The following is a 72,089-nucleotide window of genomic DNA, read 5'->3' as shown; positions in this document are numbered from 1 at the left end:
ATAGCGTATCACCTAAAAACTAACTGGAAGAAAGTTACTGAAATCAGCATATAAATTCCACTTACAGTTATTTCTGCCCTGCACCCGCGGAGAGTTGCTGTCTGCCCTCGGAGTTGTCGTCCAGTACCCCGTCTGCCAATTCCGCTCAGCAGCAGGAATACTTTAGCCTCGGAGTATCACAGGTTCAATTTCTCTCTCGCTTTCTCCCTCACAGCCTTTTAGCTCGGATCTCAGCGGAGTCTTATCCTGGATTCCCTCCTATTTCGACGAGCCTGGACCCTTCCCAATGGGCACAAACGGTCTTTCCACTCTCGCGTCGGATTAGCTTCTCCTCTCTTATTCCTCCTTCACAGCTATTTATCTTCTCTCACGCTCCCTCTCTCGCTCTTAACCTTGCATACATTATCACTCGCCAATCAGTGCGATTCCCTTAATTCTAACCTTTCACTCCCATACCAATACAATAATAATTAACCTGTAATTTGACTACTCACTGTCACTTACATTCTCTTTATTCAAATACCGGGGTGCGGCCTTTATTGATAACCAAATGAATCCTAACAAAATTCGCGGGAAACCCAGCCAAGCATTTCTTACCGCGCTGCGAGAAGGGTGCAGCTTGCAACCTCGATCTCGCCAGCTGTTGGCCTAAAAATTCTTTCTACCTAGACAGTAGCCCACCGTAAACACGAGGGTAGGAGAAAAGAAAAGAAAAAAACCCTTCCGTGCCGTTTACCTCTGACAGTCATGCGTTGTCGTTAGTGATAGAAGGCCCGTTTTTATTTCGTAGTGTGTCTCAGTAGTACTCCTGTATTTATTTTTAAGGATGTGCCTCTCTTTATGATTGCGATTAATGTTCAACTATTTCTTTCCCGCAAGCTTGAAAAGGAAGAAGCTAAAAATCAGGCAAGGAGACGAGTTTTCTTCCATGAGATACAATCATTAAGACATACATTGTTTTATTCCCGAAAGTTGTGTGATTGCTTATGCGCTAAAGAATTGTGTCCATTACATGTATCAGACACTATACAAAACGGTTGAAATCTGCTGAAAGTCGAACTTCGTTTTTTTTTTTTCATTTCCATTTCAAGCGGGGATAGACTAGAAATTAGTTTGTCTATACTGGCAGGAGACATTAGTTTTCCAGTACATACTCCGCAGACACTAGTCGCCATATTTTCGTGGTCAGAATCAGATAATGGACACGTGATATATTATAAAAATGAAAATACAAAACAACGAGCATGCCATTATGTACAAACATTATGAACTTCAATTAATTATACTTACCTGTAATATTCTGCATAAATAAAATTTAATAGAATTAATAGAACACACAGCGATATCATGCATGGCAGATCAAATCAAGTTCAATTGGTGAGAAAGCAAAATGAAGTTGCAATGTTGACTTCTTTACTTTTCTCTTTCAATTTATGAAAACAGAATATCTATTGAAGCGGATTGTCTCTGTTGCGAACGATCGCCATAATACAATATAGCATTGTTAGTCTTCTGAGCTAATCCGAATCCCTAAATACATAAATTTTTGCTTGATAATGTAATAACCCTTATAACTTTTAAAGGACTCGCAAATTCAAAGTTTCAAACCGCTATGCTAAAATATTACATTGTACACGGTGTATTTCAAAAAAAAAAAAACATTTTGAATGCGTTGTGTGTTAGCATGTTAATAGCATCAATCTGCCTTTTATTTTCCGTACGTAAAGCGCACAGAAACGTAACCAAACGTTACCAATACAGTGGAATGCATTGTACGGCGTGGTATTGTCATTAGAAGTATAATTATCCCATTCCTTTTTACTTTTATTTGCTTGAAGCATATAGTAGTCAAACCATGTGTCATTTGCGTAGCGACATCATTTAGGAATTAGAATGCATGAAGATAATCGTTACTCATTTATTTCGCGCTATTATTATAGCATTTACATTTTCCAACTGTTATTGAGAGTATTATATGTTACTGTATGGTTACGATTACGAATGTTGGTTATGAATTCAAAAGACTGGTTCATTAATCGAACTATAAAGGTAATAGCTGTTTTGAAAGTTGTTCGGTACAAGTTCAAAACGCAATCGAAATCATCGTCATAGGGGGAACTGATAGCTCTAGAAAACTTATTTAGGCCAGTAAAGATTGCCGTGTGCAATCTTTGTAGAAAGTTTTGACTTAGGCCATCTTTTGAGTATTTTGAGAAATTATATAAAGAATTATTTGTTTTGATTATGTCAAGAATTAGTTTGAACTATGAGAATAAAAAGGCGCGGTTACCTCAACCTAAAGTGAATTCATGACTTGTTGACTAATCCGTACTGAATTGATGATCACTTCTGTAAACCATCAGTTAAGTCTTGTAGATGATACCTCTGTAATCGTAGTCAATATATTCTTTTGAACGATGAGACGAAAACCAACAAACACAATGCCATGTATCATCGCTCGAGTTTCCAACATTTGGCGTCACCCGATCAACAATAAGTGACGAATCAAATGGAACATTATATGTGGGATAGCAGACTGTGTTACGATTTTTTGAATGTTGCGAGCAATTGTTAAAAAAAAAAGAAAAAAATGAGGCAAAGTTCAAGAAATTAGAAAAAGAACGTAAATGCAGGCGATCATGTTTAATAGTCAAAGTAAGAGATTACAATTGGCCATGCGGATGTATATCATTGCCTTATTTACATGTCTGATTTCTGTAAACTATGTTATATTTAGATTTAAGTTCCCTTCCCTCGATAAAAGTTGTGTTGGTTTTTCGCTAAAGGCATTTATTAGGAAACGGTATAAAAACGACAAGAAATGCCTACTATAATACATCAAGAAATGACCTATACATACATGAAACACAAAAATTCTGTACGTTCTGATATAATGCAACTACTTGTTTGTTTGTTTGTTTGTTTGTTTGTTTGTTTGTTTGTTTGTTTGTTTTGAATTACCATGGTCTTTGTCGGGGGAAAGATGAAGAAAAATAGAAGAGTGTATCACTCTCAAATCCGGATGATTGCGATAAGTGTGTATTCCCGCCCTTTCTATACAGGTAAACGATTTAAGCTTGGTATGCTATTATTAAAGCCTGGTATCACGCATAAGAACTGATTCCGCGATCACTTTTAACCTTTCATAAAATTCACGTTTTAAGATAGTAACGATAGCCTATAGGAGATGAAGTAAGTTAGCGTCCCTGACTGTGGTTCTGAACACAAAAGGGGACTGAAAAATTCTTTTACAAATTAGCAGACATAACGCCGATCCTCCAACACGGTTGCTCCATTACGTCACTGATTCTGCTATCAATGGCGAAGATAGAATACTGGTTGCGTGATTATCCACCCCTTGATATCAGGAAGTTTACCTGTCATTGTTCAAGGCTTCATTGATGCGGGGTTTTCTCGGATACAAGGCGTGGACAGTGTCGTCCGAGTTCTTTTTATTCGAAATTCCTCAGAACACAATTCAATAGGCAATTAGCGCTGCTACTTCGCAAAGCTGTTAGCCAAATTCTTTTCAGACTTGACCTCTCACCATGTCAGCTACACGTAATACACGACAAACAGTTATCATTACAAACATTCTGATTAAAAAACAAACAAAATGAAGAAGCATACTTTTGAGTAGCGACACAGCTTTGTCACTTTCTCAAATAGGTCCTACTTCTAAGAAATACACAGATGACAAGAGTAAAGAATATCCTCCAAAGGGAACACGAGCTATATTTGGGCATTAATAATGTTTGTCTTCCGATTTCTCTCCGTGCCGTCGCGGCCCAAACCATCATAAGAAAATAGGGCAATAAGTTTATTAACCAGGGAAATAATATTACGCATTACATACATTTGGCTAATTATCACACGAACTGTCGACTTTATAAAAACGAGAATAATTGACAACATAGGCCCTACTATATCTCCAAAGATGAACTTTAAACAGCAAGTCACATACCAGGGAACGAAAGTTATAATTATTTGAATGAATTCATTGATGAGGCCAATAACCGTTGTAAAAGTACACACTATATTGGTGCATGTATCAAACGCAACTCGCTGGTCATGCAATCGATAGCCTCGGTCAGCTCATTGCTATAAGCCAGTTCGTAATTAGCTCATGGGTAAGTTGGTACAAATGACCTTTCTTTTTTCTCAATTGGTTAGGCACTTTAATCGTTTTCAAAGAGACATTCGTACCGGGATGCTTACCAGACGTTACAATTTATTCATGGAATTTGTGTTCAAATAATGAATGAACTTGCATAGACCAGGTGACCAGAATGGTCCGTCAATTAGCCATCGGGGAAGCATCCATTTCATTGTTTTGCTTTGAATGCATTAAAAAACTGTTTTTATTCGCATCGCCAAATACCAGGTTTGCTGTCAGGTGGATGTACTGGCAAGCAACATTTACAAGGATGACATGACAGATGCTTGTCTCAGTGAATTTAAAAACCAACGTGCCTCTTGGTACAAATGACCTTTTTCTGCTCATGCGCAAAGTGGAACTACGAACTGGCTTATTGTGTAATTCTAAAGCCCTCGCCGCCGTCGACGTAGTCTAGCGGGCAACGTATTTTTAGCCTGAATCAGTCTTTGATTGGCAGTCAATAGAGGGCGCGACGATGTGGAAGTCAAGTTGACTAGAAATACGTCTAGTTAGAAACCTCCGAATAGAGGCGTGGAACCGGGCGTGTCATGACAGTTGCCAGTCTTCAATATCGAAGTTTCATTGGCTGAGCATCAATGTCAATCAAAATACATTACAGAACACAAAGGAATCCTAGTCTACTCTCCTAGGTATAATACATTATTGTCTTTTAGGGAAAATAGAATTTCCCTGTCTCTTTCACATTAATAGTATTTTGCCATTCTTTCCCATTCATTTTGAGGTGTATAACATCTTCTCTTACTTCAAATAAGAGAATGATAGAAGTCAATGCGACTACATGCATTTGAAAATTCATGAGGGTTCTGCACATGGAAACTACTCCAAAATTACTGCCGAATGCAAACCTCTCACTGTTGTTGCTAGTCTACGAGATATTCACTGTCATTGTCGGTTTTGAAAGTGTGATTTATGAATTTTTTCCACTGGTATGTTTTTCACTTTAAAATACTTCATTTTTTCATATCAAATCTCCTAAGATATTTGCTAAATATCAATTAAATCTGCCGTCAAGACAATTAATCACTATTGCCAAGCACCATCTACATTAAACAGACATTTCGTGGGTGATCACTCTGTTATAGGAAAGTACGTCCGTGGTACATTTCCTGTGAAAGGGGAAAGAGAAGATCTACGACACAAAAGGATTCCTGCAGAGCCAAAGGCCCGGGGAAACACAGTGCATTCTTTGCAATACGTAATTAAGAGACGTCAGTCTAACAGATGGCGGTACAGTTATAGTGAAGGGAAGTCGATGCTGATGGACATTCTCTATACGCAAATAATTATGGAGATGAGGACATCTTTTTTTGTGTGCCATTCGGAATGCATGCTTATGCAGAAAAACGTGAAGCTCAATTGAGTAGCACCAACAAGTTTGTGGATGTTGCAAAAAAAAAAAAAGAAACAACGACATGTTGGGAAAACGGGGCGCAACACGCAAAATCTATGACTGAGTCCAAAGCACCCTTCAAGATCCGTGTGGCTCAACTGAAGCGTTTGGCACCTTTTTCACCAGAAATAGATCGTTTAGAGGAAAGCTATTGTGGATTACGTAGAGGCACTAATTTGTTTAGATCTGTCAGAAATAAACTTTTCCCATCTTTCTCGACATGATTTTAATAATACTGTGTTCTTTCACTTTCTTTGTCGAAGGTATTCGAAGGATCGTTAGTTCGAAAACGAAATAAAGTTCAAATTCCGAAAATGAAGTGAACTTGTTTTAGAGACAAAACACAAAAGACTGTAATAATTTTTATGGTTACTCCAAGGTTCCGCAAATACATTTTCTCAATTTACTTTGTTTTGATTATGCAACCTTATTCTCTGTTACCAAAAAGTTAAATGTTCATGTTCTTTTCGAAAATTGAAATAAATTTCGAATTAATTTGAACATAACAAAAGGTGTGATAGTCCTATTACGCAATGAAAATTGAACAAGAACAGAGAGAGAGAGAGAGAGAGAGAGAGGGAGAGAGGGGGGGGGGGGGGGGAGGGAGGGAGAGAGATGGAAAATACACAAACTCCCCGAAACACTCACTGGCGAACTGGAATACAATCGTACAATTTGCAAATTGTATTTTTCATGGAAACATGAACAATTTATCCCTCTCCGCCGTATGCTCCCATAGTCATCTATGGCATCATTATGATGACCATGCATGACGTATTGTTATAGAAACAAATATTACAAGAGGCCACCTAAGGGCTCTCCCTCCCCCCCCCCCCCAAAAAAAAAGAAGTTACGCATGTGTGTACTGATGATACCCTCTGAAAGACTACTGTATACACCCTTGATCATTATCAGCCCCCTCCCACCCTCAAATAACTAATCTACAGAAACAATGACCCTCTCTCTTCTCGACAGTAACAGCTTCTCCACAAATGGATATAGTGTTCGGATTAACGAACCTTCATTGTTGGATTGACGAAGCTTGATTCATGCTGGGATTAACAAACCTTATTACATTTTGAATAAACGAATCACTGGAAAACCGGACCTTGTTTCATTTTCGTGTTAACGAACCTTCTTAAAAACAAACGCAATTTCACTTCAGGCCATCACACCTTCGGAATATCAACCCATATATCATTTTAGATCAACAAATAAACTTTATGAATTATGAGCCTTATTTCATTTTAGGTACATCGAAAGGGTCTATAAACCCTTTATTATAGCAATATTCTGGATGAAACTGATTTTGTCAGCCTCATGTGAAGGGTTTGAGTTCAAACAGAGTAAGATCCCAAAAGTATGATTTTACGACATTGATTTGGTCTAGAATAATGCTCAAGTAATATAACTTGCATACCAGTTAATTATTGCACGTTCTCAATGTGGGATATCACGAAGTTTCCACCAAGAGACATGTGTTATGGGTTAGAGGAATCAAATACATGAGACACGAAAAAGGTGAAAACGGTGACGTCAGATCCGAAACTTAAATTTCATGTTAATTCGAGGTTCCTTTGTTACCATCGCTCATTAGGAAGAGTGGAAATCAGATACAAATGTTAGTGCACCAATATATAGGGCGAAACTGCTTTCGTCATCCGTGCCGGCCTGCTCTCGAAAGTCTAAAGCTGTCCTTCTGCTACCCAATGGGAAAGGTCAATTCTGAGCGTTGATGAAATGATTTATTGAATGGAGATTATTTCTTGTTATTACCTATTCAAAACCGTACATCCTTGGAGCTATGACACTACTCCTTTAGTTCGCCATATTCTGGGAAACATTATTTCCTCGCGAAATTTCTCCTAAAGTCCGGAAACAATCTTATTAAAACTACTGTTCACGTTTTGTATATTTAACAATACTTAACTCTGATTTTACTGATTCAAATTTTTACTGTTGTTGTTTCAATCCCTAACTCACATTTTAGAACTATTTCAAGCACTAATGCTAAGTTATTGTTTCATCTGCAAATGGTAAATTATGCCTTTAATGAAACTTGGCAGCCATGTATATGTATGAGTTGGTGACGTTATGCCTATCAACTGTCAACTTTTGGGCACACGAGCTCAAGATCAAAGGTCAAAAAGGTCAAATGCCAAAAATTAACTACAGTATTTCCCCCATATCTATGCAATGCCTGAAGGTACTTCTTGAAATTTCGTGTATACATGAACTACGACCAAATGAAGAATCTCCAGAGAGTTTTGTGTCGTGAGGTCAAAGGTCAAACTTCAAGTGAAAATGTTAACTTAGATTTCACTTTCTCTCCATATCTCACAAATGGTTCAATATATCTTCATGGAACTTATGCATGCACTGACTGGCAGTGATTATGTAGGGAATGTAGGGGTCATGGGTCAGAGGTCGAGGTCAAATACTCTAAATTTCACTATTTTCCTCTTATCTCCCCAGATGCGATGCTTGCAGGATTTTTCTTGAAACTTAATGTATGCAAGTATTACCCAAAGAGATTCTGTTGGAAGTACCTGGCCATAAGGTCAAAGGTCAAAAGGTTCAAGGTGTAGTGAAAGTGCTAAATTTCACTCTTTCCCTTAACTTATATGAAGTGTCAAAAGTTAAGTAAAAATCCTCGAATCTTCAAATATACGCGCTTTTAGACAATAATAGCCATTCATCCAATTAAAGCTATTTCAACGAAAGTGAGCATTCAGCACATTATTTTGTGACAAACCTGTCATTTGAATGTTTTCTGATAGGTATTATGTGAAACTGTCATCACACGTCAAGACATTGTACATGTACTCTAAACTTACAAGGTGAACCATGCATTATGGCGCAAACATACCAGTCGTCATAGCAGCATTTCTATGTGTGTGTGTGTGTGTGTTTTATTTTGTTTTAGGTGGCCTCTTAATGCAATAATTGTCTCCACAAATGGCTCATCCTGATGATGGGTATACAGAGGAGAGGATAAAGATACCTAATTTTTATTTATAATACAATTTACAAAATACGATTGTATTCCGGTTCGCCAGTGAGTGTGTGTATTGGTAGCGTTTGTATGTTTTTAAATACATGTGCGTGTGTGTATGTGTGTGTGCGTGTAAGTGTTGGGTACTTGACCATGTTTTTGGTTAATTTTCAGTGCGTAATATCCTATCCTTCCTTGTTATATCGACATAACCTTTGTTACTAAAGACAGCTTAGTTTACTTCATCTTCAGAATTACGAACCCTATTTCGTCTTCGGATCAACGATCTTTCGAACAACTTCGGAAAGTACATCAAGAAACACAATTCTTAATTCACAGTTCTGGAATCTTGGCATAAAAGGCAGACAGTGTTTATCTCTGACAGATCTAAACTAATTTGTATACGTTATCAACAATTCATGGCTTTCCTCTAAACGAGATGTTTCTCATGAAAATGGTACCGGACATTTCATTTGAACCATGCATGGGTCTTTTCTGGCGCTTTTGACGTGGTCATAGATTTTGTGCGTTGTGCTCTAGTTTCGTAACATATCGTGTTTTTGCTCATGATGTGTGTGTGTGTGTGTGTGTGTATGTGTGTATGTATGTGTGTGTGTGTTTACACCAATCACATAGGATAGCTCGTTAAAGATAATAAAAAGTTTTGGTACCTCAAAAGTTTCCTTGAATTTCCTTGTCTTAGTTTGTGTTTCAGGTTAAAGTACCTTTCATATGACTAACACTGTGAGACTTACTCGCCCCAAAGTGCTCTCATGTCTTAGTAATCATGCAATTAACTACGACCAGCAGCCCCATACGCATAGCGACCAGCAGTCCCATACGCATAGCGTAATCGGACTTCGCATTGTAGCATTCAGGATCATGACAGATTTAGTATCGCAGGATGAATGTCAACTTAAAATCCCAAAAATTCTTCAATTTGAAGACTTACCAATTAAGGTGAAGTATTGAAAACAGACTTCGGGCAACGTTTGGTTCTGCCTATAGTCCCTTTCTGTTCGAATTGATGACTGAATGTGACTCGGTCGAGAGGACCTTGGGAGAGCTACCATACACTGAATACTACAGCCAGTGCATGCGAACACATCACATGCGCACAAATTTCAAATCCATCAACGGATAAGATGTTTGTGTGCGCATGCGCTGGCCGTAGTAGTCAGTGTAGTAGCTCTCCCAAGGTCCACTCGACCGAGTCACATTCAGTCATCAATTCGAAAAGAAAGGGACTATTGGCAGAACCAAACGTTGTTCGAAGCCTGTTTTCAATACTTCAACTTAAGTGGTAAGTCTTCAAATCGAAGAAATTTTTGGATTTTAAGTTGCCATTTACCCGCGATACTAATTCTGTCATGATCCTGAATGCTACAATGCGAAGCCCCATTAGGCTATGCGTATGGGGCTGCTGGTCGCAGTTAGCTATGCGTACAATGGGCTGCACGCTGCTGGTCGCAGTCAGTGGTTTCGTACAATATTTATCGACGCCGTACGGCGACGGCTCTGGTACGAAACCATTACTGCATGATTACTAAGACATGAGAGCACTTAGGGGCGAGTAATTCTCACAGACAACGTACTTTAACGTGAAACACAAACCAAGACAAGGAAATTCAGGGAAACTTTTGAGGTACCAAAACTTTGTATTATCTTTAATGCTATTTCATTTTTTCAGCTTCACATTTTGTACATAGGCATGCATTTCGAATTGCCAGGAGAGATGTCCTTATCTACATTTGAGTTGTAAATGTTAATCAGTACTTCTGTGAGACTGGCGTCTCGTAATTTCATGATTGCAAAGAATGCACCATATTCCCCTGGCACTTTGGCTTAGCAAGAATCCTTTTGTGTCGCAGATCCTCTCTTTCCCTTTTCACAGGAAATGTACCACGGACGGATTTTCCTATGACAGTGTGATCACCCACGAAATGCCTGTTTAATGTAGATGGTGCTTGGCAATAATGATTAGTTATCTTGACGGCAGATTTAATTGATATTTAGCAAATATCTTAGGAGATTTAATATGAAAATATAAAGTATTTTAAAATGAAAATTGCCAATGGGAAAAATTCTTAAATCACACTTTCAAAAACCGACAATGACAGTGAATATCTCGTAGACTTTACACAACAGTGAGAGGTTTGCATTCGGCAATAATTTTGGAGTAGTTTCCATGTGCAGAACCCTCATGAATTTTCAAATGCATGTAGTCGCATTGACTGCTATCATTCTCTTATTTGAATTAAGATAAGATTTTATACACCTCAAAATGAATGGGAAAGAATGGCAAAATACTATGATAATGTGAAAGAGACAGGGAAATTCTATTTTCCCTGAAAGCAGTGGCGTATCTAGGGAAAACGGCGCCCGGGGCAAGCGCGAAAATTGCGCCCCTAATTTCTGAAAAAGATTATTGTTCAACCCCAACCCCATCCCAGTATAGGGACTTTAAGCAAAGTCCACATGGTATGCTTTTCAAGTCCTTAAAAGGGGTCTTTTGAGGGTGATTTAAATGTAATGAATTTTGATAAATTTTGGCGAGCGAGCGCAGCGAGCGAGCCGAAAATTTGTGTATTTCAGCTGACAAAACATGGAATTCTTGTCATTTTTTGCTTATCAAATCTTACAATTCTAATCAAGATAGTGACGGCCTTATAGATAACGATTTATCTATACCAACAAACTGAGCACTTTAAAAAATATTCTAAATCAGAGGGGCATTTCATGAAGCATTTTGTGCGACAACTTGTCGGACAAAATTTGCTTTCAGCCAATCAGAAGCAAGGATTTCAGTAGCTTTTAACAGTTTGTCAGACGAAATATCTGACAAATTGCTTCATGAAATGCCCCCCCCCCCCCCCATGTACGCGCGAGTGAGCCGAAATTTGTATATTTCCGCGTCATCATCACGTTTTGTTATCTCCTTTTTAATTTTGATAAATTTTGGCGAGCGAGCGCAGCGAGCGAGCCGAAAATTTTTGTATTTCAGCTTACAAAACATGGAACTCTTGTCATTTTTTGCTTATCAAATCTTACAATTCTAATCAAAATACAATGTATAGTGACGGTCTTATAGATAACGATTTTTACCAACAAACTGAAGACTTGAAAAAATACTCTGAATTAGTACGAGCGAGTGAGCCGAAATTTGTATATTTCCGCGTCATCATCACGTTTTGTTGTTATCTCCTTTTTGTTTTGATAAATTTTGGTGAGCGAGCGCAGCGAGTGAGCCGAAAATTGTTGTATTTCAGCTTACAAAACATGGAACTCTTGTCATTTTTTGCTTATCAAATCTTACAGTTCTAATCAAGATATAGTGACGGCCTTATAGATAACGATTTTTACCAACAAACTAAGGAATTGAAGAAATACTCTAAATTAGTACGAGCGAGTGAGCCGAAATTTGTATATTTCCGCGTCATCATCATCACGTTTTGTTCTTATCTCCATTTTGTTTTGATAAATTTTTGCGAGCGAGCGCAGCGAGCGAGCCGAAAATTGTTGTATTTCAGCTTACAAAACATGGAACTCTTGTCATTTTTGCTTATCAAATCTTACAATTCTAATCAAGATATAGTGACGGCCTTATAGATAACGATTTTTACCAACAAAATGAGGGCTTGAAGAAATACTCTAAATTAGTACGAGCGAGGGAGCCGAAATTTGTATATTTCCGCGTCATCATCATCACGTTTTGTTCTTATCTCCATTTTGTTTTGATAAATTTTTGCGAGCGAGCGCAGCGAGCGAGCCGAAAATTGTTGTATTTCAGCTTACAAAACATGGAACTCTTGTCATTTTTGCTTATCAAATCTTACAATTCTAATCAAGATATAGTGACGGCCTTATAGATAACGATTTTTACCAACAAAATGAGGGCTTGAAGAAATACTCTAAATTAGTACGAGCGAGGGAGCCGAAATTTGTATATTTCCACGTCATCATAACTTTTTGTTCTTATCTTGTTTGATTTTTTTGGCGCCCCCCCCCCCCCCCGTATGTTCGAAAGCGTTGGCGCCTTCTTTTGATCCAATTGGCGATCGCTTCAGAACGAAAGAAATTGTAGCCGCTGCTCAGTGAAACATTTTGCCTGCTGAATATAAAATGACATGTGTGAACACAATAGACATTGTCATTTTGTCCGCTTCATCATCACATTTTGTTCTTACCTTCTTCTTCTATATAAAATTTAGAGAGCGAGCGCAGCGAGCGAGCCGAAAATTGTATTTCAGCTTACATAACATGGAATTCTTGTGTGAACACAATAAACATTGTCATTTTGTCCGAGTCATCGTTATGTTTTGTTTTCATCTTTTTTTGATTTGGTTTTCTGCCCCCCCCCCCTTCCGGTGAGTTTCTTCTTCTTCTTCTTCTTCTTTTCTTTTTTCATTTTTTTCTTCTTTTTTTTCTTCTTCTTCGTTTTTTTTTTTTGCGCCCCCAAGGAGTGGCGCCCGGGGCACGTGCCCCCCTTGCCCCCCCTAGATACGCCACTGCCTGAAAGACAATATGTATTATACCTAGGAGAGTAGACTACAATTCCTTTGGGTTCTGCGATGTATTTTGATTGACATTGGCGCTCAGCCAATGAAACTTTGATATTGAAGACTGATGGCAACTGTCATGCCACGCCCGGTTCCACGCCTCTATTCGGAGGTTTTTTACTAGACGTATTTTTAGTCAACATGACTTCCACATCGTCGCGCCCTCTATTGACTGCCAATCAAAGACTGATTCAGGCTAAAAATACGTCGCCCGCTAGACTACCGTCGACGCCGCCCGCCGCGCGCACCATGCTTTGTTTTGTCTTCAATGGGGTCAAGAGCAATGCTTCATTAGCATACGCCCTAGCAACGGAGGCGGAGTCTCGATCGGGCAAGAACAATAGGTGCGTTGAGATCGAAATGGAAAACTAGAACATCATAGTAGGTGTAGTTTACAAGGCGCCCAATTCGGATGCACAAGCTTTCAATGGAATGCTGGAGAATTCTGTATCAAGTATTGCCAGAGAGAACAAGTTGTGTTATATTGCAGGTGATTTTAACTTTGATAACAAAGCCTACTCGAGTGACATCCTCATCATTTACATGTATTGATAACATATTTACAAATGTCTTGGACAAGTCCATTACTCCTGGTATCATATTTTCAGACATATCTGATTACCTGCCTATTTTTCAAGTCACAACTTTTTATTTGACTGATATGAAACTGGACAAGAGCCGTCAATACTTTGAATGTCAAAGCTTTGCAAGTAATCTGAATTACTCAGATCTTATCCTAGACCTTTGTTCTGTTAGTTGGTCCTGTGTTGATTCTTGTGACGATGTAAATATGTCATATAATTTTTTTGTTGAAACTTTGGGTCAAATTTGTAACAAACATGTGTTGAAAGCAGCCCCAAAAGTTAAGTGTAAGAAAACAATTGCAAGAAGACCTTGGGTAACGAAAGGCATTCTGAAATCCATAAACAGGAAACAGAGATTTTTTCGTGCATATATTAACACGCCTTCTGTGAAAATAAGCTGATATATAAGCGGTATAGAAATAAGTTAAATTGTATAATACGTGCTTCAAAGCGATCATATTTCACAAATTTAGTCATGAGAAATAAAACCAACCTTTGTAAAACTTGGAAGATTGTTAATGAAATTTTGGGGAGATGTAATATATCCAAGCTCCCAAATTCTGTTGAAGTGCTCGGAAAAAAAAAATTGAAGATGACAAAGAAATTGCTAATGAGTTCAATAAGTATTTCTCTGATATTGGTGTTTCTGTTGGTAACAATGTTGACACTGGTAAAAAAATGTTTCACAGGTTTTTTTAACTCTAAAATTTCTGAATCAGCCTTTTTCATGCCTACTGACGAGTCAGAAATAATTGAGATCACAAAAGTCTGAAAAGTTCAGCTTCCTGTGGACATGATGTATTAAGTTCTACATTTATTAAGAGAATTATTTACTTCATTGCTCAGCCATTGTGCTATGTTTTCAACCTTTCACTTTCCTCAGGCATAGTTCCAAACTCCCTTAAGCTAGCCAAAGTTATTCCGGTTTTTAAAAAGAACGAAAAACATCTCATAGAAAATTACAGACCAATCTCACTCCTCCCTACTCTCTCTAAAATCCTCTAGCGTATTATGCACAAAAGATTGTACAAGTATAGACCTGTCAGAAAAGAATGCATTGATTAAAGAACAATTTGGATTCCGACCATCTTGCTCTACTGAAACAGCCCTTTTACATGTCGTGGAGCAAATTACAGCTGCTTTAGAGAGAAAAGAAATTCCTTTGGCCATTTACGTCGACTTGTCCAAAGCATTCGACTCATTAGACCACGGTATTCTGCTACACAAATTAGAACACTACGGCATTCGAGGTGTACTCCTTCGCTGGTTCGAAAGCTATCTCAGTGGTCGAAGTCAATATACTGGTTTTAAGGGCATCAACTCAGACATTCTACCCATAACATGTGGGGTACCACAAGGGAGCATATTGGGACCACTTTTGTTTTTGGTATACGTGAACGACATCATCAATGCGTCCAATGTACTTCGTTTTGTACTGTATGCGGATGACGTAAACATTTTGTCTTCTCATTCTGACAAAACAATATTGAACAAAATGACGAACGATGAATTGCAAAAAGTCTGTGATTGGTTTAAAGCTAACAGATTACAAATGAATGCAAGTAAAACAAAATATAGATATTTCAGTCCTCTGGAATGAAGCTGTCACATGATGATATGATGATATACGCAGATTGTAATGTTATTTCCAGAGTTGATTCAATTAATTTTCTTGGGGTTATTATAGATGAAAGATTATCGTGGAAAAATCACATCAATCACATTCATGGCAAGATCAGCGTATCCATTGGGATGATTTTTAAGCTTCGCGTGATATTACCAAGGAAAACCCTATTGATGTTACACAACGCCCTTGTCTTGCCTTATGTAGACTACTGTAACTTGGTTTGGTCTGGAGCCACTGAGCGTGACGTAAATCGTCTTACTGTTCTTCAGAAAAAAGCTATTCGATTGTGTACAAACTCTCATTATCTTGCTCACACTCCTCCCCTTTTCAAAGACGTAGGCTGTTTATCCCTCAAAGATAGGATCTTTTATAGAACGAGTATTTATATGTTTAAATATGTACATTCGATATTGCCGTGTATTTTTGATGATTATTTTAAAACACATTCTATATGAGTCATAATTTTAATACACGTTATAAACAAAACTTTGTCTTGCCATTACGTCGATCTAAGATGAAATAATTATAGGAACTCAGTGCAATATAAAGGTGCAAGAATATGGAATTCGTTAGAATATAATCTTAAGTGCATTATGAGTTTAAATCATTTTAAGTTGAAATTGAAACAATATCTTTTTGAATCTTATGATTAATTACGTTTTTATCAAGGTAATGGAACATTACATATTCATGACGTTCTGTTTTGTGTTGTATTTATGTATGTTCTGTTTGTTTTTATGTGTATTTTCGTCTATTATTGAGTATCTAGTGATTATATAACATATTGTATTTTGTATTTTTATGCCAATCTGTTTTTTAATGTACTTCTGTATCAGGGAATCACAATCTTCAAGCCACTGGCTTTTTGCGTGATTTTCCTTGCCATCTGATTATTGTACAAATATTGGCTGTATTGCTTTTATGAAATCAATAAATTGAATTGAACAATAGGTGTGAAACGCAACGCAAAGGCGAGCGTTCGAAAAAAAATGTAACCGAAAAAAAATTGTCTCAGAAAAACTGTGATTTGGGACACTTGTACTCATTTTTACACGCTGAAATTTTCTGTGCATAGATAGATAAAACATCAAGGAAACAAAATCCGTCATTAAAATTTCGACCCAAGCAGTGCTTCCCCTTCATTTTCGGCTCATTACGGGAAAACTTCCCGTGCGACTTATGACTCATTTTGTCCGAGCGCCACACATATTTTATGCTAATTACATGTGAGTTTTCCCCATCCGTACGTGAAATCACTTTCACCTCGCCTTGCCCCTACGTCTCATGTTTTACCGGTAAGATCTTACTTTTCCGCTTATGTATTTGTATATAATTCTGTGAGTTATTTTTGTAACATTTCCGAGATTGTTCTGAACCAAGTATTTCATGGCTGTGTTTTGTGGGAAAGGCGGTATTTGCATTGAGAAAAAAAAAATCGCGTCGCTCGCTTCGCACGCTCAGCAGGCTTCGAATTGGAATGTCATGTCCACACTGTACCACAGTGACGCATGCATAGATTATGCTCCGTATGTTGAAACCATTCAACATGACTAGATCTTGCGTCTGTGTAGAATCGGTTTCGTACTTTCATTCGACCTCTTCAGGAACACGTATGCCCATTGTGGCATTCAGGTCTGAAGGTCACGTAAGCAAAGAGCAAGCAGGTTTGCTCGAACGGGCCAGAAGATCAGAGGGCATTGAGGATCATTCTACCGCGCTGCATGCAACTACGAGGCAGCACACTGGAGATAGCTCAAATGTGACCCGCTACAACAAAATGATCCTAAAGTCGCTGACAGGCGAGCCAATCATGGCCCAGAAAAATGCTATTTTCAGGCCTTTCCTTTTTATCATTTAGCTTCGAAATTTTGGCAGATGATAGAAGATACATTAGACTACAAAATTATGTAAAAACAGAAATCCAAACGTTTTGAGAGATTTTGGTGATCTGACTTCAAACTCGATTTTCTCGGCTCACCCGTCAGCGACTTTAGGATCATTTTGTTGTAGCGGGTCACAAATTTTCTGCATAGAAGCAGGGAGGTGGGTCTCTTCCCACCTTCCTGATATAAGTGAAACGCGAGGAGTTGTCCATGAAATTTGCGCTGAAATCAGCGAAGTCAATGTACATGTACATTGCGAATTGGTACTGTATGTAGGCCCTACTGAACGCGTCCTCTCGATTACACACACACGCACACACACACACACACACACACAGCGCTATTATAGGATGTTGCACTCAGCTTTTCGAGAATGGTACAATTCCGTACTTCATAAGACTTTTGAATTCTTAATTGATTAAATGTAACTTTTTTTGAGCTGTTATCCTAGTTTGAACCGACTGACAAATTCTGGTTGTTCAGAATCTTGGTGCGCCTAGATGTTAATCATTTTGTTGTCTCTACTACAGCCTTTTTTCTTTCCTCTGTCAGCTGTGTAACACGGTGTTTTGAGGTGTTATCGGTTATTTAGTTTTAATTCCGAAGGGCATCAATTATCCGTTATCTGTATCTCCCTATCATCCACTCTCTCTCTCTCTTTAAAACACACATTTTCTAGTCATTGTACCCTCTCCTTCCCATCTGCTGAGCTTTGATCTGAGAGCTTTCTCTGATACATGAACTGTTAATTATTTTGATGGAGCCACTTTTCTGATTTCGTTGCTGTTGAACATACTGATTATCTCCTTATCTTTGCAATGTTAGTATGTCTGGTTCACGGTATTTATTGAGAAAGATAACCAGAACAAAATTATAGGTGTTGTTGTTTTGGTTTTTTTTTTCCTGTGTCCCCACTACCCCCCCCCCCTTTTTTTTCTTTTTACATATGTTAATATGTGTGTGTACATTATGAATATTGTGCGTATGTACATAGGCCTATGCATTTTTGTCCCCGTCGAACGAGTTCGAGCAGGGGACTATGAAACGGGCTCCGTACGTGTGTGTGTCCGTGTGTCCGTCCGTGTGTCCGTCCGTCCGTCTGTGCGTCCGTGTGTGATCAAAATGTTCAATTTGCTACTTCTCTGTCATTTATGAGCCAATTTTTATTCTGTTTGCTTTATATGATAGCACTACATGGGAGCTTTGAAACTTCTACACAGAATTTCAGTTGTGACCTTTGACCTTGACCTTTGACCTGTATTGCACATTTTGCTTCAAAATGCTACTCCTTCGCCATTTCTAACCCGATTTCGATTCCGTTTGCTTTATGTGATGGCACTAGGTGAGGGCTTCAAAACTTCTACACAGAATTTTGACCTTTGACTTCTTTGACCTTTGACCTTGGTTGTTGACCTATATTGTATATTGGCTACAAAATGCTACTCCTTCGCCATTTCTAACCCGATTTTGATTCCGTTTGCTTTTTATGATGGCACTAGGTGAGGGCTTCAAAACTTCTACACAGAATTTTGACCTTTGACTTCTTTCACCTTTGACCTTGATTTTTTACCGATATTGTACATTTTGCTACTAAATGCTACTTCTGGCGGGGACATATTTTACGCACCGCGTAATTTCTGCTTTTCCTTGTTTTTTTTTATAATTATAGACATAATTCTTTCTGTATCTCTTCTATATTCTTCTCTCTCTCTCTCTTTCTACTTCTCTTTCTTGTATTGTACTTATTTTGTGAATTATGCTCATTAATTATTTCATTTTCCCCGTTTTATGAAACTTAGTTTATTATATGAATATTTTGTTGGTAGAGTTATTGTTATGTATGCATTTGATGCTTTACTTGGGAATTATTGGAAGAAAGAGTGGGCCACACAGCACGGGGTTTACAAGAAGGGGTCGGGCTTGCGGCGGTCTGGTTTGTTTTTATTGGATAATCGGGCTGTTCGAATGAAATAATTTTATGGTAAAGGAATAAATGATTTTTTTTTTGGGGGGGGGGATTTCTAATGATTTTTAACGCCGTAGACATGTGAAACTGACATTTGTTTAAGTAAGATATTAGAATTATAGCTTTGTTGGGGGGGGGGGGGGAGTGAGTTATGGCGGAGGCACACTAGTCAGCACAGTAACCTTTTTCAGTTCCATTTGTCTTTAAAGGAGACCTCCGCATGATTTTCCGATTTTTACATTTGAAAAAAACTATAAATTAGTTATACTGAGGACAGAGTTTCAGAATTTATGATAATTGGGATGAAGAGTAAGAATATTTTCAAAATTTATAACACATTGCAATGAACAAGGATGATGACATGGCAGGGTCACCATAAGAATGCATGAGTTGGGGCTCAAGGAAGCAGAACAAAAGAAGAAAGCATGCATAGATTATACACAGATGAACTCGCAAGAAAGCGGTATTGTAATGGAATTACACTGCTACATTTCTGAAATATGTGAGCCTCCTATGTCATCATCCTTGTTCAGTGCAATTTGTTTTAAGGTTTTTCAAAGTATTGTTTCTCTGCTCAAGAACCACAAAAAAAAAATCCAAAAATCTATACATGTATGGAACTGTTGATTTATGTACTACATGATGTGAAATTATGAAAATCGTCTGAAATGCTCCTTTAAAAGCGTGTAATGTATATCTATCGTGCATGTGAAATATACGCCGTATATATATATATATCTATATATATATAATTGGATGTTGCTTAATCTATAGTGATTTCTATAATTACGACATTGTTTCACTATCTTTCTGCGTACTTGAATCATACAAAATAGACTGGTTCCCAGCTGTTACTGCCTCTAACATTCATACGAAGAGTTTGTTTGCAAAAACCGATAAGTCCATTTTTGAAGATTTTAACTGTAATAAAGTACAAAATAATACCTTTTAAATGGTATATTGGTCACTACATAAAAAGGTACATTTTTGAAGTTATAGTCAAAAGAAGCAAAATTTTTCTTATTATTCTCTTTATTTTTCTTGACCTTTAATCGCAAATATCTCCATTTGGCAAATATGGATTTATCGGTTTTTGCGAACAAACTCTTAGTACTTTCCTCAAATCCCACTAGGCTATTAGGACCAGAGGACAGAAGCACAATCTTTAGGTTTGCTGTAGTTACGCTAACGGGGAATTGTACCAGTCCCATTTTATTTCAGGAGGCTAACCACCACATAATCATGAGCGTGGCCGTATGTAGTGACTTTTGCATCACTTTCATTTACGTTTTTTTTTTTTCCTTTTTTTTTCTTGAGGGGCCACACTTCCATAACGGATAGGTAAATCAGTTGTTTAAAGCCTCCGCCTCTATTGATATTGGGCTGGTCCTTACCGGAATGAGGATTCAAGCGACCTATGACCCCTAGCTCTCTTGTTCCTCACCCCTCTTTACTCTTTCCGCCGTTCATTTCTATTATATTTTGTTTTCATCAAACAAGAACTAATACGTAGTACACAGCAAACATGTGTCTCTTCATGTTGTAACATTTTTGGAAAAAAATGTTAGATATAAAAAATCATAATAAAAAAAAATATGTGCGAATAATCAGATGACGGGCAAGAAAACGAAGCACACGTTGGAATGGTATTCTGTCGTATGATGCAGTACAACGGCTTAAAGAAAGCCCGAAGTGCCTGTCACATTGATCACCGACAATTAGTCAAGGCGCTAATTCCTGTAAGGGGCTTAATTAAGGAGTTCGTTCAACCCACCCCGTAGAAAATATTTGATCACACAGAGTGGTAGATGGGACCTCCAGGAACACCCACAGGTAGTATGTGATTCAAAATTGTGGTATCAATAAAGTTTTACAGGCCATTTTTAATTATCATCAGTTGGCACAAATGTAAAAAGTCTGCGCTTGCCAAGACTACTACACGCACCACTGGCACTTGCAGGAAGCTCTATGGGACGTAAAGTGCCAGTGCTATCTTCGACCAAAAAAGGGTTTGTGCATGCAAACTAAAGACCCTGTCACACCTTTCCGGGTTGGCTACGCCGGCATGTAACGAGTAGGGATTTTCCAGCACGCAGGCGGACAAGGATGTTGGAGAGTGCTGTACTTGCGTCTTACCTGCTAGACGCGTGTTACTTACCTGGTACTTGCGTGTATTCCGTGTATTCCGTGTGACCTGCGTGAAAGCTTCGAAATTGATCCATTTTCAGTTTCGAGTGACATACGGAGGACTGCGAAGTACCTGAGTGGGAGCTGCCTGCGAGGTGCTGCCACTAAGGGCCTCCTACTTCTGTTCTGCGTGTACCTCTGCGGGCAAACCCCCGCGACTCACCCGGAACAAGTTTTGAGCATGCTCAAGGCCTTGTCAAACCGTGCCTGGGGAAGCCTTGCGAGTTGACTTGCGGGGAAAAAAATAGCTACCCGGAGTTCCCCGCAGCTGGCCCGCACCTGACAGTACTCAATTCAATTCAATCAATTTATTGAAAACCAAACCAAACATAGCCCCCAAGAAACACCGTTTGTGAGTGGGGCCTACTGTAGTGTATATAAGATGTAACCAATTATAACATATAAAAACATTTATAACATTGCCACGTTTCTCGCCCGTAGTTGCCCGGAGGTGCGCACGCTAGTCCGATTTACTCGCAGCCAAGTTTTGAGCATGACCAAAACTTTTTCCGAGTGAGTCGCGGGGATTGCCTGCAGAGAGGTCCACGCAGAACACAAGTAGGAGGCCCGCAGCTGACGCAAGTCACAAGCAGTTGATCCGCTCGAGGTACGTAAGTTGCCCGTAGATCTATGCAAATCAACTAAACTTTAGTAGCACGGATCCAGCATATTGGACGCACGCGAAACTCGCTCAAAGCCCTTTCCGCCAGCAACAAAAAAAAAAAAAAAAAAAAGAAGAAAGAAAAAAAAAGTCATGCGTGCTGGAAAATCCTCACACGTAACAAGCCCGCGTAGCTTGTCCGGAAAGGTGTGATAGGGCCTAAACTTGACTGCGGGTAAATAGGACTTGCGTGCACAACTCCGGGTAACTACGGGCGAGATACACACTAGGTACTGTCATGTGCGGGTTACATGTATCTGCGGGGACCTCCGTGTAGCAAAAATTGTTCTTCGCAAGTCGCACGTAAGGCTTGCCCGGAAAGGTGTGACAGTGCGGGCTTTACTATTCATGACAAGTGGTAGGTGACGCTGGTCGCTATCATCTTAAAGTAGATTGTTATTAGAAGCAGATAAGATTGAACAGAAAGTATCTTTAAAAAAGACATAAAAGCTTATAGGCCATGGGGTGAAGCTGAAAAAGAGGCTTAGAAAATGGGTTTCGTTCCAGCAACACTGGCACTACTTTCTGAATGCGGAAATGTGATGCTTTGTACATCCTAAATATACTGTAAAAAGTTCTCCTCGAAATATCCTGTAGTTTTTGCGAAAATCCATATTTTATAAACTGCAACCAGCAGCCCAATACACATATCGTAATGGGGCTGTGAACTGTAGCATACAGGATCATGACGGAAGTTTTATCGCGGACAAATATCAACTTAAAATCGGGAAAAAATCTTCAATTTGAAGACTTATTGATAAATTTGAAGTATTGATAACAGAGTTCGTGCAAGGTTTGCTTCTGCAAATAGTTCCTTTCTGTTCAAATTGATGACTAAATGTGACTCGGTCGAGAGGAAACTGGGAGAACTACGCTGAATTGACGGTCAGCGCAGGCGCACACATCACTGCGCACAAAAATTTCGAATCCATTGACTGGATATTAAGCTGTCTGTGTGTGCATGCGCTGGCCGTCAATTACAATTACCGGTAAATTGGTAGACCACGGCAAAGGGTTTGACTTGTTGAACGACGATGATTGACTCTCCGCACAGTGACTGAGTAGGAGCGAGCGAACCGACACTCATCACAAGAAAAATGTAAATTTAAAGTTGAGGTGATTGATGAAAACTATCATTAAATTATGATTACTACAATGCGCTCATCGGTTGTTTCAGTTAATATAAAAAGAAATAGTGGAAAAAGACGCACGCTATACACGCTAGTAGCACGTGATAACTGATCATCGGCGAATGCAGCCTTTTTTAACCAATCACGTTGGTTTCCATGGGCAAAGCACCCCCCCCCCCCACACACACACACACACACACACACGATACAGGAACGGGTATCTTGAGAGCCTTCAGTCTGTGTAGCGGAGGGTTTCCTAGTCCAGATTCTTTATTATTACGCATCCACGCGCGCTCCACAGCTTATCGCGCTATCCCCTGTAACCGCTCGATATCGATGAGGGCGCCAACAAACCTGTCCCGGAGCGGGGCGCGTTTTTTTTTTAAGACGGCACAGATTGGGGCATGGCGCGTGTTAAACCTATGGGAAAAACGTTGGGTTAGGGTTTTTGGTTATGGTTATGGTTAGGGTTAGGGTTAGGGTTGGGGTTAGGGTTAGGGTTAGGGTTAGGGTTAGGGTTAGGGTTTGATGGTTAGGGTTAGGATTAGGGGTGGTATTCTGAGGTCGTAATTAAGTCTGTAATTAACTTCGTGATTAAGTCGTGAAGTTAATAGGCCCTTAATCATGGGCAAAATCGGTATTCTGAGGACGTAATTAAGGTATGATTAAGTCCCCTGTAATTATCTTAGGCCCCTCCCATCTAATTGTTATTCCATCCAATCAGACGCGTTGTTAGAAGCCAAAATGATGACTACACGCGCAAATATGCCCTCAATGCGCGCTCCTGCACGCCCCCTGTAATTACAACCCAAGAGCTCCGTGCGCACACTCCGGTATTTGATTACAACCCCTCACCTACGCACGCGAAGATCTCAACCTCTTTGCTCACATAAAATGACAAAATTCCTCGAAGATCGGCTATATTTCTTTTTTCTCTGAATCCTACGGATACCATGATAACAAGATTCAACCGCTCCTCGGTTACCGAAGACGGTAAGCATCGTTGTGGCAGAGAAAACACGATGTAATGCGTGATATCGGAGTAGTTAATGACACTCTTTGGTATCATTCAGTTTTCCATTAACTTTCATGCTTAATTACACCCTCAGAATACCGATTTGTAATTAACTCTATGATTAAAGGTGCATGGTCCCCGTGTTTTAGTCAAATGCGTACGCGGGCGCACGGCGCAAGTTTCCTATAGAGACCTACGCTATCGACTTCTTTTGGCGCTTACGCTTTGGCCCACTTTCCCGAGTCCGAAGAAGTCCGATTCACTGTAGTCAGTGGTCCGATCACAGTTCGGCTCATGATTCGGCTGAGGGGGATGACAGCTTTAGCAAACTTCTTTTGTGATGTCATAATAACAAGCACATATGCACGCACCCTGGCATTACTACAGACTGCGCGATGCGCAGAGAAGACAACAAAGGCAACGTTACTTAGCAACACCTACGCACTTTACTCTTGATGACAGCTCTACTTCGGTAATCTTCGGCAGTATCATCAACAGCGCCATCTACACTACCGGGACTATGCCCCTTTAAGTCCTCTCAGAGGTGCACGCGCATTGATACGCGCAAACGCGTAGGTCCTTCCCGCCAAAACGCTTGTTGTCATGGTAGTTGATACACCCCCTACTTAATCATGCTCTCAGAATACCAATTCGGTAATTAAGTGCTAATCAGACACTTAATTAGCTCTCAGAATACGGCCCTAGGATTAGGGTTAGGTTTAGGGATAGGGTCCCCGATAGATTTTTAGTTTCCCCAATCTGTGCCGTCTAAAAAAAAACACGCGAGCGGGTTGATAGATAGAGTTGCGACACCGGAAGTTCGCGCTGATTGGTCAATCCCTCAAAATATTTCCCCCTGGTCGTATGATGTCGATAAAACCTTAGAAAACCGCGTACCCTATTATGACGCAAACAATGCATTCATTGTTATTTTGCTCCGTGGCTCGCGCAAAGTAGAGTTACGCGATCCGCGCATGGGTTTTGCGCGAGAGTGCAAAATAGCATCCCCTCGTCGTCATAACAACAATAAAGACCCACAACCCGGGATTTTGAATTACAACAACAATTGTAAAGGAGTGGGACTACATGATATCTCCGTCCTTACAGTTTGACGTTCCCCCATCAACATCATCCAGGAGCGTTAAAACAACTCAGAAAGTATTTCATCCTTTCCGGTTGTTTGCATCCGTTTCCTTGACTTCGACAGTAAGTACTCCTTTCTCTATTTCATTAAGTTTACATGATTGCCGTAAAAACAGGACATTTTTCTCAACAAGTCACACTCCCGTCGCAAGCAACAATGGTATTTCACACTGCCGCTGGGTCCGGGTACTGCGCGCCTATGTGAAAACCCTGTAGAAATAATTCGTCGACGTCGACGACCAGGGGGAACTATTTGACGTGACCTTTGTACCCCAGTGTCGCAACTCTATCCATCAACCCGCTCTGACCTGTCCGAAAAAACGTCCAGAATGGTTTGACAGTGCGTAGGGTCAAAAGTTCATATTAGGTATGCTGACGTAATGCCCTATCTTTCGCAAACTCATTGCGTATGCATGAAAACTAAGGGATTGATCACAGAAAAGAGTTCTGTGGGATCGATTGATCTGCAGCCAGCTGTGTGCATTTCACCGTGAATACAGTGCGATCTGCAATACAATGTAATTACTAATTATATGCACAGAGATGCCTGCATTTTTGCACAACACACATTATCACAATCAAAGAGCCAACTCTTTGATCACACTGCAATGCGATACTCAGTACTTCAGTGATCCGTACCATGCATTGTTGCACAGCTGATTCGTGCAACGTTTTTGACTGGCTGAAAGTTATGGTTGCAGTCATCTAGGACCTACTTTCACGTGGTGTTTTGGACTTTGTTGTGCCCAGATTCGATGATGACTTGAATATTGCTCACCGATGTACATGATTGTGATGTGCCACTTCTAACGTCCAAACACTACATAAAACTGCAAAGAACTCTGTGAAGGTCGTGAGATGTGGACCTCAAGAAAAGTTGGAAGATTTGTTTGGCGATGTTATTGTTGGTAAAGGGGATTAATATGTGTTTTTTTTTTTGGGGGGGGGGGGTTGTGCCAATCATGTTCATTAAAGGAAATAATTTTGTCATCATATTATTATTCTTCATTAATAATATTGTATGATGAAATATTCAGAAATCAAAGAAATTTTTTAATTGACTTCTATGCACTTGTATGCACCTGTTTTCACTATTATCTGGCCCACTAAATAACAATGTAATTTTGGAATGTAAGCTCAGGGCTGTGAGATGTGGGTTCTATGAACCGGTACTTAGCTATGGTATACAAGATATCAAGCATATTCAGGGGTGGTGGAGTTGAAGGGGATACATTACACAATTTGTAGTGCAAAGTTTTGAAGTACATGTAAGGAACCAGAAAGTGCCTTTGTTGTTTGTTCTTTTCCCCGAATGTTAGTAGAGAGCAGTCTAAATTTAAAGAATTGCGCTAAGTCTGTAAAACTTTTATCATTTTATTACCACTTCATGTAGGGCCTACTGGACAGTTAGACCAAAATTATTCGCTTTGATAATTTCTGTAACAGAGACAATCAGACCAATATCCCTGTTGTAAGAATACCCCGTCACTCAGTCTTTTGTTTGTTAGTCTTCATGATAATAAAGCTAAATTTAGTAAACCAAGATGAAGACGCTTAAGGGCATTTTTGCTACAGAGATATTGGTCCATTTGTCTCTGGCATTACAGAAGTGAACAGTTTTGGTTGAACTGCCCTTCTGCATATGCATATATATCCAATCATATCGTCCTTTTGTTTTGCAAACCATACCTGTATTTGCTCAAAATAGTAGCTCCATGTACACGTACATATCAAATAAGTAGGCCTATTCATATCAAAAGACAGTATGCAAAGCAACTTGTTTGTTTCTAATACACAAACATTAAGGGGGATATCAGCGTGAAATTATGCTTGGGAAATGTGTGGGCCATGCACACAGCACACACAAACCCATACACGCATGTGCACACACACAAACATACACAAACACATGCACACACACACACACACACACACACACACTCACATGTTAGCAATTTGATTAAACCCCCTATTACAATTCACATCCAAATTAAAACATTGTACATAATACTTTGTACATACAGCTGTACAATGAAGTAGACTTTACTTTTTTCCACGTTTATGGCGGCTAATTATTGGTAAATAAGTTTAGATTTTTTTTCCAGTGTTGAGGTGTGGTCAGGAAATACATCAATTTATCACTGTTGTACTTTGAAATGTACAATCTACAGTGTACATGTACATTGCACATGTGCAATATATGTTCTGTTAAATACACTGTGTAGTCTTCATCATTTCATGTCCAGTAAGAGCAGACAGCAAAGTGAAAACAAATGGACTACGAGTAGTGTAATTTGAACATCCGTGTATGTATAATTTGTACATTTTTAATCACATTACTTTTCAAGCCTTCATTATAAAAATTTGGCCATGATGGTAAAAAGTTATGACAAAGAAATCTTCCTGGTCCAACTGTAGATTTTGTTTTTTCATTTGTTGTGTTTTACAACAATTTTTTGTTAAAAAAATTGCTTCGAAGTTCAAAAAAGAAAATAAATTCATTGCTCCACAGTTCAAACTACAGGTACAAATGTTCATGTGCATTAACAGAACTAGTTTTATTTTTATCAAAATGGGCCAAAGAACATACTCTACTTCTCATGAATGATTTTGTATGTAAAGAAAGTATATGTAAACAAGTTCTTGGTAGTTGTACAACTCAAAAACATACTCTACACATGTGTACACTTGTATGTACATGTATGCATAGATGAACATGCGATGTGCAATTACATATGCAGACAAACGGCATAACAGTTCAATTTTCAAACACCCACCCAAACACCCAAAACACGCAGCCCATCCCCACTTGGCATGGTCTGTATGTACATATGTACATGTAATCCACTACATTACAAAAACACAACCTTGAACTAAAATATTTCAACTTTTCCATAATCTTATCACTTGTAATTACGATAATATGTACCCATCAACATGTCCAATGAAATGAAAATATTCATGCCTAAAAAAACAAAGTACAGTATGAAAAGTAGGTGTGTACAAATGTACATTAAGAGCAAGGTACAGTAATTGCAGTGATAAAAAGAAAATTATTGTACATGTAGCATGGAACTGCAAAAATTTAGGTACACCAGAAACCAATGTACCAACCACTCACCATTACAAACCTCAAGGAGGAAAAACACCCACAGTGGATTCTTGTTTTAAAACACTGCCAACAATCATATGAATTCTCTAAAAAAAAAAAAAAAATTCAAAGCCCAAAGGTACAAGCTACATGTACACGTGTATACGTAACATTTTTCAGTTTAAAATAAAATCTGAGCTACGATTTACAGCTGTACAGCTGTACATGATTCTTCATGTTACCAGTATATCTGATAAGGCCTGAAAATTGAGTGCTTTTAAAAAGTGGATATAATCGTCTAGATCACTTGGGCATCCACACAAAACCGTACTGTGTACGCTGCTTACGTCAACACCCAGGCCAGACGCAATGGTAGCTAGCAGAACTCTGATTTCAAATTCTGTTGCCAACATGCTGTTAACAATTTCCTTTTGGATATCAGTTTACGTGTTCCAGTGGTACATATAAACTTATTAACATACCTGTAGCAACCTTCTGGAAGCAGTGCCATAAAGGTCGCGTACACATTACTGCACATTTTTCTTATCATCCTTTCACAACATGCACCATGGGTCTTCAAGTCATCTGCCAGCCACTTGAACATTGTATCTAAATCTCTTGCAGCAGACTTGACAACATGTTTTATATTTTGCTTGTCTGGCAACTGATTTACCCACACATAATTGAGAAGACCAAAGTTTTCGATGATACCGCTACACACATATTCTCTGGTTGCAGTGGCTGTCAGGGCAACAGCGGGACTGACTGACGACTTGAGTTTCGAACGTAATTCACCCAATTTTCCATATGCTGCTCGAAATGCTTTGGTGTCTCCAGATGCGGTCCCCCTATTTGAAAAATAAGAAAAAAAAACAGTAAGATTAAAAAAAAAAAAACATTTTCTACATTGCACATAAGTGATTTAATAATAATGCCTGCAGTCTCTACGATGCATATCGCATACAGCACATTTGCAAACTGAAGCATGTTCCTATATTTGAGTTTTTTCTCAATGTACATGCACATGAAGAATTAGTCTGTGGGCCATTACAGCGTGTGTCTCGATCGCTCCTCTGTGTAGAGGAGCAAAGCCGACGAGACACAGGCTGTGGCTCACACTCACAGACTAAAGCTATGAAAAGGCAGTGTGTAATTGCATTTGTATGCGAGAAAGTTACAGTAGTTACTGTACTGTACAAAACAATTAAACCAGTGCAGTTACGGTGTTAACAATTTATCACAATTACACAGGATTTAACTCAGTACACCTAGTAGGAACACTCACAAGAGTATTATACTGTAGTAGAAGCCTGACAATATTACCCTACCCGGCCCAGAGGCCAGACATAACTACATCAGTTTTACAATCATTTTTGTTGTTGTTCAACTAGGGGCCTACAGTTACAGTTTGTACTTCAAGACAAGAGACACGTAATGAAAGTTGCCTTGACGAATCATTTGTAGAAACTGGATAGATCTAAATTGATTAGCTTACCGCTAGGCCGCTTGAGTCTTTGAGCTTTGTCACGCAGGCTAAGCAAGATCCATCATAGCCCTGCTCATCTGGTCTGAAATTAAAGACTCCAAAGGCATGACAACAAGAGCCACAGCTTTCGGAGAGTCTGGTCCATCATGTAGATCTAGTTTGCTAAGAATATCAACGCATAAAGGTGCAGCTTCGAAGTTGGAACACCACACTATTGCCGAAACCAGTCGGCAGGGAGATAAACAAATATCAAATCATGACCACGCACGGAGAAACGAGTACATGATGTACGTGAAGTAATAGACAGAAAGATCCGTCTGTCTTGATCCGGAGTAACCCCGGGACGCTCCGTATACAGTTACACACTGTGGGAGCGTCCTGAGTCAATAGAGTGCTATATCGGTAAGCTTGAAAAACATACACAGTCTGTCACAGATTTTCGCACCTCCGTAAGTTTCGAATATCACGAGGAAAAAACGTACTTTTATAGTATACATAAGATTCTTATCTAATTAATACCCTTCGTTCACCTTGTTCTTGTTCACACTGGTCCAATGATCTTGAAAAAAATGTTTTTTTCACGGCCATATACGGGTCCGTAGTCCTAGCTCCCCATCCCATAGCTCCCCATCCCATTCACCATTTTCGAAATCAGTATGCAGTACACTGCGCACGTAAATATTCATGTGCTGGCGGAGTCGCAATGCGTTTAGCCTTCTGACAAGGCCTGCGCGCGCGCACCCACCCAGAAAGCAACGCAATATACAGCGAGAGGGTTTGCCAACAGTATGATAAGGCCTTGCCACAAAGCTACACGACTTGACGGCCAGCGCATGCGCACAAATCTCAAATCCATTGACTGTATAAGATGTAGTTCTCCCGAGTTCCTCTCGACCGAGTCGCATTAACTCATCAAACCGAGCAGAAAGGGACTATTGCCAGAACCAAAAGTTGAACGCAGTCAGTCTTCAACATTACATCTTCACCTGTAAGTCTTCATATTGCAGAATTTTTGCGATTTCATATTGATTTTTAGGCGCTATACTTCGCCTGTCATGATCATGTCTGCTACAATGCGCAGCCCCAACACTGCGTGTTGGGGCCGCTGGTCGCAGTTAGATCCGGAGGACTCTTTTGTATTTTGCCATTAACGCTGTCCTCCGTAGACAGACGGAAGGTTGTAGTACCCATTGCTGTGTGGATGTTCTTAACCACTGTCTCTATGGAAAATTGGGTGAGGTACCTCACCCTTCTCGATTGCGTCTAATTCACGGCCCTAGGTCGGCAAATTTAAGCTTGAATAGTTATATCAACTATTCAAGAATAGACTACACTCACCAGATTAATGAATAATCCAATATTTCGGTGGAATTTTCAACGCAAAACAGACATCAACCAGCCCGTCGCGTCGTCACGTTCAAACTGCAGAAACATACAGTAGGCCTATGAATCTATTAGCCAATCACATGCGAGGTAGTTTCTACGTGTTTTTTTTTACTAAAAAAAGTACCTCGCATGTGATTGGTTTACAGATTCAAAATGGCGACCTACAGCTAGCGAACGGCGATGTTGCGATATGGATAAAATTTCTGCATTATAACCGCGTTACTGTGAGTATTTTGATTGCAAAATGTGAGAAATTAACCCCAAATATTGCTGCATAATGTGTCACGTCATGTCAAACTTGTTTGAATGTAAAAAAGCTGTCTGAAATTTGGTTTATCGTAACGTTTGATCTGTGCGCGTTCCTCCACACAGGAGCTGGGATCATTGACTTCGGTCTGTATACGGAGGGGATCCGTGAAGCCAGACGCAGTCTCCGCGGAACATTCCCCGACGGACAGATACAGACCGATCTTTCGGTCAAGTGAAGTAAGGACTTCTGAGTTCTGGTTCTGCTGCTGCTCCCCGAAGTAGAAACCGTCAACGAATCCAAGCTTCTCAGTAGCACATTGCATTGAATGCTCTTCTCATTATCACTGTCAGAAAAGCGACACGGAGACGCTGATGTTGACATCCATCGATCATGTAAACAAGATTTGGAGGAAATACTTGAAATGCTGCACAGATTTTGGTCGGAAAACGCAAGACTCAGAATCAATACGAAAAAAGCACATAGCACAAGCTGTATGCTGTACACGCGATCCGGGAGATCCCCGATCGAGAAGTAAAAGCCACCTCGAAATTGACATGTACGATAGGTCACGATGCTTTAAATGGGCGAATATCTTTTTTTATATGTATTTTATCAATGTTTTATTTTTTTGATTTTTAAATGATTATTTTTTTGTCGAAAAATAGATTTGTGAAATGTTGATAATTGTGATATTTATAATTTAATTCATAACAGTTATGGAAACGAGTAGAAGTTAGTCTTAATCTTACGCACGGTTTATGTACTTTCTAATTCCGTTCTCCTCTTATGGTCTCTAAGATATACTATTTGAGCAATTTTTAATAAAAAGAAAAATAGTTTTGAAATGCCATTAATATATGTTGAGATTAATACAAATATTGCCGTAAAATACGTATGTTATATTGCTAAATGCAATGTACCTGTTTGCAATAAGACTACAAGATTCGAGATCGATCGACTTTTTTCGATCCCGCAAATTGCCTGCTGGACGCGATCTCATCGACCAATCAGGATGCTCGAAATGAATGAGTGGGTGGGGGTGGGGCCAATTTTTTCCGAAATATTTCGGGGAGACTAGGCAAACCAGACTGGACTGTTTTGGAGGTCGAGATGCGTGCGTGCGTGGCAAATAATACACGAGCGTACGGTGGGGCAAACGCGTGCTGTAGCGGTGTGTGCGCGCGGTAAATGATCACACAAAACAGTCCAGGCAGTGGACTAAGGGTTTCCAAGATGATAAATACAGACTGATTTTTCTGTCCAGGAACACCGTCAACCACTGCAGTTATGCTGTCTTTATACTTTATTGTGATAATGCGATTCCATGTGAACTTCTGAAGATTCAGCTGGCCACAAAAAACAGTAAGTATTTATAGCATTTTTCATCCACCCGCTGCCATCGCATACGAGTCAGGCTATAATAGGGAGGTTGTGTGTGTGTGTGTGTGTGTGTGTGTGTGTGTGTGTGTGTGTTGTGTGTGTTGTGTGTGTGTCCACCGGCTGCCATCGCATACGAGTCGGGCTAGGGAGGTTGTGTGTGTCTGTTTGTGTGTTGTGTGTGTGTCTGTGTGTGTTGCTGTCTCGACCGCCACTTGTGTTTCGTATAGCATAAACCAACCAGACGCCGTGCACTTTTAAGGCCATTCATAGTAGATCTTTTTAAACTACATAGTCTAAATACATCTTACTTGGCAGGTATTTTTACCAGTGTGATGGAATATGCAAATAGACACCGTGCCTCCATAGAAGTCCTCAAAGCTACCCCTCTTTATAAATTTGCAACGTTCTAAGGTAGTAGTTTGCAAGAATGCTTGGAAGGTTGAAATTGCATTCATCCTTTTCCACTTCGTAATTCTCTTCTTAATGTTCAATTGCAATGTGCAATAATATCATAGTATCAATTACATGCCATGTAGGATAACACGAAAAGAAACAAAAATCGAGATTTTATCTGCACAATTGTGTTTGTTTGTTTTTTCCTTCAAGTCATGTCTGCATAAAAAATGTAAGGGACACCTCGGACACAAATAGAGTGATCGGATGTCCCAAACCTATTCAGTATTATCATTTTAGTCTTTATACAACAGTAATGAATACAATCCAAAGCTGCTGACTATATATCAAGTGCTTCATCTTTGCAAGAAAATTGTAAGATAGTATAAAGTTATATGGAAGGCAAACATTCTAAGTTAAAGTCTCCCATCTTCTGTTCATGGTTCCCTAGATGGATGAAAACAAACAGTTTTATTATATTTAATGTGCTTGTAAATTCATAATCTGAATAATAAAATTGTATTTCATATGTACAAGGTGTCAATGGTGGCTACATCTGAATCATGAGCTGGTAGTGGCAAGTAAATTATAAAAAAAAAAAAAAAAAACAAGTAAAATCCCGGGGGAAAAAAAAAGACCAAATTCATACCAACATTAGTAATAAGCGGAATATAAAATAGATATGCTGCAACTAGTGACTGGTTGTACATGGAAACATAATGAAATACCTATATAACTAACTATACACAGACCTATGTACAGACGTCGTGACAGGACTGTAAAGCACTTCTATGTTCGAAACACCAACTTACTAACAATGATTACACTGATTTGGATTCATCACTTCATGACAACTGTGGAAGGCCTATGTTTGTAACCTTAGACTCATTATTCACATACAATAGTAACCAATACAGCGTCATTTTGGTGTTGTCAATACTGACACATAAAATCTCCTCGAACTACCATCATCCTAATCTCAAAATAATCGAAATCCTCAATGTCCGAAGAAATTGAAGACCTGAATATAAGAACAACCCATGTCCAATTTTTGGCCAAATTCACTTTGACATGGGAAATTGTAACTTATGCATGGACTCATCTTGTGTATAATGATAAACCCATATTACCCCCGGAAGTGACTAAAATAAATGAGTGAAATCGTATATGAATGTAAGAATAACCCAAGTCCAGGACATGGGTCATTTCTGCATTCATATTATAGCGCCCTCTCTCATCTTTCCTTGTCCAGGCCTATTCATGTATACACAATACAGACATGACTTGCTGGGCAGTGATGAGGAGTTAGGTTGGGAAAAACGAAGGAATGGAAGTCAAAATAAGAGAAAAAGGCTTTAGAATAGTGGGGGAAAGGTACATTTTAGAAGATGGGGAAACTAGCGAAATGACAGCATTTTTACCTTACTTTTGAACAAAATACAATTGCCAAACAGATTCAGAGAATTGATGTTTGGTAAGACTTTATGAAGATACTTTCCCGCACTGCAGAGACACGGGGAAAATTGTCACATTTTGCAATTTAAACGTGACTAATGACCTTTGACCCTTGACCTTACTAAGGTATGTGCAACCATGAGTTGATGGGGACAACTTTATCTACTCATCTATGCATGTGCAAAGTTTCAGCTGGGTACCTCTAGCGATTCCTTAGTTATATCGTCCACATATTTCTTATTAGAGACAGATGGAAGACATTTCCACGCATTTAACACATACACATAATAGTATGCACATTTAGGGATAGCTCAATGTATACACACAGACGTGCACACACACAGATACACACACATAATGAATTAGTATAGTGATGAGGGACATTATACTATGGTAGACAACCACATTTTTGTTGGCCATACAGACTAAAGGCTGGAAAAAGTATTTAAAAAAACAACAAACTCTCTTTTCTATTCAATATAGCAGCCAAGCTGGGTCAAAGAACGACCCAAGTCCATCACACAAAATAAACTCTCTACAATTAATGTAAATGTTAATTGTGATAATAATATATGTACTAATTCTTAAATACAATGTTGCCTTCTCAACACAGTCAAATTGAATATTATTGGACAAATAAAAGACATATGATTTTTTTTTAAGTTTACTTGAAATGTAATTCCATGGACTTGGGTCGTTCTTATATTCAGATACTCAATTATTTCTAATACTCATACTTACCAAATTTACGGTTTCACACTAAAACTACATCGACTTTTTTGTCGGTTTTACTCAAATTAATTACGAAATTACTATTTTTTTCTTGAAACTCAGTACATCTTAAAAGGATCTTGAAGCAAAATATATGCTTTTCACAGTCAAGTTTTGAGACATGTCATGTTTGTAACTTCTACACAATACTAGTATCATATAAACAGGGCTCGACACTAACGGTGGCCAAGTGGCCCGGGGCCACCAAAAAATGAAAGTCGGACCACCAAAATTATTTGAAAAGTATGTCAATAAATTCGTAATTTTTTGTGCGCCAGAAATGTATAAATGCATGGATTGAGTGTGTGACTCATAAAAAACAAACAAACAGGACTTTTAATGTTTTGTTTTTTCCGGGCCATCAAATTTTTCCTTCAGGCCACCAAAAATTTGAAATTGATGATTTTGGTGGCCCCATCGGGCCGCTAAAAACAATATCTATTATATATATATATATATGTATATATATATATATATATATATATGTATATACATATATATATATATATATATATATGTATTAATATGAGTAATCACATATATTACGATTTAAGACTTCATTGGGCACAACTGCGTTGGAACAAATTGTGACAATTTTATATATTCTTTTTGAACACACAATAATATTATAATTGTTAAGTTAATTGGGATCACTGATTTAAAAGGCGAATAACCCATTTGATTTGGCAAGGGCTGTTTTAAAATGCCTACCTATAAAAGAAAATCATAAAGTTCTTAGATTTTATGCAATTTGTATTGCATTTCTACAGTTATGCTTTTGACGATTTATACGTTCTTGTCACTAACTTTCCACTGGTCTGTACTTAACCTTAAAATGTAAACTTTGTCCACCATCACATCAAGAATCATATTTAAATAGATGCTTGAACCTAAGGTTCTGTGCATCCTCTTATCACGTGACCATGTCATCCGTCGCGACCTTCCCGTTGTACCCACTGTGGTTGTACCCGATATTTTATGCTAATTATATGTGGTATTCCCCATCCGTACATGAAATCACTTTCACCTCGCCTTACGTCTCCTGTTTTACAGAACTGGTAAGATCTTATTTTTCCGTTTATTTATTTGTATATAATTTTGTGAGTTATTTTTGTAACATTAACGAGATTGTTCTGAACCAAGTGTTTCATGGCTGTGTTTTGTGGGAAAAGCGGTATTGCATTGAGAAAAATTGTTCTTGTTTTCTCGAGCCACTTCCTATTCTTCGCGTGCTCGTCGAGTCGCTTGCTTCGCACGCTCACCAGGCGTCGTAAGTGGCAAAGTCATGTCCGTACTGTGTACCAGGGTGTACCGTCGCATGCATAGATTACTAGTATGTTCCGAATGTTGAAATCACTCAACATACCTACTGAAGATCTTGCGTCTGTGTGGTATTCAGGTCCTACAGTCACGTCAGCACGTTTACTCGAACGGGCCAGAAGATTAGAGGGCATTGAGAATCATTCTACCCCGCTGCAACTAAGAGGCAGCACACTGTAGATAGCGCAAATTTCCTGCATAGAAGCAGGGAGGTGGGTCTTTGCTCACCTTCTTGATAGAAGTGAAAAGCGAGGAGTTGTCCATGAAATTTGCGCTTAAATCAGCGAAGTCAATGTACATTCTCAATTGGTATGTAACTGAATGCGTCCTCTCGACTACACACACACCCACACACACACACACACACTCAGAGACAAAGCGCTATAGGATGTTGCACTAAGCTTAATAGTACAATTTCCTATTTCACAAGACTTTTGAAATCTAAATTAATTAAATGTAAACTATTTTGATCTGTTATCCTGGTTAAAAACGACTGACAAATCTGGCTGTTCAGAACGTTGATACGCCTAGATGCTTATCATTTTGTTGTCTCTACTTCAGTTTTTGCTATTTTCTTTCTGTCCTCTTTCAGTTGTGTGACACAAGTTGTGTGAGGTGTTATTGAGTTTATTCCAAAGGGCATCATTATCCGTTATCTGTATCTCTCTATCACCCACTCTCCTTCCCTCCCTCTCTCTCTCTGTCTCTCTCTCTCTTTGCAATACCCTTTTTTTTACCCTGTCCTTCCCATCTTCTCGTGTCAAGTGAGAGCTTTCACTGATACATGAACTGTTAATTATTTTGATGGAGCCACTTTTCTGATTGCGTTGCTGTTGAACAAATTGAGTATCTCCTTATCTTTGCCATGTTAATATGTAAGGTTCACGATGTTAATTTTATAGAGAAAGATAAGTATAGAACATACTTATAGGTGCTATTTTTTCACTCTGTCCCTACCCCCTCCTTTTTACATAATTATGTTCATATATTATATGTGTGTGTGTACATTATGGCCATGTGTGCATGTGTATAGGCCTGTAAATATATATTGTATTTCTGTTTATATTTCTTTCTATATGTGACCGTGCACCTCAAAACGAACATAAAGTCGCACACACTGATTTTGCGTGAGAACTGAAAATAAGTGAAATGGGTCAACCTAGCCGAACTTGACTTTTTCATTTTTTTCTGAAAGAGCGGGTCTTCTTTTACATTATGATAAAATTTGGTATCATGAAACGGCAGGAAAGTGTGTGTTTTTTTTTAGCAGTTTATCTCGAACATTTTTGGTAGAATAGTATGATTAGGTGTGTCTTTAGAATCCCTTTTTCATTTCTGAAAAACCTTGTCCACACTCTTCAATTTCAACTCTAATAACTTTTGAAAGGATAGTGCTACTGCTTTGAAAGTTGACATTAATTATGGACAGAATGTGTTAATGAGGCATGCTTAATTTCAGTTTAAGCTGATAATCTCTTCATTGTTGTTACTCTGGTGGTTTACTTCCTGTTTTTTGTCCCAGTCATGGCACAGCTAGCACGGTTTGGTCAAGATTAAGCGCTTGAATAGACACTGTACCTCAGAGCCTCTTTTCTCAGTTCACACTTTTCCTGAGTTTGTGCATTATTTCCAATATTTAGATAGGTTAGGAGAGTCCATTTGATTTGAGTTATACATCATTTTAAAGCTTAAAGTCTGTTCTTTCAGAATATGGTCTTAACTAAAAATTCATGTCTGACGACTTTTTGTTTGTTTTGAGGTGCAGTGTCACATATCTCCTCCCCTTCTCTCTCTCTTTCTTTCTCTCTCTACTTCTCTTTTCTGTATTGATACTTTGTGAATTATACTTATTAGTTATTTAATCTTCCCTATATCTCTGCATTTCCGAATGTATAGTTTTATGAAACTTAGTTTATTGTTATATGCATAAGTTGTTAACAGTTAATGTGTATTTATTTGATGCTTTAGTTGGAATTATTGGAAGAAGGATATGGGTCACACGCACTGGATTTACGAATATAGGGGTCGGGCCTTCGGCGGTCTGGTGGAAGTGTTCAGCTTCCCTGATTTTTGTTTTATGGGATAATGGGCCTGTTTGAATGAAATATGGTAAAGAAATAAATAAAAAAATTGATATTTTTGGGGTTGAATGTCTAATTATTATTTAACGTCATAATCATGTGAAACTGACATTTGTTAAGTAATATGTTAGAATTATACTTTTGATAGGGGGGATAGTGGTTATGGCGGAGGCAAGCTAGTCACCACAGTAACCTTTTTCAGTTCTATTTGTCTTTAAAGGGGTGTAATGTATGTTTATCGTGTGTGTGAAATACATACACCGTATAATAATATGTATGTATAATTGGATGTTACTTAATCTATGTCTATAGAGGGATTTGTATAATTACGACATCGTTTCACTATCTTTATTATACTCACGTATGCCTCATAATTGTCTGAAGGTTTGACTTTGTTTGTATATTTGTGATCTTATAGACAATGGGCTACGAGGTAGAACAGAAGAATAAACCTTTCTATTATGCTCGCCATGCATGCTCTGTGCGATACTCGAGTACATCATTGGTAGTGTTAGCGGTTTGCCGCTGTGCGGGGCAACAACTGCGCAATGGAATATACGTGCATTGCGATTTGGTAATCTGCTTTCGTACCCATGTCAGCATCACGAATTCAACAAATCCAAATTGCACTAGAATCATCAGAAAATATAGTTGTTTATTTACCATCACGTCCATGTTTACTGAATAGGCTGTGCGTAAGCGCAGATATTGACGAAAACAGCTTCTAATTCGCGATTGCATTGTCAATACTCCAAATCTAAAACTGAAGGATAAAGCCAGATGTATCTTTTAGAGTAACCGAGAGCTAAAACATACGTAAAAATGTTTGACAAGTTGAATGAAAATGGTTGACAAAATGAAGTTCCTAGAGGGGTGGGGCGCACGAACGCGTACAGGCAAAATTAGACAGACTGGCTGACAAGCAGACTGACACACACACACACAGACATAATCATTGTACATTGGTGTTTACCTTCCGGTTATGTCTACGATGGCACCGTGATTTTGTATCATATGGCGATATATCGAATTTATTATACAAAAGGTCATTGTGAGTGTAGATGTCAATACATTTTATGCCCCTTATGACTAGTACCTGAATATTACTCCAAAGGCATGACTGGTTCCTTTTTTTCCGACATGTTTGAAAATGTTGTAAATCTTTTGTAAGCATAATAATATCTTTGTTCCCAAAACTTCTTTCCTTTGTCATTGTGGAACAATGTGATTGTATGGCGACACTTATATTTGACATTTTGGCACATAAGACCGCTATGGCGAGTAAATGTGCAAACTTCATCATTCGTCAATGTCGAACAACATGGTGCTATTGTTTTGTGTTTTTTATGAAGACTGACGGTGACGTGTCCTCACGACATCAAATTTGACTTTGGACTACATCATCAAGGAAACTTCTAAAAACACACTTTAAAAAAGTATGCAATTACAGCACATTCAGTGGAAAAGAATTTTAAAATTTGACATTCAGAGACACCTTTATGAAAATTTATATATTCCTAAGACTTGAAGTGATTGTTAAAACATAAGACAAATAGGAATAATCGTACATAACGTGTCAAAATACATAATACTCAAATATTATGTCAAAATCATATCGTAAAAGCCCTGCGACAATAATCGTTATTAGTTTGTAAAAAAGTTGCATTTTCAATGTGCTTCCAGATTCACTCATGGTCTTCATACATGTAATCGACTTATATATATATATATATATATATATATATATATAGTGAAATTATTCCTACCTGATATCAAACAGTTGGCACACCAGAAATTTTTTTTTTTTCACCTAGGAGGTTATGCTCTGATTTACTGGATGAACATTTACTTAGTGGAGATTTCCAGTGTATATTTTGGAATATGAAAATGACAAAAACAACTAGATTTTACTTAGAATCAGATTTCATGTTTAACTGATATTGTATCAATGTAACTGAAGAAGCTACTAAAAAGCATGAAGAACATGGTAATCAATACACTAAATCTACCAAATAAGAAATTAAACAATTATGACAAACCTCCTTAGAAAAACCGAAACCTTTTTTATGTACATCATCAAAATCACAATAATACCTGTTGCCAAGTAGTTTGAGCAGAAGAAAAAAAAATTCCAAGGAGTTTTGACAGTGCCTTGGGCAAAAAAAAAAAAACACAAAAAAATGTCGACATCCCCAAAAGGTTTTATTTTCAATGTCGGCTTTTGCAACGAGGAGTGTATCTGAAAACATGAAATGATGAGAAATTACATCTAAACACAATGCAAAATATTTGAAAGTTTGAATATTTCACCACTATTGATTTGTCATTGGAGTATTTTAGAATAAATGTTAGCTATGTTTAGGTTTTTGATATTTTAAATCGTCAATGTGATTTGTGTACAATAAATGTGGTATACAATATGTTAAACGTCAAAGTTTTTTTTTTTTTTTGATATTGTTGTCATTATCATGTCCTTTAACCGGTTCTGTTTTTTGTTTGTTTTCATGAATAAATGGCATAAAGATGAGATTTGTTTAGGTTTGTTGAGTGAATTATATTAGAATCGCAGTAATTTGTTTAAATTCTACTTTATGTACTCGAAGGTGATATTTTCATAATTCGTCTAGTTTAGAAAATAATATTCATTTCTATTTGAAAAATATTATTGTCATTGTATGTGTAAGTATGTAGAAGAATACATCGCATTGTATGAGGGCTCACATTTGTAATAATTATATATATATTTTTTGAACCCGAGACCATGCGTTGCGTCCGTAACAAATTGTACATAATTATATCATCATGTCAACTGTGTCATTTCAATGTGAATGTATTATTTTCAAATTGTTAGGCTGTTTTATTAATGATAATTCAAATTTTGTCTCCCGTCCCAGGTCAAGAACGCCAAAACATGTAAAGATGGATTTCTTGGAGGAAGACAGTACGCCGGAAGACATTACGCCATACCCCATCGAGTAAGCATTTATAAGAAGTCACAATCCGAGAGTATAGAAGCGCACCGATGTGCTAAAAAAATTACACTCTCCTATTTTCACACAAAAATCAGTGTATTGCGCAATGGAGTACAACGGCGGTCATTTCGCAAGGAAGTTGTTGAGAAGTAGATTATTGCGTTCATATGATTATTATTACGTTATCCTCAGGACTGCACCCCTTTCATTTGCCCCCGTTGTGGGTAAGCAAAGAGAAAACAGATGTGCTTAGGACCTCATGATGTCATTTTATTGTCAGCCTATCCAATCATGCTTTGAGATTATAGAAATGTTTTTGTGTGGGTGGTTTTTTTTTAATCTGTCGTTTGAGTTAACTGAATGAAAGTATACAGGGGTGCGCTTTAAAACGCATCATTTCTTACTCGCCCGATTATTTATGCCATATTCATATGGATTTTAATCCTTACAATTCTTCCGCTTGCTCTGATCATGTAAGTTAATGATATAATAGCTTCGGGAGAAATAATGATAACACACGGCCAAATATTCTCCCATTCTTGAATATCCTCATCGTAACTGGTCATAGAGAATTGGGGAAAAGTATACTGGTATTGTTTCTGCTATTGTCAATCTGCACACTTCTGCAAGTCTTGTTTTGCCAGAAAAAAAAAATCCTCGGCTTTTATCTAAAGACTGTTACAAGTAGAACAATAATGTATGGTTTGTCCTTAAAATGAATTTTGTTGGTTAATCTGGTTAAAGTTTCATTAGCCCTTAGATATCAAGAGACAGCGGACGACCCTAGATATTAAATAGTGTAATTAACGCTTTCTTTACGGCCAAAGGACAGCGTTAATGAAGATAGATAAATAAACTAGAGATTGTAATTTGTCAGCACTGACAAATTAAGGTGATCCGATTTTTTTAAATCAATGATTCGAGTCCTGATCGCAATAGGCATGACCATACAGGTTTCATCTGTGTTTAGAGACATTGGCCGTGTGATGTTTGGATTCTCATTTAGAAAAGGGAGTCATATTTGCCATCTTTGGTACCAAATTCTGTATACACTATAACGAAGATACAGCAACAAGTACATATGTCCTTTGACCCATCTTTACACTCCCAAGATGGCATCTCAGGAAAAGTGGTTATTTTGTGAAATAATTCTTGTGACATCTTCTATACGTGTGCAAAATATGGGAAAGATAGGAAAGGTATTCACCAAGATACAAGATGAAACATTTATGACCTTTGACCTTAATTCACATACCCGAGATGGTGTCCGATCAAGTAGTTGTTATTTTATGAAATAATGTACGTGATATGAATTAAACATGTGCAAAATATTGGGCTGATAGGGCTTGTTTTTCTTGAGTTATTGCAAAGAAAGTTGCAGAAAGAAAGAAATATGAAAATACATCGAAGATAAGCTTTAATTTTAGCCAAGTTTTTCGATGTGATGTCGACATAGTATGAAAAAACGAAGGACACAAAAACGATAGCGCAAAGTCTCAGCTACAACATATTAAAATCTGGGAGAAATTTATCCAAGGATAAGTGAGCTAGTGCTCGATAAAGATAATCATGTCAATTTTCACATTTAGAAAAATTTCCTCCCATAGGGATAACACGTCATAACGAAGATACAGAAAGAAGTACATATGACTTTTGACCCCACTTTGCACACCCAAGATGGCATCTGAGCAAAAAGTGGTTACTTTGTGAAATAATTCTTGTAACATGGTCTTTGCGTGTGCAAAATATGGGAAAGATAGGACATGTATTCACCAAGATACAGGATGAAACATTTATGACCTTTGACCCTAATTTACATACCCAAGATGGTGTCCGATCAAGTAGTTGTTATTTTATGAAATAATGTACGTGACATGAACTAAACATACATGTGCAAAATACAAGGGTGATAGGGGCTGTTTTTCTTGAGTTATTGCAAAGAAAGTTGCAGAAAGAAAGAAATATCTCAATACATCGAAGATCAGCTTTAATTTCAACCAAGTTTTTTAACGTAATTCCGACATCGTAGGAAAAAACGAAGGGCACATTACATTAGCGCAAAGTCTCAGCTACAACATATTAAAATCTGGGAGAAATTAACAGAAGCATAAGTGAGCTAGTGCTCGAAAAAGACAGTCATGTCAATTTTCATTTCCAGAAAAACTGCACTCCCGTAGAGATAACACGTAAACTGGTCAAATTTGACAAGATTACTTTCAATCCATTTTTACGAGGTGATGCCGTCATCCAATCAAAATTTTGTTGACTAAATTTATGAAAGATCATTTTATAAGCTACAACATACTGAAATTTGGGTGAAAATAGGCAAAGGATAAGTGAGATACGCTCGAGTGAACATGAAATTTGATGTCGTCATTTTGAAAATTTACCTTTTTTTACTTTATTAAGAAATTTGATATCTTTTAATCATTTTTTTCAGCATTGCCAACCCATGAAATGACATGTACAACTCACCAGCTTTCAGAATATGTGACCCGCTACAACAAAATGATCCTAAAGTCGGGCGAGGTCGATTATTTGAAAATTGCATGATATAATCCCCTAATCTTTCTGCTATAAATTGATATATAACACATTTTATAAAAATAATCGGCTACAGAGATATCGATGTTTGAAAGAGAGTATGTCGAGACGTTTGGAAAATCACTGTTTCGAGAAAAGCGCCCTAAAAGTCTTCCTTTCGACGCAATCGCGATCAAGGGACGCACAAGTCAGTTTGCACCTCTGGACAATAGAAGGTAAGCCCTAGCAACCCCCGAAGAGTTCATTCAAGCACATCAGCGTCGGCGGTCTCCTCACCAACCAATCAGTGACCAGGATGTGAGAAGCGGCTGAGCATAGCGCACCCCGCCCGCACGCACCAGTCGACTGGGCAGTGTGCGAGCTTCACGCTTCGGTAAGCAGCAAGCAGCAAACTGACCAATGAGATCACTCTGGTCGTTGTTAGGGGTGGAGCCTATCTGTGGCGCTCAATCCGAATTTTCGAACCAGTTTCTGCTTCGTTGAAACGCCAAAAAAACATGGCTCAGAAAAACGCTATTTTTTTGATCTTTCCTTTGATCACTTTGCTTCAAAATTTCGACAGATGATAGAAGACATGTTAGACTCCAATAATATATCAAAATCAGGAAATCGTAAGTTTTGACCAATTTTGATGCTCTGACTTCAAACTCGATTTTCACGGCTTCGACCGTGCGCGACTTTAGGACCTTTTTGTTGTAGCGGGTCACATATGTAAAGGAAATGGGGGATCCCTGTCCATCCTGACGAGTAGAATTGGATTTAATACTGGCGGTTTTTTGGCATAGTTGTACTGTATATCGCCATTGACGCGCGCGCGGAATTTCAACTTTGACCGGCCCGTATGACGTCATATTGAGTCAGTTTCACTTGAAACTTGGTATAAATATTCCTTGACATTCCAGACATCCGATCAAAGTGGAAAAACGGGAAATTTCTATTGCATATGAGCTGTGCGTGCGTATATGCGCGCGCGCATACGCGTCCGTCCAATTTTTTTCATTTTTTCAAAAAATGCTCCAAATGGTCTGAAACGTGTGCAAAAAAATTTGAGCTCAATTGGAGCATGTAAATATTTCAACACGTGCGTACGCGCACGTTTTAACGATATAGATGAATTTTGAGAATATATGTGACCCTGCACCACAAAACAAACAAAATGTCGCCAGACATGGATTTTTAGTTAGGGACAGACTCTGAAACAACAGACTCTAAGCTTTAAAATGATGTATAACTCAATTCAAATGGATCCTCCTAACCTATATAAATAGTGAAAAGACCTCACACACTCTGGAAAGTGTGAACTGAGAAAAGAGGTTCTGAAGTACAGGGTCTATTCAAATGCTTAATCTTTACAAAGCCGTGCTACCTGTGCCATGAATGGGAAAAAAACATGATGTTAACCACTGTAGCACCAACGATTAAGGGATTATCAAATTAAGCTGAAATTGAGCATGGTCTATTACCACATTCTGACCATGGTAACAATGTGAAGAGGGTGCAAAAGGATTTTTCAAGAAATGAAAGGGACCTCTAAGAAAAACCTGAGCACAATACTCTACCAAAAAAGGGGTTGTAGAAAAACTGCTGGAAACCCAATTTCCCATTCAATTTATGATCCCAAACTCAAGAATAATGCAGAAGAAGAATAGCTCTTTCAGAAAATATTTAAAACTAAAAATTGATTCGGTTCACCGATTTCACCTTTCTTGAGTCCTCATGTAAAACAAAGAGGTGCGACTTTTTGTTTGTTTTGTGATGCACGGTCACATATGTAGAATCAGCTTGATTTGAACTATATATTGACGTAAATTTCATTGAAAAATTCCATTCCATTAATGAGATAAGAATGAAAATGTGTTTTCATATAATGACGTCATAGTGACGTCACGGTCAACTGATCACAATGCTTTTACTAGATCTGTCGTCTTTGGGACATGATACATATATGGTATAATTTTGAAATTGATAGGAAGAGCACTTTCTGCGCTAACCTCTGCACAACTTTTGAGGAGAAAGAAAGAGGAAAGAATCCGTACAGATACAGAAGGTGATCCGAGAGGATACTCGGATCACCTAATTAAAGCTTATCTTCGATGTATTGAGATATTTCTTTCTTTCTGCAACTTTCTTTGCAATAACTCAAGAAAAACAGCCCCTATCACCCTTATATTTTGCGTGTATATATATGGGTCAGAATCAGATTCCAAATCAAACATTTCATTCCTTCCCAATTCCAAGCCCGTACGTGGAGTTCGAAGACATTCAGTATCCCAGACTGGAGGAACACTCAAAACTCATGGACACGCTCAGATCATTGTTAAAGGCCAAAAGTTAAGCATGGTGACAGATTGTTGTTGACAGGCAGGGAACCTATCTAAAGAAGATAGGCGTATAGAAAGAACAGCATTTACCATTATCAGCATTGCAAAATTGCATGATATTGGGTTGATTGCATTAGTCAAGGGCAGGGTGGACGACGTGAGCGTTGCAATCTCCCACCCTAATGCACCCGTAATCTCGCAAGCCACCCTGGATGTCCCTTCGGTCATTGGCAAACTTTGATCAGACCCCTTTATCATTAAGATTTCCAAATAATTTTCTGCCATGAAGGGAATGAACTTACATCTGTTTATTATACATTGACGCAAAAAAAAGTGACAGAACATTGATACTTAGTAGTTGGCTTTCCATCGATTCATGTGTGAAAAGCGAGTTTAATATGTAGGCATTGCCATCCCCACTAGATATTATGTCAAGGTCGTGGGGAAGTCTTCGTTATCCGAATGCATGAAGCAAATACGGGGGGGGGGTGGGGGGATAGCATTCTACCAGTCAATTTTTGATGACAGTTGCTCTGTATGTTTATTATTTCGTTTTCGTTCTATTCACGCGAAATGAATAATATATCGTACAGATAGATAAGACGCATATAATTCACGCGTCTTAACATGAAAAAGCATAACAAATCTTAAGACATAATGCTGATTGTAAAGTTAGAGTATGGGCCTACTGTCAAGATTTATCGCGTGGGCGAAGAAACTTTATCGCACGCACTTACAGACCGTCTCTTTATAAGCGGACCCTTCTCATCACCATCATCATCGCTCCCTGTGTCGCTCTCCTTTTCTGAGGAGAACTTGTATTACTGTAACACATTAATCCAAAATGAAATAAGGTTTGTTGTTCTGAAGGTTCATTATTACGAAAGACACGAATTATGACATGGCTCGATGGTCGTTAATTAGAAAATTGAACAAAATTCGTTCATGCGAACTTTTTGCCGTTATTCGTGAGGATTGTTAATGCGACATTGAAATTACATTTTTATGAAAAAAAATCGTAAATGCGTAAATTACAGGAATCATCGTCAATCCAAATGTTCCGTAATCGGGACATAAAATAAGGTTCATTAATCCAAAAGTGAAAAAAAAAAGAGGTGAGTACATAAACAAAACTTCGGAATTACAAAACGCATATGGTCTTTGAATAAACGAACAGTCAGAATAACGAACCTCTGTCATTTTGGATTAACAATTAAATCTTATGAATGATAAACCTTGTTTCACTTTCGAATTAACGAATTTTTGGAACAACGAACCTTCGGAATAAGAAACATTTCATTTTCGGATCAACTGACCTGTAGATGAAAGCATCTTATCTCGCTTCCCGAATTACGAACTTTCGGAATACCCAATCTTCAGAAGAACGAAGCCTTAGAATAACAAACCCTATTTCATTTTCGGATCAACGAACCTTCGGAAGAAAGAGCATTCTGAATAAAGAACCTTGATAATGAACCTTTGGAATAACGAACTGTAACAGAATCCTAAGCTATCACGTTATATACATGTGATTCCAAACTGGGAATGAATGTATAAAAACAATATCATGCTCCCTCTCTCGGAAATGTAACATTCACTCAAAATTGATGAGATAGCATCCAATTTTGCAGAACTTTACAGCGTATATGATGAGAGTTTAATGTTAAAACAACATACAGTATACGTATGGTTTGCGCGTTTTCATCATACTTTATTCTGTTCGGATATAACGAAAGAAAATGGCCGGTCCCGCGGATTGTTATAAAGGGGGTACACTGCAGAACAGACAACACCCGTTTTAGTGAATGATGCAATTATTAAAGATAACCGACTGATGGCCGTAAAGTCGGGATTATTAGCATGAAACTGATAATTTAATGATTGTAATGATGATAGAAGAAATCATGATATCAACAACGCCTTCCTAATGAGATACCTTAAAGTTCCTCTTTTCTAATCAGATACCAAATCAAGCATTTCATTCTTTCAAAATTTTCAATTTGGAATTAACGATGCGTACGAGAGTATCTGGATTGTGGTGAGAAAAGAAAATACTTGAATCATCAGCAAAAAGTATAAATGAGAGTATGTCAGATGATCTGCAAAAATCATTAAAAAGTAAAGGTCCTAATAAGCTACCCTATGGGACGCCACATTTAATGAATTCTAGATTTGACTCGTTCTCGTTCAGAGAAACGTATTGTTTTCGATTTTGTAGGTAACTCCTGTCAATCGTCAGCTTTTCATATTTTTTGAAAGAGCTGGACTTCATCTACACCATGTTAAAGTTTCGGATCATAAAACAAATGGGAAATTGTCTTTTTTTTCTAGGACATTTTTTTGTTGGTAGGACAGTGTGATTAGGTTTGTCTTAGAGTCCCCTAATTATCATTTCTTGAAAGCCCTTTCTCCACTCTTCACTCTCAACTCTGATAACTTTTGAAAGGATGATGCTGCTGCTTTGAAAGTTGGCAACAGTCATACAATTATGTGGATAGAACATCTGTAATTTCAAATTAATCTGAAAATGATTTATGCTGCGGATTTTTTTGGTTGTATGTTTGTTTTATGGTTCAGGATCAGAAATGTAATAGAACCTCTTTGGGTCACAGTGATGATTAATACATTACATTATCAATACAGGAGTAAAAAGAACCGTTGGGGCGTTAATAAGAAGTATGCTAGTAAAAATTGACTACAGTGAGGCGAATGCAAGACAGTAGCAATAACGAAGTAAAATTTCTTGTCCCAATATTATCGTCGTTAAAAATCTATGCAACAAAATTTGCTAATGACGAATGCGTCATTGAAAATTTTTTGTTTTAAAGAATTGTTTTTCGAGGGCCATGAACAAAAAAAAAGAAAAAAGAAAAAAGAAATCTGCTGCGTTGTAACGACATGCTAATCGTACATTGCGAAACAATCATTTACAGACCAGCTCTGCATGAGCGGACACTTCTCATCACCATGCGTTCGCTCCCTGTGTCACGCACCGTTTCTAAGTCTGAGGAGAACTCGCATTACCGTAACACGTTAATCCAAAATAAAATAGGTTCGTTGTTTTGAAGGTTCGTTGTTACGAAAGACTCGAATTATGATATGCCTCGATGTACGTTAATTCGAAAATGAAACAGGGCTCGTTGATACGAGTTTTTGGCGTTACTCGAAAGAGTCATTATTCGTAAGGTTCGTTAATCCGACAATGAAATAGCGTTCTTATAACGAATATTCTTTAATCCAGAAATTACAGGAATTTTCGTTAATCCAAATGTTCCTTAACGGGAACATGAAAAAAATAGCTGTTAATCCAAAAGTGAAAAACATGAGGTGAGTACACTTACAAAATTTTGAATTACAAATCTCGTAATGTCTTTGCATAAACGAACCGTCAGAATAACGAACCTCTGTTAGTTTGGATTAACAAATCTTCGGAATAACGAAACTTATTTCGCTTTCGGATTAACGTATTTTTGGAACAACGAACCTTACGAACAACAAAAACATTTTAATTTTTGGATCAACTGACTTGTAGATCAAAGCATCTTATCTTGCTTCCGGAATTGCGAACTTTTGGAATAACCAACCCACGGAAGAACGAAGCTTCAGAATAACGAACCCTATTTCATTTTCGGATCAACGAGCATTCGGAATAATGGATTTTGATAATAAACCTATGGAATAACGAGCTGCAACAGAATCCCAAGCCATCACTTTACTTACATAAGTTTCCAAACTGGAAATGAAAGTAAAAAACAAAAACAAAAACAAAAACAAAAACAAAATCAAAACAAAACGAAAAACAAAAAACTCATATAAGGTTGCGCATTTTAGCATATATTGTATTCTGTTCGGATATAGCAAAAGAAATTGGCCAGTTCCGCGGATTTTGTTGTAACGGGAGTGCACTGCAGAACCGACAGCAATCGTTTATAGTGAATGATGCGATTATTAAAGATGGTAACGATGGTAAGGAAAAAATCATGATATCAACAACGCCTTCCTAGTAAGAGACCTTACAGTTCTTCTTTTCTAATCAGATGCTAAATCAAACATTTCATTCCTTCCCAATGTTAAGCATCACTCTAATGTTACGATCGAGGTTTCATGATGAGTCCAGAAAGATTGTAGAGGCCCAAAATGATATGTAAGCATGGTTACAGCACTATTGTTGTGCTTAGAATCGCGTGTATGATGTAAAAGGGGATTCCAACACTGATGAAGGTGAGTCACTAAATGGAAATGCTTTGATGAAAGTCAGATTTATCTTCGAAGTCCGATGTCCAAGATAATTGATAGGTTTCAGCACAACATCAGATCATCAGAGTACATTTGCCATACTGTAATATCAAAGGGCATGTGAGTTTTAACTTATCAGAGACTAGTTTCCTTCGCTACACTCTAGTTATAACATGACGGAAATGAGATCTTTGTCAGAATCTCAATCTCAGACTTCTGTTTGTCACTAGAGACCCCTTCCTCTAAGACATTTACAATTGAATCCTGATTGACTGAATGTATAGGCCTACTTTAAAAAAATAAATATGTAGATTAACTAGTCTCTAACTAGATTTCTACCAAATCAAACATTTCATTCCTTTGCAATCCACAGCCTGAAAATGGAGCTAGAACGCTTATGGAAAGAGGCCCAATATCATAGGTAAGCATGATTACAGCACTATTCTTGTCCTTGGAATCGTATTCTATTGTTGCCTCTCTTGTGGGAGTGTGTGTGATATAAAAAGGAATGCCAACACTGATGAAGGTGAGTCATAAAATGGGAATGTTTTGATGAAAGTCAAATGTATCTTCAAAGTCCAATGTCCACGATTATCAATAGATTTCAGCACAATCTCAGATCATCAGAGTACATTTGCCATACTGTAATATCAAAGGGCGTGTGAGTTTCAACTGATCAAAGACTAGTTTCCTTCACGATACTCTAGTTATAACATGACGGAAATGAGATTTTTGTCAAAATCTCAATGTCAGACTTTTGTTTGTCACTAGAGACCCCTTCCTCTAACACATTCACAATTGAATCCTGATTTGCTGAATGTATAGGCCTACATAGATAATAGATATGTAGATTAACTAGTCTCCATGAGAATGGGGGACATTTGCATAATTTTACAGCGTACGTATTGGTTGCACGTTTTCGTTTTGTACTTCATTCTGTTCGGATATACCGGGAGTGCACCGCAAAACCGACCGCAATCTTTTTTAGTGAATGATGCGATTATTAATATATCCGACTGATCCGACATAAAATCGAGATTATTAGCATGAAACTGATAAAATAATGATTGTAAAGATGATAGAAGAAATCATGATACCAAACAACGCCTTCCTAATGATATACCTTATAGTTCCTCTTTTCTGTAAATCAGATGCCAAATCATACATTTCAGAGAGATGTTAGAGGCCACATCTGACTCGTAAACATGTTAGCATGATGATGGGAACGTGTATGATGTAAAAGGGGATTTCAACACAGTTCAAAGTTTTCCAAAGTGTGGGCTTTCTTTCCAATATTTATATAGGTTAGGAGAATCCATTTGAATTGAGAAATACATCATTTTAGAGCTAAGAGTCTGCTCTTTCAGAATCTGCCCTCAACTAAAAATCCATGTCTGGCGACTTTTTGTTGGTTTTTGTGGTGCAGGGTCACATGTAGAAGAAGAAAATATGAAAACTCAAGATTGACTCGGTTGACCTATTTCACCTTTTTTCAGTCCTCACGTAAAATCAAGGGGTACGAATTTTTGTTCGGTTTGTGATGCATAGTCACAAATAAAGATTGAGTTATTTCACAAATAAACAATTTCTGTGGTCATTTCAACATTCTGAGATACTCTTATGCTAGAAAATGTGTCTTTACAATGATCGGTGATGATTAATTGCTAGTAAACACAAAGAGTAGCTATCTTGTTCTGAGAGAGTACTTGAGATCCCACTGCAATACATGTGTACTGTCTCCTGCCATTTCTGTCAGCTTGTGTTAATAATCCTACTCCTGGGGCCCGTTGCATAAAAGTTGCAATTATGGTAACTTTGCCATCCAACGGTAACTTCCATGGAATTCTTGATTTTGATTGGCTGTTGAGTATTGTTGCCATGGTAGTTACCATTGGACGGCAAAGTTACCATAATTGTAACTTTTATGCAACGGGCCCCAGAGATTATTGTTCATGCATTTTTAACCTTCTGTAGAAAGTTGTTTCTTCCAGTTCGTAGAGATAAGCATTTTGTATACATACTATCCTAAGATCGACCACAAGATGATGCCTGGTTAGTTTATGGAATATTTTTATTGAAAATATGATATTTTTGTTTGTGAAATATATGTAAGAATCTTAAATTATTTCAGTTCTTCGAAACGGAGCTGATCAAAATTGATAGGGGTATCGCAGAATGGAATCAGCTTCCCGTACATTAAAAAAAAGTGTTAAGGTGTTATACTGAAATTTGATGACCAAAGACAATGTGAATATTCAGTATTTTGCCATGAATGGAGGAGGAGGGGGTGCGAAGGGGTAATCGTTTGTTTGTTTGTTTGTTTGTTTTGGGGGTATTGATGTATTGTATTTTTGGTTTTGTTTGTATTATCATTTCTTGTTATTGTCCAATGTATAATGATGAATGTTTTTTTTATCGGGCAGGGACCAGCTGAAGAACAGCCATGGGCTAAAGCAGGATCCGTGTTAAAAGAAAATAAATTGAACTAAACTAAACTAGTTAAAAGTAAAAGTAGACAAATATATATAATTATATATATATATATATATATATATATATATATGACCCTGCACCTCAAAACAAACAAAAAGTCGCCAGGCATGAATTTTTAGTTAAGACCATATTCTGAAAGAGCAGACTTTAAGCTTTAAAATGATGTATAACTCAAATCAAATGGACTCTCCTAACCTATCTGAATATTGGAAAGAAAGCACAAACTCAGGAAAAATGTGAACTGAGAAAAGAGGCTCTGAAGTACAGTGTGCATTCAAGCGCTTAATCTTTACCAAACCGTGCTGGCTGTGCGATGAATGGGACAAAAACCAGGAAGTAAACCACCAGAGTAACAACAATGAAGGGATTATCAAATTAAACTGACATTAAGCATGCCTCATTAACACATTCTGTCCATAATTAAAGCTAACTTTCAAAGCAGTGGCACTATCCTTTCAAAAGTTATTACAGTTGAAAGTGAAGAGTGTGGACAAGGTTTTTCAGAAATAGGGATTCTAAAGACACACCTAATCACACTATTCTGCCAAAAATGTTCGAGATAAACTGCTAAAAAACGCACTTTCCTGCCCGTTTTATGATACCAAATTTTAGCAAAATGTAAAAGAAGACCCGCTCTTTCAGAAAATATGAAAAAGTCAAGTTCGGCTAGGTTGACCCATTTCACTTATTTTCAGTCCTCTCGCAAAATAAGTGTGTGCGACTTTATGTTCGTTTTGAGGTGCACGGTCACATATACAGTATATTGTGACGAGCCTTCCTTCGTGTCGTGATTGTGAGAGTATTTGACTGTCTGTACAAATGCCTCCGCGAGCCGTGTCAGGATGGCCGAGTAGGCGGGGTCCGTTTTGTTACAGTTAACAACGATCCATTTAAATCATTAAAATAGTGGTGGGCTATAAATGGGTGATGTTTCAAAATCCTTAGGGTCCCTGCTTATTTGAAGCAGCTTATTGTACTGAGCATTTTGACACCTTTCATTATACAATCGGTTGAAAAATGAGATGGAGTCGGCCAAAAAAACTGATGGGCGGGGGCGCAAAATTGCTGTCGTTCGTCGTTAAAATGTAGTGAAAAAATAATAAATTCACTATCCAAAGGAGTATGAAAATGATTTAAGTGTCCAGATATATGTTTTTGAGGTCAAGAAATTGGTTGCAAATGTCAGAAATCCTTAACATACTACAGAAAGCATTCAAATTCTCAAATTGTGGTGTTTTTTTTTTGGGGGGGGGGGGGCATAGGGCTAAGTTTCGGCCCATTTCCGGTATTCCAGTCACCCAGCATGCACTATGTCATCTTCCAATTGTTGTTACAGATTTATAAATTTGATGATATTGAAGATATAAACAGTAGAATTTAGGTCTAGAAACTGATTGCAAATGTGTTTTAAAGCCCTAATTTGCTATAGAAAGCATTCGTTTTTTCTCTCTTTTTTTTTGGGGGGGGGGGGGGGAGGGTGGTTAGTGGTGAGGTAGACTCTAAGTTTCATTGTATTTTATGTCCATAAATGACCCATCTCAAATGTGTAGACTGCAGATCATGATCACAAGTTGTAAAGAAAATAATTCAACATTACTTTCACTGATAATATCAAAGAGAGAGTGGACATTCCTTGTTAACTTCAGCAGAGTTTCAGCATTGGACTATCTTTCCGTTTTCATCCTCTATCACATGCCGTAGAAAATAGGCAGAACATCACAAGGTTTTACGTTGAACAACTACACAGGCTTTCAGAAGCTGATGACAGATTCTGTTTCAAAGAATCTCCACACTGAAGAATCTGTTGCAGTAACCGAATTCTGTGGACTTGTTTTTCCTACAATGTATGCCAAGTGCTGTTTCTCATCATAGTAGACTTGCTAAGGGGGTAAACGATGCATTTTATAGTACAAATGTCCTACTTGGTACAGATGTTCCCTAGGGCAATTGAAAAATTTTCATCTAAAGAGACAATCTGTATCTATGCAAATAAGCCTTAATTTGCATAATTTACGCAAAAATACATTAAAAAATTATTTAAAAATATATGTGCATCCAGCAGAAATACCTAATTTGTTAGAATTATTCTATAGAGAAAGTGAAAACAATTCCTGCAAAAATTGATTTCATACCTATGTAAATAAACATGAAATTTGCTTAAATACGCAAGTTATTGTGCAAAAGTCTGCATTTTTGAGAGAATTTCTAAACTATTAAGCACTGGATCTTGTAGTACAAAGTTTGAATCTGGGATGGATGTTCCTTGGGTCAAAAGTAAATGATTCATCTGAAGAGAACTGTCTCTACGCAAACAACCTGTTATTTGCATAATATGCAAATCAATACCTACACATCTATAGATAATCAGAACAAACAAAAAGTCTTAATGTGACATGTATTAAATCGCTTTGAACTTAACATCCAAAAGCTAATAGAATAAGACAATATTCTCACAACAACACTTTTCAGTTGCTTAAATTGTTTCCATATTATTTAATTAACTTAGGCATTTTATGCATAAATTATGTAAAGAAGTACACCAGACGTGAAATTTCGAAACATATTGATCTTTGAAATAATTTTTGCTATCAATTTTCCCTCATTGCATAAATGCTTTGCAGGATGGGAAAAATAGCAATCGATAGTGACACTCTTTAAATATGATTATGCAAACCTAAGAGTAGGGCCTACGTAATTATGAACAGATGCAAATCGGAACAATATTGCTTACAAAAGGACTGTTTTTCCCTTGCAAACAGTACACAACTGAGGTCATGGTTAGAAAATCATTACAAAATATACTACCATAGTGAAAGTGTGAATTCTGATTTCCATTGTATTTTGTAGGCAATCAAGCGAATAAGAGCCTTTTTACATCAAACCGATTATAAACTTATAAACTTGTGCAAATTATATGGATGCAAGGGTATCTGCACACATTAAGAACTTACAAGCTTGAGTTATAGAAACAAAGTCTGTTTCTGGAAAAAAAAATGTTAACTCAGTGTACTTTGAGCTGCTATGGCATGGAAACTGTGCTAGGAAATTTATACACAATAACATTTTGATAAGTCAATAATATGCAAAAATTGTCATGTGAACAATATAGGAGATGTTATACTTTAAGTCAAATAATCTCAGTCTCTGTCTTAAAATCAGTCAATTTCCACCATAAATCAAAGCAGGAATAATATGTTCATAGCCATAAAAGAGTATATTCGATGGCTTTTACAATTACTAGGATGTCATTTGTCAACAGATAGTCACAGGCTACTGTTTAGGAGAATCGTAAATGTCATATTCTCCCTGGTTGTGATTGTTTTCCCTCGAAATAATGTAACTCCCTGGCGGTCCAAAGAATGTTATATTCCACCACATATCAGCTAATACCTGTATAGATGATCATGACCTACATGATCTTGAAGCTTTTTCCAAAAAATAATTATGTTAACTGGTTTAGTGTAAAAATGTCAGAGGTTAAATTAAAAGAAATACACAGGTAAAAATTGTAAAAGGTAAGAATGTCAGAGGTTACATGTGTGCATCAAAATTAACTTTCATGCGACCCATACATTAAATGTAATGATGGTGATGACTATACCATGTCACTGAATTCCATGTCCTTTCCTTCTTATCAAGAAGAAACAAAAACACTTAAGAGGGGAGGGCTTAACATTTTTTCGATAATCAACAAAGGTATCACTGTCAGGTAGAACATCGCAAGTATGTACTTACTAAGTTTCATGATACCTTGATTCACATTCAAGATATGAAAGAAAAAAATACAGCACTTTCATCAGCGCTTTGACATTTTGGCAGGAAATTTCCCAGAGAATATCCATTAGGTAATACATGTATATATTAAGTTTCAAAAATCCTACAAGCATTGCAAAAACATGAGGGAAATAGTGAAATTTTGAGGGCCCAATTTACCTTGATCTTTGACCCCTGACCTTTGACAAATGACCCCTGAATTCCCTACAAAATCCTTGTCAGCACCAAGTTCCATGGAGACACCTTGAACCATTTGCGAGATACAGAGAAAAAAAAAGTGAAATTTTAACATTTTCACCTGAACTTTGACCTTTGACATCTTGAGCTGAAACTCTCTGGAGAATCTTATTTTGGTAGTACATTGTATTCAGTCACTAAGTTTGAAGAAAGTACCTTCAGACATTGCATAGATATGGGGAAAATAATGAAATTTTAGCATTGACCTTGAACTTTTTGACCTTTGACCTCTTGCCGATTTCACTTAAAAACTGCTTATTCACTTGCCCCATCATACGTCACCTTTGGATCAGGTTTGGTAAAATTTGCATAATCCAGTCTTGAGTTATCGCGTGAACTGATACAATTTCTTAAGTCGGCCTTGACCATTGGCTTCTGGTACATTCGGGTATTAATATGCACAATATGCTTATTAGGTGGTATTTGCATAGACAAATAGTGTTTTGATATTACAAACCATTTCCGTTTGACTAAAGGAAATGCATACTACTTCCATAGTTTTCATCAGAAAATGCAGTTCTTAGACTGAAAGAAAAACTTTAACAATAGTATTTTACTTTACTTTCTTTATTAATTATGCAAATTAGCTGGTAACGATGGTTCAATTATTCAAATTCTTTTCTCATTTTGTTTCATAAAGTCTTTCTAACGGGTTATATCTATCTAGGATGAGATTTAAGAGGAGTTTCATTAGGGCTTCATTAAGGCTTTTTGTTTGTTCTGATTATCTATAGATGTGTAGGTATTGATATGCATATTATGCAAATAATAGGTTGTCTGCATAGAGACAGTTTGTCTCTTCAGATGAATCATTTACTTTTGACCCAAGGAACATCCATCCCAGGTCCAAACTTTGTACTACAGGATCCATTGCTTAATAGTTTAGAAATTCATTCAAAAATGCAGATTTTTGCACAATAACTTGCGTAATTATGCAAATTTTATGTTTATTTACATAGGTATGAAATCAATTTTTGCAGGAATTGTTTCCATATACTCTATAGAAGACTTCTACTAAATTAGGTATTTCCACTAGATGTACATATATTTTTGAATAATTTTTATATGTATTTTTGCATAAATTATGCAAATTAAGGCTTATTTGCAGATACAGATTGTCTCTTTAGATGAAAAAAATTCCAATTGTACAGAGGAACATGTGTGCCAAATAGGACATTTGTACTGTAAAATGCAGCGATCACCCATTTTTTTTTTTTCGCCCTTAGCAAGCCTACTATCATGGAGAAGGCGACTCAAGTAGAACCTGTTCAAATTCTTCCACAACTTCACAGAGATCTAGCAGCTCAGAAAGTGAATACTCTCTCAGGGTTTCATGTGACATTCTAGTTATTTCAACCAGAAGAACTAATATCAGCTGTTGAGAAACATCTCCTACATGTATGTACAGTACTGTGTTACCGTACAAATGCTGTGTCTGTGTTGCATTGCAACAAGGTGGCGAATGTAGATTTGGGGCAAAGTTTGATCTTACACCGCATGCAACATCTCTCGATACCCTAAATGATGAGGAGCTTGAAGGTTTACAAACTAACAATGTGGCTTGGGAGAGAGATCTTGCAAAGTTTGACAAGCTGGCAGCAAGATCCGCAGCCTGCTCATGTATTCGAGTTGGAGTGTCATACAAAGGGCACACTTCTCATTTCCAAGCACGATCTCACTTCTACAACCTTAACAAGATTTCAGTAACAGACCTGAAAATCGTCTGATCCTCATTCGTACAATACTTCAGAGCCCGCCACAATCAGTGCATTGCCGGACATGCCCATGGAAAAGGATATACATGTATGCAACTGATTCTGGACATCACTGAGGTTCAACCAGCAACTTCAAAGTCGAAAGTTGCAAGTGGCGCTGCTGAACCAGATATTGCGGTCAATGAAACTTGTGCCCTTATTTGGGATGTTAATAATGTCAGACAGTGGTACCTCAGCATATGACAAAATGACAGTGGAAAGGGCACATACACGTGTAGTAGAACATCTTATAAAGTGTTGTGATGCTGATAATGGTTATGTTGGAGATACCCAAAGTGACATGACATACAGACTGTAAGCGTCCTGCAAATTATACCATGCAACAGCATGGGACCATGAGACCTCGAAAGTGTACCATGATATTTGTGCTTCACAATTAACACACAATAACTTTGTTGATGCCCTGTTCCAATCATTCTATTGAGTAGAGAGGAGAATAATCACATTATGGCAAGCAAATGCAAGTTTGATAACAAATGGAACTTAAATGTAGTAATTACGCCGGTATGTGGTGTCCTCGTGGACCTGTTGCAGTTGTGAAAGCAGTGTTTTTAACAGATTTTTCATTTTCAAAATTTTGAATTGCTTGAAAGAGCATAACATACCCTTCCTATATCTACTGTTGTTTATATATTAATTATCATCACATAAGCCTGTGAATAAAAAATTTTGGAAGATGGCAAAGTGCATACGTTGGGTGAGTCAAATACCAGAGATGGGCCGAAACTTAGCCCTACGCCCCCCCCCCCCCAAAAAAAAAGCAAAATTTGAGAATTTGAAAGCTTTCTATAGTATATCAAGGATTTCTGACATTTGCAATCAATTTCTTGACCTCAAAAACATATATGTGGACACTTAAATCATCTTCATACTCCTTTGGATAGTGAATCTATTATTTTTTTCACTATATTTTGACCGACGCGGGACAGTAATTTTGCGCCCCCCCCCCCAAAAAAAAAAACAAAACAAAACAAAACAAAACAAAACAAAAAACAGTTTTTTGGCCCACGGCATTTCATTTTTTTAATGAAAGGTGTCAAAATGCTCAGTACGATAAGCTACTTCAAATAAGCAGGGACCCTAAGGATTTCGAAACATAACCTTTTTTTACCCCCTGTATAGCCCATCACTAATTACAACTACTAATCTGTGTCTGTAAATTACCATGTAATGTGTTGTATCAGAAGCAGCTCACCAGCACAAGCGGCACACATACCAAGTTCAGCATCACTTAGATTATGTTACCCCCAAGCGTCACTTGTAGATGGTGTTAAATTGGTACACCTAATTTTGTTACCAACTTTTGTTACCAACTTTTGCTACCAAGTCGGTCAGCTTATAACGTGGTACACCTTTCTTAGCCATGTGGTGGCACAAATGTCGTTGGTAGGCACGGGGTAAAGTGATAAATTGCACCGTTACCAACTTCTCCCACTTCCTCTGGCGACGACTGGAACTTGGATTGGGCACGGGGCATAATTATGTGACAAGTCACATAACCAACTTCTCCCGAAATCCAAAGTCTTGCTAATTGCCTTCTCAGGAACTGTCCTCCAGCTCGAGAACATGTGCCACCACTCTGTGAATCGTTAACTACAGTAGCACTCTCAAGAAGACACAGTGCAGACGTCAATTCAGGAACACATGTACAGTTTAACACACATAGGAGTGATCATGTACAATACCTTTGAATTTGTCATACACGGGCTGCTTACTGTAGACTGACTCATACAGTGGCCACTTTATATGCCTCCCCTCCTATTGCGGATCGAGGAGCCAATCCCGCACGGCCGTAACGGTTGGAAAAAATCCCGTAGGAGTAGTTCAAATTATGTAGAATGTTGGCGTGGTTATTAAATTCGTACAACTACTATGCATTTTAGCAGTATCTCTTGTACATGGTTACTAAAATTCGGCATGTATCATCGGTCTATCAAAACCGGAGTTGGTACTAAAATACTCTAAACTTGTCCACGACAAACAAGTACCCACATGTCTACCTTTACAAAAAAAAAGTCCTGTGGTACTCCCGTGGTAATTACCACAGGACAGTACCACAGGAATTGTCCTGTGGTATTTTGGGACGTACCACAGGACAGTACCACAGGAATTCCTGTGGTACTTTGGGACATACCACAGGGCAGTACCACAGGGCAGTACCACAGGACAGCACCACAGGACCAGTACCACAGGACCAGTACCACAGGACAGTACCACAGGAACTGTCCTGTGGTATTTTGGGACAGTACCACAGGACAGTACCACAGGTCATTACCACACAGCATTACCACAGGGCAGTACCACACAGCATTACCATGGTACCACAGGAGAGTACCACACAGGATGGATTTAAAAAAAAAACAAATATGGAAGAATTTTAGCCACATATCAAGGAATATTTGTGATAGGCGAGTGATGGATGTCAGGACAAACATGGCCCTACTTGATAACCTGTCCTACTCCTAACATAAACCTCAAACAACAGTCTCATATGGCAAAGTGCCATTCTAGTCCTATATACATCTATATAGTCATCCTATTCTTAGTTTGGGAAGTGCCTTTGGCCAAAGGATGACATCCACACAAGGTTTCATTCTCAGTTTCGGCTTATGCAACCAGGAGTTCATTAGAAAACATGAAAAGATGTTTTTTCTCTACAGAGGTACTTTATTTATTCATTTTTAAAATAATACATCGAGCGATTTCCTTTTTGAAACAATTGAATGGGTACATATTCAAAGAATACAGATTATTCATTGGTTACTAAGTTAATGATATCATCATGTTTGATACAATCTCAGAAACATTGTCTAACAGTATTTCATTTCTAAAACTAATCCATATTTTCAAACTATTGTATGAATGTTCTTGAAATAAATGCATCATATAATATATTGTTCATGAATTGCATACTGAGCATATATCAATATTCTATTTATATTTGTTACATTTGGATTCTTTGATTCGACTCCAATAATCAATCATTTCTCGTTTAATAAAATTGTTTCTTTAAAAGCGAACTGAATAAAATCAGTGATCTTTTTACAAAACGTAGACACTTTGGGACACTCCAAGAGAACATGACTAAAGGTTTCTGTTTCAAAGCAAAATGTACACAAATTGTCACTTACAGTATTTTTTTTTTCTATTTGAAAAGATTATATCTAGGAGCCTATAAGGTAAAACACAATGTAATGTCTTAAAGTAGCGTTGCTTAACTTTGTTGTTCCTTAGTTTTCGAAATTTTTGTTTCAAAATAGTATTCCAATCAAAATCAGTATTCAAATCAAATCTCTTTTTCCAATATAACAATATAGTTAGATCACTTTTCTTACTCTCATATAACAAATTGTAAAATTGTTTCGATGTTGTTTTAGATAATCTGATATAATAATTGTCCTTTTTTGTATATAAATCAATATCACAATCTTTGCAACTGATTGACAAATTGCCCTACATCGACGTAAATAAGCACTGAATTGATCAGTGTTTTAGTAGTAGCCATGATAAAAAATCATGGGCGTACATACTCGAGCAGGATTTGAACCTACGACCTCCTGATCACCGGACAGGCGTCATCTCCACTAGACCACCGAGCTTTCGCCCGAAAGCAAGTGTTGGTTCTAATCCTTATAGCATGCAGCGGGTACTGCTTTGTTATTCAAATTCATGATTTTCTTCCGTCGAGATGTTTTCATTGCAACTGATTGACAAATTGCCCTACATCGACGTAAATAAGCACTGAATTGATCAGTGTTTTAGTAGTAGCCATGATAAAAAAAATCATGGGCGTACATACTCGAGCAGGATTTGAACCTACGACCTCCTGATCACCGGACAGGCGTCATCTTCACTAGACCACCGAGCTTTCGCCCGAAAGCAAGTGTTGGTTCTAATCCTTATAGCATGCAGCGGGTACTGCTTTGTTATTCAAATTCATGATTTTCTTCCGTCGAGATGTTTTCATTGCAACTGATTGACAAATTGCCCTACATCGACGTAAATAAGCACTGAATTGATCAGTGTTTTAGTAGTAGCCATGATAAAAAATCATGGGCGTACATACTCGAGCAGGATTTGAACCTACGACCTCCTGATCACCGGACAGGCGTCATCTCCACTAGACCACCGAGCTTTCGCCCGAAAGCAAGTGTTGGTTCTAATCCTTATAGCATGCAGCGGGTACTGCTTTGTTATTCAAATTCATGATTTTCTTCCGTCGAGATGTTTTCATTGCAACTGATTGACAAATTGCCCTACATCGACGTAAATAAGCACTGAATTGATCAGTGTTTTAGTAGTAGCCATGATAAAAAAAATCATGGGCGTACATACTCGAGCAGGATTTGAACCTACGACCTCCTGATCACCGGACAGGCGTCATCTTCACTAGACCACCGAGCTTTCGCCCGAAAGCAAGTGTTGGTTCTAATCCTTATAGCATGCAGCGGGTACTGCTTTGTTATTCAAATTCATGATTTTCTTCCGTCGAGATGTTTTCATTGCAACTGATTGACAAATTGCCCTACATCGACGTAAATAAGCACTGAATTGATCAGTGTTTTAGTAGTAGCCATGATAAAAAATCATGGGCGTACATACTCATACTGAAAACATCTCGACGGAAGAAAATTATGAATTTGAATAACAAAGCAGTACCCGCTGCATGCTATAAGGATTAGAACCAACACTTGCTTTCGGGCGAAAGCTCGGTGGTCTAGTGGAGATGACGCCTGTCCGGTGATCAGGAGGTCGTAGGTTCAAATCCTGCTCGAGTATGTACGCCCATGATTTTTTATCATGGCTACTACTAAAACACTGATCAATTCAGTGCTTATTTACGTCGATGTAGGGCAATTTGTCAATCAGTTGCAATGAAAACATCTCGACGGAAGAAAATCATGAATTTGAATAACAAAGCAGTACCCGCTGCATGCTATAAGAATTAGAACCAACACTTGCTTTCGGGCGAAAGCTCGGTGGTCTAGTGGAGATGACGCCTGTCCGGTGATCAGGAGGTCGTAGGTTCAAATCCTGCTCGAGTAACACTATAACACTGATCAATTCAGTGCTTATTTACGTCGATGTAGGGCAATTTGTCAATCAGTTGCAATGAAAACATCTCGACGGAAGAAAATCATGAATTTGTATCACAATCTTTGTGAGCGCTTTCACATTTATATACAGCTGATATACGTTCCACCAATATCTTTGGAATTGCCTTTTTATAAGTTTTGAATACTTAAAGTCCACTAATAAATTATCAGAATTAAGAGCACAACAAATTATCTCACGAGATTTAAAACATCCATTTTCAATTACATCAAATTAAGTGTCAGGATACCTTTCTTGTACCATTCTTCAAAAAACAAAGTTTTTTTCATTAAAACATATATTACTAAAATACCACAATACTTCATCAAGTATGTTATTCAGTAATATATTCCTAAAACTAAAAACGCTTATCAAAACATAAGACAAATAGAATAATGGTACATAACGGACAAAATATATACTCGAGTAGTATATTACAATTACATCGTAAAAAGTGCTTTGACATTAATCGTTATCGGTTAAAAAAAAGTTGCCTTTTCAATGTGCTTCCAGATTCACTCATGGTCTTAATACACATAAATGACTCGTATATCACACATTAAGTTTTCTATAGTGAAGTTATTCCTACCTGATATCAAACAATTGGCATAATGGAGCTTTTCTTACTGAGGAGGTTAAGCTTTAATTTACTGGATAGAATTTGTTTTGGTGAAGGTTTACAGTGTGTACTTGGAAATATGAAAATTGATCAAAACAACAAGATTTTACTTAGAATTAAATTTCATGCTTTACTGATATTGTAATGTAACTGAATAAACATAATACTATTCATAGAATATACGAAAAACAGAGTGATCATTACGCTAAATCAACGAAATAAGAAATGACACAATTATGACAAGCTTCCATAGAAAATCCGATTTTTTTTTGTCCCCGCCGAACGAGTTCGAGCAGGGGACTATGAAACGGGCTCCGTACGTGTGTGTGTGTCCGTGCGTCCGTGCGTCTGTCCGTCCGTCAGTCTGTGTGTGCGTCCGTGTGTGATCAAAATGTTCAATTTGCTACTTCTCTGTCATTTATGAGCCAATTTTGATTCTGTTTGCTTTATATGATAGCACTACATGGGAGCTTTGAAACTTCTACACAGAATTTCAGTTGTGACCTTTGACCTTGACCTTTGACCTATATTGTACATTTTGCTACAAAATGCTACTCCTTCGCCATTTCTAACCTGATTTCGATTCCGTTTGCTTTATGTGATGGCACTAGGTGAGGGCTTCAAAACTGCTACACAAAATTTTGACCTTTGACTTCTTTGACCTTTGACCTTGATTTTTGACCTATATTGTACATTTTGCTACAAAATTCTACTCCTTCGCCATTTCTAACCCGATTTCGATTCCGTTTGCTTTATGTGATGGCACTAGGTGAGGGCTTCCAAACTCCTACACAGAATTTTGACCTTTGACTTCTTTGACCTTTGACTTTGATTTTTGACCTGTATTGTACATTTTGCTACAAAATGCTACTCCTTCGCCATTTCTAACTCGATTTCGATTCCGTTTGCTTTATGTGATGGCACTAGGTGAGGGCTTCCAAAGTTCTACACAGAATTTTGACCTTTGACTTCTTTGACCTTTGACCTTGATTTTTGACCTATATTGTACATTTTGCTACAAAATTCTACTCCTTCGCCATTTCTAACCTGATTTCGATTCCGTTTGCTTTATGTGATGGCACTAGGTGAGGGCTTCAAAACTGCTACACAAAATTTTGACCTTTGACTTCTTTGACCTTTGACCTTGATTTTTGACCTATATTGTACATTTTGCTACAAAATTCTACTCCTTCGCCATTTCTAACCCGATTTCGATTCCGTTTGCTTTATGTGATGGCACTAGGTGAGGGCTTCCAAACTTCTACACAGAATTTTGACCTTTGACTTTGATTTTTGACCTGTATTGTACATTTTGCTACAAAATGCTACTCCTTCGCCATTTCTAACTCGATTTCGATTCCGTTTGCTCTATGTGATGGCACTAGGTGAGGGCTTTAAAACTTCTACACAGAATTTTAACCTTTGACTTCTTTGACCTTTCACCTTAATTTTTGACTTATATTGTACATTTTGCTACAAAATGCTACTTCCGGCGGGGACATATATTACGCACCGCGTAATTTCTGCTTTTTCTTGTTTTTCCTGATGTGCATCTTACTTCAATATTCAAAATCATACATGTAAATACCTGACACCAAGTAGTCGGAACAGAAAACAAAATACATTTCAAAGGAGTTTGGGAAGTACCTTTGGCCAAAGGATGACATCAACACAAGATTTCATTCTCAGTTTCGACTTTTGCAACGAGGAGTTCATTAGAAAACATGAAATGATGATACATAACATCATAAGCACAATGCAAAATTGTGAAAGGTTGAATATTTCAACATTACTGATTTGTCATTGAAGTGTTTTAGCATATGTTTTAGCCATGTTTAACATTCGATATTTTAAATCGTCAATCTGATACTGTCAAAATTTGTATACAATAAATATGGTATGCACTATGTTAAATTTAAGGGTTTTTCAATACTGTTTCGATGATCATGACCTTTGACAGTTGAGGTTTGTGTTTGTTTGTTTTCATGAATAAATGACATAAAAGAGAGATTTTCGTAGGTTTGAGTGAATTATTTAAGAATTGCAGTATTTTTTTATTCCATTTTATGTAATCGAAGGTGATATTTCCATCATTCATCTGTTTTTCTAAATGTTTATTTCGATATTGTCATGGTATGAGTAATTATGTTGGAGAGTGCATCGCATTGCATGGGGGCTCACATAATTCTAATAAATCTAATTAATAATTGTCCCCGCCGAACGAGTTCGAGCAGGGGACTATGAAACGGGCTCTGTACGTGTGTGTGTCCGTGCGTCCGTGCGTCCGTCCGTCTGTGTGTGCGTCCGTGTGTAATCAAAATGTTCAATTTGCTACTGCTCTGTCATTTACGAGCCAATTTTGATTATCTTTGCTTTATATGATAGCACTACATGAGAGCTTTGAAATTTCTACACAGAATAACAGTTGTGACCTTTGACCTTGACCTTGACCTTTGACCTATATTGTACATTTTGCTACAAAATGCTACTCCTTCGATATTTCTAACCCGGTTTCGATTCCGTTTGCTTTATGTGATGGCACCAGGTGAGGGCTTCAAAACTTCTACACAAAATTTTGACCTTTGACTTCTTTGACCTTTGACCTTGATTTTTGACCTATATTGTACATTTTGCTAAAAAATGCTACTCCTTTGCCATTTCTAACCCGATTTCGATTCCGTTTGCTTTATGTGATGGCACTAGGTGAGGGCTTCCAAAGTTCTACACAGAATTTTGACCTTTGACCTTGATTTTTTACCTATATTGTACATTTTGCTACAAAATTCTACTCCTTCGCCATTTCTAACCTGATTTCGATTCCGTTTGCTTTATGTGATGGCACTAGGTGAGGGCTTCAAAACTTGTACACAGAATTATGACCTTTGACTTCTTCGAACTTTGACCTTGATTTTTGACCTGTATTGTACATTTTGCTACAAAATGCTACTCCTTTGCCTTTTCCAACCCGATTTCGATTCCGTTTGCTTTATGTGATGACACTAGGTGAGGGCTTCAAAACTTCTACACAGAATTTTGACCTTTGACTTCTTTGACCTTTGACCTTGATTTTTTGACCTATATTGTACATTGGCTACAAAATGCTACTCCTTCGCCATTTCTAACCCAATTTCGATTCCGTTTGCTTTATGTGGTGGCACTAGGAGAGGGCTTCCAAACTTCTACACAGAATTTTGACCTTTGACTTCTTTGACCTTTGACCTTGATTTTTGACCTATATTGTACATTGGCTACAAATTTCTACTCCTTCGCCATTTCTACCCCGATTTCGATTCCATTTACTTTATGAGATGGCTCTAGGTGAGGGCTTCAAAATTTCTACACAGATTTTGACCTTTGACTTCTTCGACCTTTGACCTTGATTTTTGACCTATATTGTACATTGGCTACAAATTTCTACTCCTTCCCCATTTCTAACCCGATTTCGATTTCGTTTGCTTTATGTGATGGCACTAGGTGAGGGCTTTAAAACTTCTACACAGAATTTTGACCTTTGACTTCTTTGACCTTTGACCTTGATTTTTGACCTATATTGTACATTTTGCTACAAAATGCTACTTCCGGCGGGGACATATATTACGCACCGCGTAATTTCTACTTTTCCTTGTTCTACATATAATTGTTTTGAACCCAAGACCATGTGTTGCGTAGGTAATAAATTCTAAATAGATTATAATGTCAACTTTGTCATTTCTATGTGAATGTGTTATGTGTAACTTGTAAGGCAGCAACGTCTGTGTTCGGCTGCATAATTAATGATAACAATGATAATGGCAATTTTGTCTCCCGTCCCAGGTCAAGAGGGTTGGATATGCTTTTCTCGTGGAAAGACAGTATGCTATGCTGCCCCATCAAGTAAGCATAAGTAGTCACAATCAGAGAGTATAGAAGCGCACTGATGTGCTAAAATGTGGAAGAACAGTCATATTTTGCAGATATGAGTGACAGGACAATCCCTCGCTTCTTCATCCTGTACCTATATGAAATGCATATGCAACTTGTGTTTATTCTTTAACTGAAGACGAAAATAAAAACAAACAACAAACAAACTTTCCCAATTTGGCACATTGGTGAATTACGCAATGGAACCCAACGGCGGCAATTTTGAGAAGAAGACCTATAGAGTATTCCATGCATGCAATTATTATTGCATTCACCTTTGGAGAATATTTCTGCACCCCTCTCATTTTCTTCTGTTTTAAGTAATTAAAGAGGAATACAGATGTGCTTAGGACTTCATAATGTCATTTTATTGTCAGCCTATCAAATCCTGATTTCAGATTATAAAATGTTTTTCGAATGTGTAGTTTCAGTTGACTTAATGAAAGTATGCAGAGGGTGTGCTTTTAAACGCGTAATTTCTCACTGACCCGATTACTTATGCCATGCTCATATGGATTCCATTCACATCCTTACTATTCGTCTGCTTGATGTGATTATGTAAAGTAATGATATAATAGCCTTGAGAGAAATGATAAGTCTATACTGCCAAATAATCTCCGATTCTTAAACCCATTTCCTACGGGAACCTAGTGGCCTGCGTATAAGGTCAGTGCGGATTTCCGAATTCAGTATGAAACGGGTTAATATCTTCATCGTTACTGGCCATAGTGAACTGGGGGAAATATATGTTGGTATTATTTTTGTTATTGTCAATCTGCACACTTCTACTGGTCTTCTTTTGCTAGAGAAAATATTCCTCAACTTTCCTTTAAAGACTGTAAGGACAATATGTATAATTAATTTTTCAAATGATTTATGTTGGTTAATCTAGTTGAAATTACATTAGCCCTTAGATATCGAGAGAACAGCAAACGACCCTACACATTAAATAGTGTAATTAACGATTTCTTTACGGCCAAACGACAGCGTTTATGGAGATGGTTAGATAAATAAATAACGAGAGAGAACAGGCTGTATATAGCATCCCCATATTGCGCCTTTGCTTTGATTAATGGAGGATGTAGTCCACGTCTGCTGGAGGCTCGTAGGAGACGGGCAAGTCAGGCACTCAGGCACGGTCCTTTGCAGTGGTTGAACGGAAAATTGGGCTTTTAGGGTTGCTCCGTTGGCCTTTTCCATTGAGGTGGGGCCTGCGATCATTTTCGAAGGAGGCTGCTGCCCACCACACAGTGAGCGACAAGATTTGCGATTAGAGGCGATAGCGGTCCATTGTCGGTGATCAATGTGACAGACACTTAGGGCTTTCCTTAAGCCGTTGTATTGCATAATGCGATGGAATACAATTGCAAAGTGTGCTTCGTGTTTTTTTCCCCGTTATGATTAATTCCACATATACGTATATATATTTCTTTATTAGTATTCGTGTCTTACACTTCTTTCAAAGTGTTTTACAATATGAATAGACACATGTATGCTCTGTCCTACGTATTAGTGCTTGTTTGATGGAAACGAAGTATAATAGAACTGAACGGTGGATAGAGTAAGGCGGGGTGAGGAGCAAGATAGCTAGTGGTCATAGGGCACTTGTATTTCATTCTGGAAAGGACCAGCCAGTTATCAGTGGAGGAGGAGGTTTCAAACAACTGGTTTGCCTATCTGTCAAGGAAGGCAGTGTAGGCACGAGGAATGCCCCGTGTATACCCCCACCCCTAAAAAATCAACAACAAAACAAAACAAATGAAAGATATTCAAACGTTACTACAAAGGGCTTCGCTCATAATTATCTGGTGATTTGCCTACTAAAATGGAGCTAACACCATCCCCCGTTAGCGTATCTCACACTACAGCAGCAAACCGAAACAGTGTGATTCTGTTCTCTGGTCCTAAGAAAGAGGTTCTTTATGAGACCCTGCATCAAAAAACCAGCAGAAAGTCGCACAGACTGATTTTGTGTAAAGATTGAAATAGGTAAGAATGGGCAACATAGTCAATAGTGAGTTTTTCACATTTTCTGAAAGAGCTATAGCCTTCATCTAAATCATGTAAAGTTTGGGATCATAAAACAGATATGAAACTGTCCCTTTTATTTCTAAAACACTTTTTGTGGGTAGAATATTGTGCATAGGTGTGTCTTGGTGTCCCCTTATCATTTCTTTAGACGCTTTGTACACACTTCACTCTCAACTCCAGTAACTTTTAAAAGAATGATGCTATTGCTTTAAAAGTTGGCGATAAACAAGAATAGAAAATGTGAATAGAGCATCTGTAATTTCAAATTAATCTGAAAATCCCTTCGTTTTTTATGCTGCGGAGATTTTGTTTGTTTGTTTGTCTGTTTTATGGTGCAGGGTCACAAATGTAACAGAACCTCTTTGGGTCACAGTGATGATTAATGAAGATACAGTAGTATAAGGAACCATGAGGTGTTAGTAAGGAGTACACAATAAAAAAAAATAGATAAGCGATTACGGCGAAGCGAATGTAACACAGTACACTCCCGTTACAGCGAACATATTTATAATGAAATTTCGCCATTACGATGTAATTTCTTTTCGCCTAATATTATCGTCGTTAAAATCTATGCAACAAATTTTGCTAATGACAAGCTCGTTATAGCGAGATTTGCGTTGTAACGCCGTGGACAAAAAAAAAAAACAAAGAAATGTGCTGCGTTGTAAGGATATGCTGACCGTTTACGAAAATAGCATTTACAGACCGTCTCTCCATAAGCGGACCTTCTCACGATCACCATCATCATCGCTCCCTGTGTCACGCGCCGTTTCTGAGGAGAACTTGCATTACTGTAACACGTTAATCCAAAATGAAATAAGGTTCGTTGTTTTGAAGGTTCGTTATTACGAAAAACACAAATTATGATATACCTCGATGTTTGTTCATTCGAAAATAAAACAGGATTCGTTAAAATGAACTTTTTTGGCGCTATTCCAGAGGTTCCTTATTCGTAAGGTTCGGTACTCCGACAATGAAATTACGTTCTTATAACGAATATTCGTAAATCCAGAAATTACAGGAATCTTCGTTAATCCAAATTTAATTGACGGGAACATGAAATAAGGTCTGTTAATCCAAAAGTGAAAAAAAAAGAGGTGAGTACAAGAAAAAAACTTTTGAATTACAAACCTCGTATCGTCTTTGGATAAACGAGCCGT

The 72,089-nt window shown here is 37.8% G+C and overlaps 1 long non-coding RNA gene across 1 annotated transcript; it reads left to right on the top strand.

Annotated features, from left to right (window-relative positions):
* The first annotated feature begins 41,862 nt into the window (after positions 1 to 41,862).
* Positions 41,863 to 68,843, top strand: LOC139717252 (uncharacterized). Its single transcript, XR_011709951.1, has 3 exons — positions 41,863 to 41,908; positions 51,380 to 51,427; positions 68,812 to 68,843. It is a non-coding gene; the product is annotated as an uncharacterized lncRNA (long non-coding RNA).
* Positions 68,844 to 72,089: the final 3,246 nt, after the last annotated feature.

The sequence above is a fragment of the Diadema antillarum genome, unplaced genomic scaffold (assembly GCF_040938485.1).
Source record: "Diadema antillarum isolate AM-2024a unplaced genomic scaffold, OU_Dant_1.0 scf00000073, whole genome shotgun sequence".
Lineage (NCBI taxonomy): Eukaryota > Metazoa > Echinodermata > Echinoidea > Diadematoida > Diadematidae > Diadema > Diadema antillarum.
The sequence above is the reverse complement of the archived record's forward strand: the minus strand, read 5'-3'. Positions and strand labels throughout refer to the sequence as shown.